Here is a 65,273-nt window from a genome sequence, read left to right on the forward strand (position 1 = left end):
GCTTCTGAGGGAAGCTGCCTGGGGCGCACCGTGGATTTGGGCTGTAAAGGGACCTTTGGGGGTTCTGTGAGGGAAGTTTCACACCCTGAACATGGGTTATAAAGAGAATTTGGGGGGTTCTGTGAAGGAATTTGCCTGTTGCACGTAGGGAATTGGGTCTGCTCATGGTATTTTTGGGGTTCTGTGAGAGAAGTCGCCCGTCTCACACCCTGAATATGGGTTGTACAGCGAATTTCGGGGTTCTGGGAGGGAAGCTGCCTGTTCCACACCATGAATTTGGGCCACGAAGGGCATTTTTGGGGCTCTCTGAGAGCTCTGCATGCTGCTGCCGGATCAAATCTGAGGGATATTCCTCCTTCCCCTTGCCCAGCCCTTAATTGCTGCCGTTTATTTCCCCCAAAACGCCTGTTTAGCGCCTCCTCTCAGACACAGCCCAGCCCGGAGGGGATGTTAATCACCGAGATTAATGCTTATTGCTGCGGGAACACTTTGGGAAGGAGACTGAGCTCCGCCTGGGTATTTTAGGATCAATGGTCAAGGCGTTTAAGGAGCGAGCTGCTTTAGCAGGAATCTGTTCCCTCCCTACCCAAACGCGCTCCACTCACTCAACGGAGATACCTCGGCGTTTTTTGGAGCACAAAACCCTTCCCCAATGCACGGCTCCGACATGGAGGGCGCTTCCCAAGCTCTTTTTTTCAGAAATGAGATTCACGAGCTACCTGGATCCTCTTTTGCAGTTCGGGAAATAATTACTTTACGCAATATAATTTGCTTAAAACCATGACAGTTTTAACTATAGTTTAAGGCTAAATGACTGCTCAGCAAGACAGCTGGGAAAATTCACCCTGTAATAAGAGTGCAGCAGTGTAAACAAGCCCAGCCCATTTAGGGCTTTGAGTTAATATAGACGTCAAATACTTCCAATATCTCTAAATTTCCCCAACCCATCAGGCATTTCCCTTCCTTGTTTGTAATTGAGCTCATCCTTTTCTCACCTGAACGTCGGTCCTAAATCCATAGAATTGATTGTGTTTGGGCATAAATTAGATTAAGCTCGGAGGAAACATGGTCTGGTTTGTTGGAGCGCCGCAGGCAGCGGCGGCACAGGGAATGAGGAGCTGCGGCACGGCTGCAGGGAACTCCAGGCTCCTTCCCCTTTGGAATGTGGCTTTTTCCAAGGAAAACGCAGCCAAAAAGGACAGTTTTTAGCTTTCCAGATGAAACGTGCCGTGGGGGTTTTTCCTCTGCTTTGTAGGAGCTGTGTTTTGCTGAATTTTATGGTTTTAGCTGAGTTTATTTCTCGTGCCCAGGAAGGTGGAGAACTCAGACCAAGTTTGAGTCCCACCAGACTAGGTTTGGGGGACAACCTGAGCTTTCCCTCTTGTTATAAATAACGAGTCCAATTTCATTAAAGAATGCCAATTTATTGATAAAATTTTGCTAAATAGAATTGTATGGAATAAAGCCAGAATCAATCGGACAATGGACCCTGGGATGGATGCTGGGTGACCCTCAGAACCCACAGCGAGCCCTGTCCTCCCTGGTCACCAATCCTGCCCACACACACTCCAGTTTGATACAGCTTTTCCTGCTCGAGGCAAAAAGTTGCCTCACCCCGTTGTCCACATTGTCCACTCTGTGGGCGTTTCAAATTCTTTTTCTTTTCTTTCAAATTCTATTTCTTTTCTTTCCCTCGGCCGGTCTGAAGAATGGTTTTCCGGGCAGTGTTGGGGCTCCTTGATTAGATTTAGGGGAATTTGGCATTCACAACCCACCGGGACGATGGAGATAAGAGCCCAACGAGGTGTTATCACCGAGTTGTGGACAATCCCATCTCCGGAGAGGACCCATCTCCTGCTGGAGACTTCTTTTTATTTTGCACATGAATGGGTCTCCTATTCCTGACTTGTAGTTGCACCACATTTTTTTATTCAAGGAGTCGGAGGCATTTGATGCAGTATATATTTTATACAGGATATCTATCTAAAAAGAACGAATGAATTCCCCAATACTTATAACACTCTCAAATGCTGATAATTTGAACCAAATCAGGCTCAGGACTCGCTAAAACCCCTGCTATTCACCCCACACGCTTTTCTTCAGTCCTTGTGAGAATCTGAGGCAGCCAAAAACCAGCCTAGCGAGCAGGTGAAAATTGCATTTATGGAAAAGCCGAGTCATATCCCTGAAAATGACCCCTCTCCGCAGCCTCCCGGCAGGCTGAGCCGAGCCAAAGCAGCCCAAATTTCCCTCCCGAGCAGCGGGGAGGGATCTCTGGGGCCTGATGTCCTCTCTCCAGCTCAGTTAATAACCACCATCCAATTGCAATTATGGCGAGAAAGCCGAAAATCCGTCCGCAGCCCGCTCGAGTTGCGATGATTTATTGTCGGCTAATTATCTTGCCGCAGTCTTGAGGCTGGAATAATGGCCCTGATTTGCATAATCAAGGCGGCGGAGCCTTTCGGAGCGGGGCTGGCTCTCGGCTCCCGGTGTGTGCGGTGGGAGCCCTCGCATTTCATGGCTCACGTTGAATCCCATCTTCCATCTCTTCGCCTATAGCGAAAGTTTCCCATCTTTTACTAATTAAGCGTAATTTAAGTTAATAAAGAGAGTTCTTTCTGCGCTGCTGGGGGCGGAGGCAGCGCTGACCCACCCGTGTGGCTGAACAGGGGCCGGGAGAGGCAGGATCTCATAAAAATGTGGGAATTCGGAATGGTTTTGGCTGGGGAGGAGTTTAAAAATCATCTCGTTCCGACTCCCCGTGGGCAGGGAAACCTTCCACCGGCCCAGGTTGCTCCAAGCAGCGCTGGTAACTGCACACAACAGGGTGGTTTCCCCCTTTAAATCAAATAATTCCAAAAAATTCCTCCCTTAAAACAGAGCTCTGGCGCCAGAGGGGAGCTCTGGATGTGCCTTTGCGAAGAAGGAACAGGATCCCGAAAACCTGAGAGTTTTTTCACAATTCCTCTGGAAATGAGGTTCCTCTGAGTGCAGGGTTCCAGCTCGGCATTCATTAAAAACCACACGTGGGGGAACGAAAAAAAGAGAAAAAAAGGCTCGGAATTGTGTTTCCAACTGAAATTTTTGACTTGCCATTTCTGAGCCCTGCAACTCTGTGCCTTAAGAACGACACCAAGCACTTTTCATCTGTCCGTTTCGTAGCAATAATTAGCAGCACCGTGTAATTAGCTGAGTGTTCTGTGCCTGTCATCCCAGGAACGGGGCTGTTCCCGTGGAAGGGTGAACGTCCTTGGGCTCTCTCTGTGCCTGAGCTCTGAGTTTTCCATCCTTGGCTCGCGTGTTTGTTGGTAAAACCATCACACACGAGGCAGAAATCAATAAAAATCCTGGAGTGCCTCATCAGGGGTCTTTCATCTTTATGATTTCGTGCGGAGTGGAGAGCAGCGAGGCTGGGGCTGAAAAATTCCAACTCCTCGATATTTCAGATATCTCTCCGCAGTGCGGATTTTGGATTTCAGTTCCATTTCAGATGCCCTGGGAGTGTTTCACGACCCCTGTATTCAGCACTGACCCCAACCCAGGCGAGGGCAGGGCCCTGATGGCCCAAAATTGCCCGAGAGCAGCAGAAATCACCTCGTTCCCTGCACTTCTGTGCCCTCGCCGTTGAGTTTTGAGTGTCTAATGAGGGCTGTGCTCCGAGAGGAAATGACCCTGAGTGATTCTGGGCAATAAATGGGGGAGAGGACAGAAAAAAGGCAAACAAGGTTAACATGGAGTTAATGTCAATCCCCCGCTTTCCGACCCAAACTGGAGTGGGCACGGGGAGAACTGAATTTCCAAGGGTTCAGCTCGCTCCAGTCTCCAAAGGACCCAGAATTTTGTTCCCTTAAATGAGTGGGGAGAAAATTCAAACTGCTTTTTTTTTTTTTTTTTTTTTTTTTTTTTTTTTTTTTTTTTTTTTAGTGTAATTTTTAATTCCGCTTCTAATTAAGGAGAAAAAAAAACCTGTCATGGAAATGACATCTTTTGCATTGTCACACGCAGGAAGGTGAGCTTGGCACCTCGTTTTTTTATTGTTGGCTCCTCTCCTTGGAATCGGGATGGTTTTTACCCGCGGGGCATTTTGTCGTGCTGAGGGGGGAAAAATCCGTGCTCAGGATCTGGAGATGCTCTGAGGGTGGGAAATTCAAAGCAAATTCCACAATTTTTGCCTTTTTTTCCTCCCTCCCCCACCTGTGACGTTGTTTTACACCACAACGTCACAAACTCTGAACTTTAGAAGGCTGAAAATTCCTCCTTTATCTTCGGGATGTGTCCCCTTTATGTACTGTTTTCTACAGACTAATTTGATTGGTGAAACGAAGACAAATCTTTTTAATTGCATTGCTTAGACCAGAGGGACACCGAGGAGAAACCCGTATTAGGAAAAGGAACGAAAAGAAAGTGCAGTTTACAAAAACATGGAGTTTTTATGGAATTTTTTAGGGGGGAAAAGAATTTTGAAAAAATAAAACATTTCCGGCACGAACCAGGGCTACACTTGTTTCATCCCTGAGGAGAGGAAAATCTGCTTGTCATGGATCTGTGCCTGAAGGGCCTTTTCCAGCGGAAATCTCCTCCCAAAATGCAGAATGCACATCAGGAACAATGGGCTGGGGTTGGACTCGCGGCGTTTTGGCCCCGCTGGGACACGCCCGAAGGGGTTACAGGGCCGGGCTGCTCATCCCCGGCTCCTCGGGGGCTCTGTGCAAAGTTCAGGAGGAGCCGGGCCCGTGTTTGCCCGGCGCTGCGCTCCCGGAGGAGCCCTGGGCAATAAACCAGGAAAGGTCAGCGCTGAATTCCTGATGAGCGGCTCCTGCCCAGGGAAAAGCGGCGGATTCCGGGGCTCCCGCAGCCCCCAGACCCCCCTGCTCCCCGAGCTTTGCCCAAAACCCCGGGGAAACGCTGAAACCCGGCTTCTTTAGGGGGAAAAAACCATCTTCTGCAGAGCATTCCAACTCATTAATTCCTCCATTACCAGCCAAGGGCTGTTTCAGGAGCTGGTAAATCGGGTTTAAAAGGCAAATTGACACTTGGAGATTATCTCCGCTCTCGTTTTCTCCTTTTATTTGGAATTCATTTCAGGCTCAGCCGCGGAGCCTGCAGGATGTATCAGTGCTGCAATCAGAATCCTTATTAAAAAAGAGCGGGATGGAGCTGCTAATTCCACGGAGCTCGCTTGTAATTCAGATTCAATCAGCAAATAAATATGATAACAGGCTGCTGTTTATTGAGCCAACAGACAGAGCTGTGTCTTTAGGAGCTGCTGGCAAAGCTGGGGGATTCGGCAGGGCTCTCGTGGCTGCTGGGCCGGGATTTGGGGAGCAGATCCTCCTGCAGGGTGTATCCAGGAGTTTTCCGTGTCCGACCCCTCTCGTGATGCCTGACCTTGCCCTCCACTAACAACCCCCTGTCCCTGCCTCCTGCTGTCCCCGTGCTGTCACCCCGAGCCCGTCCTGCCTGTCAGACAGCCCTATCGATCCCACTATTGATCCCCATTCCAATACCATTTCCAAAGAGCCTTTCCCAGCCCGGCTGCGCCGTGCGAAGGCAGGTGACAGGGACAGAGGAGCTCGGCAAACCAGGATGTGTTCCCAGCAAATCCAGCAGGATCTGCCTGGCCCCAGCTCCGGAATGGCCCAGCACCGTGTCCTGTCCCCAGGAGAGCCTGGAGCATCCTCTGCTCCTGCTCCAAACAGCAGCCGGGCGGGGAGAGAGGAGCTGGAATTGCCTCAGCGCTGCCGTAATTCTCCTCCTCCAGGAGATGAATTCCCACTTTCTCCATTTCCCCATTTGGTGCCCCATTCCCACTTTTCATACATTAAAATCCGCCCACGGGAAACCCCCATGAGGTGTTTCTGAACTGGTGTTCCCCTCTCAGACCCGCGGGGTTTATTAACCCCTGCTCTCCCCAGAGGGCCGGCGGTGACAGAACTGCCGCTCATTAAGGCGGTGGTTAATTGTGATTGCCGCCCTGCAGAGGGGCAGATGGAGCCGGGATGGTTTAAAGCCATTTCCGACGGGCTCGAGGCCTCTCCTGAAGATATTTACCAAATAAATGCCCGGCAAAAGCAAGGGCTTGGCCATGGAAAACGCTGTTCAGCGAGCGGCCCTTGAGTTATCAGTGGGATGTGCACTGAGCTGTGGGATTGTTAAAGCAGAAAAAGCTTTTCCTCCACCTCTCCATCGAGGCCTTGAGGTCTTGGAGCTTCATCTCTTCAAAATCATCCAGTTTTTAATCCCATTTCCGAGCAAGGCTTCACATTCATCCCACAGTTCCCATTTCCCACTCGCTCCGCTCCTCCTGGACATTTGTTTGTGCGCAGTCAAATAAGAGTTGCCGGTTGTTTCTTTCTCTCCAGTTGGATTTCCAACACCAGGGCAGGAAAATACAGAGATTTAGGGCAGGATGGGAAGGGAACTAATCACTTAAGACCTAATTAGCAAGGGATTCTCACAGGGACGTCCTCCCCGGGTAATTGCTGCTCATTTTCAGCGCTGGATGCAGAAAGACAAAATGGTTTTAGGGAGATCATTCAATTCCCTGCAAAATCCTGCGAGGAGCACCCAGTGTTTGAGTGGGGAGGGTGGAAAGGAGGATTTACAAAGAGTTCTTTAAAAGCCTTTAATTAAACAGATTTCCCCGTTCTCTTTGGGGCTGCTGAGGGATTTTTCTCCCGCTCTGTGTTCTCGCCGTGCGGGTGCCGATGCTGCAGAGTCTCTGCTGCTTCAAACCCGTTTTGGGTTGGTTTGGAACGTGCCAGAATTGTCACCAGCTCTGCTCCTGTCCTGTTGCCCGCCCTCACAAGGCCAAACAGGCAATCTTGGAACCGTGGTGATTTTAAGCCTGTGTTTTCCAGAGCTGAGGGGTGGAAAGATGTGCTGGTTTAGCATGAAGGTGAAAAAAGTCCTTTTCCTAAGGAAGTTCTAGCATGGGTTGTGATTGACAGCTGTCAATCAGTTTCCAGAAACAATCTCATTTTCCAGAAACACAGAAAGTGAGAAATCCGAGTTTGGGGCTCAGACTCGGAGCTTTCTCCCCAGTTGAGGCTGGTTGAGGGGATTTATTGGTGAACTTCTAAAACTTCAGCGAGAGAGGGACGTGGTGAGGGTCTGCTGCTGGGGGGGTTACAGCAGCCAAAACAACCCCCGTTATTATTATTATTATTATTATTAATGAGATAATGAGCCACCAGCAACATCCAAACCATTCCTGTTTACTGACCTCTCTAACTCGCTCTAAAACATTAAATTTGTGCCTTTTTTTGTTTTTCCCCTGTGCAGAAGAGCCCCGGCAGCGCTGGAGCTGCAGCAGGCATGTGTGCTCCTGCAGCTCATGACTCCAACACTGTGAGTGACTTGTTCTGTTAGCATGATAAACACATGCTGGAGAGGAACAGCACTAATTATGACCCTGTCACCTTCATCAGCTCCCCACTAATTGTTTTGGCTTTTTTTAATCTCAGCGCTTGGAGATGAAACATGATGTTTGGTTCTGCAAAGGAGTTGAAAAGAAAAGAGAAGAAAGAATTGCATTTTAAAATAGAAGCATCAGGTAGATCTTTCTGTTGGATTTGAAATTCAAATGACAGGAATTATAACTTTTTTGTGTGTTATTAAAATAAGGCACGGGAGGTTTTTAGAGGACTTTTCTGGCACTGCCCAGCTCGAGTCTCAGTCCACTGCTTCACCCTGTGCTGATGCTCCCAGCCCAGCATCGGGGTTCTCTGTGTCACAGCACAATAAAACTTCCCTAAATCTCTCCAGGTGTTGCCAGACAGCTCAGAAACCTCCCCAGTGATCAATCTCTTCTCCAGTTTTTGAGGATAAAAGGTGAGATCTCGTTATTATGGGCTCTGTGCATCTTGGGAGAGTGAGGATTAGGATTCAAGCCAAAATAAAACCAAAACCCAAACACGTCTTTTGTTCCTCTGGCTCTCCAAAATAGCGAGTTAACGGAGCACAATCTGGATTTTCTGCTGGGCGTTGCCTGAGAGTCGTGTAGAGGTGTGAAGGACTGGGTCAGACCTGCACACAAAAGAGTGACTATTTCACAAAATGAGAATCAGGACTGAGGTTCGGTTAGGGGAAATAAATCTCCCCAGGTTCATCCCCTCACAAGGAGCAGGTTCTGTGGCTGCACCAAGACCAGGCTGAAACCCTCCAGTGGGAGCCACTACTGACCTCCACGGCTCAGAAACCTCCTGACAACTGAGATTTGTATGAAATCAGGGATGTGTGAAAGCCCTTGCAGGATGTGATTCCACCTGGGGAGAGCTCCTGAGACGGAGAAGGTTTCCAGGCACCTGAGGATGTTCCATTTCCAGCTTTCCCAGAGCAGCGAGTGAGGCACAGCTCAGCAGGGGCAGCTCAGCTCTCCTCACACAACCCGGGTTTATTTTGTGTTTGACACCAGCCTCTAAAGGAATACTGCAGAAATCCCTGGATCTCACCCCGTGCTCCATCCTGCCCTCTGCTCCTCACCTTTGGGAGCTGCTGAGCGTTGTTTTAGTGTCCAGATGTGCAGCCCAACGTGTGAAGAGCAGCAGAGCAAAAATTATCAGTGAAAGGTGAGTCTCTGCCCAACCCTCGGGAGATTTGGCGTGGAAAACAACTTTAATTGGGGTGTCCAGGCCTCGGTACAAACACACACATGGAAAAACAGCCCAGGAAATGAAGCCAAATCTATAAACATGAATGAAAGACGAGAGAGTGATCAGCCCAGGGTGCCATTTCCCAGGGCTGCCCTGAGTCATTTCCACAAGCAGTTGTTCCAGCAGCCTGGGAAAGGAAATTGGCTGTGCAGGAGAGCTCGGGGTTATTCAGTTGTGTTTCTGAATCAAGAGCAAATGCCCAGGGGCTGGGCTGTGTGAGCTCCTCTGGAACCATCTCCCTTTCAGGGGAGGATAAAGAGAGGGAATGGGGAGAGCAGGATGAGCTGAGCCCTTCCCCACCATCCCACAGCCTGGCGGCCGGGGGCACGAGGGGGGTGAATCAGAGAATGGTTTGGGATGGAAGCACCTTAAATCCATCCAATCCCAGCCCTGGCCATGGGCAGGAACCTCCAGGCCGGCCGGGATCTCTGCAGTGCCACACCGAGACTGGCTGCCTTCAGCTCCCCAGGGGAACCTCGGGCTGCTGCCCAGGAATCAGGAGCTGCTCTGGATGTGGAGGGAGCACCAGCTCCCCCTGAGCCGGGCGGGTTGGGAGGCACAGTCATGAATAAACATGATTTGCTCTGCGACTGACGCACGGCAATCAAAGGCAAACTCGTTTAGAGTTTGAAATCCGGACTTTAATTGGCAGCCCACGTTTACCTGGCTGTGTAGGCAGGAGGGAGAACTCTTCACCCAGCTGCATGGGGATGCTGCCTCTTGGGAGGGGAGGAATTGCTGGGAGCTCTTCTGGGAACCTTCTTTTCACTTCCAGCTCAAGAGCACAAGGACTGAGCTTCCTCTTGCTGGGCACACAGAGGTCATGAGATAAGGAAAACATCCTTTATATCTGCGAAGCAATGAAAGAGCAGCCATCCCCAGGGCAGAGCTCAGCTCTCGGGCTCCTGGAGGGATCTTTATCTTGGTCACTTTATTTCTCAGCTTGAAAACATTCAGATTATCCAGGGTAATCCAGGAGTGGGGAGGGAGAACTGTCGTTCAAGGGTTTCTGGCTAATGCAGCCCAAACTGGTACAAACAGCAAAAGCGAAGTTCCAGCAGGGCATTTCCAGGGCCCAGGAGTTGTTTTCACACAGCCCGGCTGGATGCAGCTGCAGCAGACGAGGAAAAGGGCTTTTGCTCTGCATCATTTTTAATAAAATCCATCCCCGCTGCTGACAAAGATCGAAGAAATCGAATCCTTACGGGGAGACCCTGAGCCCCGCGGGCTCGGATTAACTCCACTCCCTCACTGCCGTGGCACTGGCAGCACCATTCCCTCCCCATGGAAATCCGCCCTGCTGAAGCCCTCTGCCGCTCCGAGAGCTCATTAACCTCATTAACCCGGCTGACACAGCCCAGTCTCTGCTTCCTCTCACTTCTTTTTCACTGCCTTTGGCGGCCCAGCAGCGAATCAAACCGACTGTCCCCTGATTGATCCACCGAGAAAAACCCCATTATTGTATAAAAACCCCCATTATTTGTATAACCCCCTGCCCAAATCCAGCACAGAGCCCTGGGCTGGGAAACCATCCAGGGCCCAGGAGATATTCCAGGAGATACTCCAGGAGATACTCCAGGAGATATTCCAGGAGATATCCCATGATTTCAGGTGAGGGGGGCTCAGCACCATTTTCACACCCAGTGAAAGTGATGTTTGGGGATTTTGGCCAAACTTTCTGCCCCTCTCTGGGCATCACATCTTGGTGTTCTCTCAGGCACCACTGACCTTCCTTCTCCCTCACCTGGGCTTTCTTTGATTATTTTGAGGTCACAGGTGAATGTCAGAGGTGTTGGTCCTGATAAAATATAATGTTACAGTGAGTAAATAATCAACCAAAAAAACCCTGTTTTGTTCAGTCACAACCTGGATTTTTTTCTCTTTGACTCCTTGTTGATGTTCAGGCAAAACATCTGGGCTGCCTCCTCTCCCAGCTTGTGTCCCTCTCCCTGCTGGCAAATCGCTGGGGACCAGTTCAGCATCAGTTCAGAGCCTCGGGGAGGGGAGAGGAGAAGATTAATTGGAGCCTTAATTCCTTCTCCGTTCATTGGATGAGCTGAGTGGGAGAGGTGCTCCTGGAGGCCTCTGGGGGCCGTGAATCAGAGCCCCCCGGGCTGGCTTTGTGTCGGGTTCGGGGTGGTTTGGGAGCAGTCCTGCAGGCAGAGCCCATCCATCAGAGCCCCTCTGCCCTCCTCCCCCGGGCAGGGCCAGCACGGCGAAAAGCAGCTCTGAGAGGGGGCAGGAAGGGCTCGGCAGGAGGCCGGGGGACAGGGACAGGTCTGAGGGATGTTCTCCAAGGGGCAGCAGCCAGCTGGAGCCAGACGAGCCGAACCCCACGGCCAGACTGTCCCTGGTGCAGTAAATCAGCCAGAGGGGAGATGAAATGTGCCTGCAGCAAAAGCTGGAAAATCCCGGAGCTGGGAGGGACCAGCAAACGGAGAGAGAGCTTTTCCTCCTCACCAGCCTGGCCTGGAGCTCCTCTCCCTGCCCTGGCACCACAGTTATTGCCTTGGCACCATGTTATTGCCTTGGTGGGGCAATTATTGCCTTGGCACCATGTTATTGCCTTGGTGGGGCAATTATTGCCTTGGCACCATGTTATTGCCTTGGTGGGGCAATTATTGCCTTGGCACCATGTTATTGCCTTGGTGGGGCAATTATTGCCTTGGCACCATGTTATTGTCTTGGTAGGGCAGTTATTGCCTTGACACCACAGTTATTGCCTTGGCACCCCAATTCCATCCAGCTCTGGCCCTCCCAGGCTGCTGCAGATCCAAAATCCTCTTGGCACCCCGGCACAAAGGGCTTGGACCCCATCAGAGCCACGAGCATCCCTCCTGTGTGCAGCAGTGCCTTCTGAACCCCGGGGCTTTGCTCGGTGTCACCTGCAGCCAGAGACCCTCAAACGCCCCCAGTGACCTCGTTGTTCCCTCGGGGATTTGGTGTTGGTGTCTTTGTGCTTTCCGTGGTTTCCATCTCGATCCCAGAGCCTGCTGCACCCCAGGGAACATCTCACTGGGGTTTGCCTGCAGACAGATGGAGGGGCAATGAGGAGGAGCGCTGAGGAGCCACCACAGCTTCCCTCGCCTTATTAATCTGCAATTAGTCAGCAGCTTTTAACGAACCTCCCGCCTGGGCTGTGCTCGTGCCCGGGGCTGCAGCTCCCGCAGGAGCCTTCCTTTGGACGGGCCATTTCCCGAATCTTCTGCAGCTCTGCCCACTCCAGCGGTGCCAAAGGTTTCTTTTCAGCATTTCTTTTCCTCGGAGAGCCCAGAGCAGGGGGCTGAGCCCAGACTGACTGCAGCCAGAGGAGACGACAATAAATCCTCCCCGTGCTGGTGAAGTGGCAGGATGTGGCACACACACGTCACACGTTCCTCTGATTTCCCTTTAATGTGCTCAAGTCTCATCCATTTCCAGATGTGTTCCTGCGCCATCATCCCATGAAATTGCGTTTTTAATTGGTTAAGTCTTTGTGATTTTTTTCCCCTCCTCAGGTTCTCCTGCGAACACACAGATGTACAACAGGGTTTTTTGGTTTTCTGTGATAATGGCCCAGAAAATTCTGCTCATTAGAGAAAATGTTATTACCCCAGCTGAAAGGATCCCGGGAAGGGTCAGGCTGGAAGAGAGCGCCTGGTGCCACCTCCCCGCTCACCCCAGAGCCCAGGACTGTGTCCAGATGGCTCTGGAATAACTCCAGTGAGGGAGAAGTGATGAGAGCCCTGCCCATCACCGTGTGTGCTCAGGAATGTCCCTTTGGGAGGGTCGAGCCCAGGCAAAGGCACGTCTGCTGCGGCAGCACCGCCGGGAATTGCACACTGACACAAGGGAACGGCACAATCGGGACTCTGGGTTTTCATTTGCTTTGTGGTGGGCAGCCTGAGGGGCTGGGCTGGGATTCCCGGGAGCCAGCGGTGCTTCCAGCAGGAGGGTTTGTGATGGAATGGGACATTTGGGCGTGGGGTGGGACATCCTGCAAGGAGAGAGGAGTTGGTGCCTTGGTCACAGCAGTTCCACCCTCACCCTCCTCCCTGTCACTGCTCCCAGCCCAGAGCTGGGTCCTTCCCCATTCCCAGCTCTCATCTGGGTTTTTCCCAGTAGAAGGCTTTTCCAGGAGTTTCTGTGTGTCTCTCACCTCACAGTCAGTGGGGATTCTCCCCAGGACTGTCTCTATCCCCATTCCCAGCTCTGATCTGGGTTTTTTCCCAGTGGAAAGCTCTTCCAGGAGTTGCTCTGTGTCTCTAACCTCACAGGGAGTGGGGATTCTCCCCAGGACTGTCTCTGTCCCCATTCCCAGCCTCACCCACCAGGACAGGTTTGCTGCCTCTGCCTTGTTTCCGTGTCCAGGCTGGGAGAAAACAACCCCGATGATGCCCACCCGGGGAGAGGAGCCCAGAGGAGCTCCAGAAACACCAACCTAATGGTCTGGAAACTGCAGCCAGACTCTGCCGAGCGCCAGATTAAATCATTTCGCATAAACAAGGGCTCTGCCACGAGGGCTGCAAACCCCACGCAGAGAGGACTTGAGAAGATGATGGTTTTGTTGGTTTTTTTTTATCCTTCTTTTCTCAGTTTAGCTCCTCCCCGGCACTTTGGTGACATGGAGACAAGCAAGTGTTTTATCTCTTGGAAAGCACTCACATCCTCCCTCACCTCCCTGCTCTGTCCACGCAGCTCCAGCCCCATTACACAGACGATTTATGTCTGTGCTTCTGCCAGCGACTTCGGGAGGGTTATTTGTCCTTAAGTACTTGTAATTCTTCCTCTGCAGGAGCATAATCAGTCATTATCAGCGGCAGTTTCAGGCTCTAATCATAAAGCTGTTATTTTTGCTTAATCCTTACCTTGCTAAGTATTAATTTGATGTTTAATCCCCCTGGTACCTGGCAATATTGGCCTGTTATTATTGTTGCTGTTGCTGTTGTTTATGTGACAGTGAAAAAAAAAAAAATCAGCGCTGTGGGAGTCATATCCTTAATTATTTAGCATTTATTTGCTAAATCTCAGTTGCTCTCTTGCCACCCCCGAGTCCCGCAGGGCGGTGTCACCTCAAAGTGAGGTAGAAGGTGACACTTTGAAGGAGGAGGGGACAGGTACACCTTTCATCCCTCCACCGTTCTTTAAACAACCAACCAAAAGAGCTGCGAAGCTGTTCAGGGTTCAAACACGAGGTGACACTTTCTGCAAGGTGCAGAGCAGTGACACCTGCACAGGAGTGACACCGGCACAGGAGTGACACCGGCACAGGAGTGACACCAGCAGAGGAGGGACACCTGCAGAGCAGTGACACCTGCAGAGCAGTGACACCTGCAGAGCAGTGACACCTGCACAGGAGTGACACCTGCAGAGGAGTGACACCTGCAGAGCAGTGACACCTGCACAGGAGTGACACCTGCAGAGGAGGGACACCGGCAGAGCAGTGACACCTGCACAGGAGTGACACCTGCAGAGGAGTGACACCTGCACAGGAGTGACACCTGCACAGGAGTGACACCTGCAGCAGTGACACCGGCAGAGCAGTGACACCTGCACAGGAGTGACACCTGCAGAGCAGTGACACCTGCAGCAGTGACACCTGCAGAGGAGGGACAGAGGCACGGCAGGAGCTGTTCTCACAGCGGTTCCCAGCAGCTCCATCATTAACCCGCCGGGATCAATAGACACATTTCAGGGCCGCAGCTCCAGGGCTGCGGAGGAGCTGATGGCTGGGAAACGCCGAGGTTTGCTCTAAATCCGAGGCTAAAAGGCTCCTTTCGGTGCGGTGATGCTCTGGAGATGCGGCCAGCTCTGTCCAGCTGGGCAAAGGGCAGAGCTGAGCCTGGGGAGGACCAAAACTCCATCCCCAGGGCCCTTTGGGGAGCTGCTGCCCCTCAGCATCCCCCTGCTGCTGAATTCCAGCCCTGGTCCTGCTCCTCACGGCTGGAACAACGGGAATTAACACAGGAGACACTCTCGGGGGCCTTTAGGTTTATCTGAGCAGTGAAACTTCGTGTTCATTTTCCCTGTAAATCCGCACTTTGTACCCGAGGCTGAGGGAGAACAGCCCGGGGCTGGGCTCTGCTCTCACCCCTGGGCACCAGCTCCTCCTTTCTCGGCCGGGAGAAGGTGACAATTGTGATGCCACCCGTGCCCAGGCTGTGCCACCGGGGCTGGGCACAGAAATCCGAGCAGCACCGAGGCCCCGTGGATAAATTCCTGCAGCTTTTTCTCGGTGCACGGGAGGGAGGAAAAACCCCTCGCTCCCAGCACTGCCTAAATATTCGATGTATAACTCTGGAAGCTTAATCACATTCTTTTGACAAAGCCTTATGGTTTATATATATTTGGGTTTTTGTTACTCTTTTGTATTCACCCTTTTCGCTGTCAATTTAAGCTTGATATTATTAAAATTGCTCTGGCTCGCTCTGCTTAAAATTCTGCAGTTGCAGGATTTTTTTAATTTTTTTGGGAGAAGGAGAAGTGCTAAGTCAAACGCTTTCTCTTGTTTCTTGTTTGTCTTTAATGACTCATTAGCTCCTCACCTCTGAAATGAGGAAGCTGCTCTGAGGAGGGGCTGGCAGGAGCTCTGCGGGCTGGGATTGTTCTCTCGATGGGAGCTGGGCGCTGCTGGGGACACAAATCCTCCAAAAGTGGCTCCTGAGGAGATGCCAAAGGGCCCAGGGGGTGAAAAAGCTCATCCCGTGCGGGAAAGGGAAGAATTCGGCTTTAGCTGCAGGGGGAAATCAGCACTAAAGGGGGAAATCAGCATCAAAGGGGGGGAAATCAGCACTAAAGGGGGGAAATCAGCACTAAAGGGGGGAAATCAGCATTAAAGGGGGGGAAATCAGCATTAAAGGGGGAAATCAGCACTAAAGGGGGGAATCATCATTAAAGGGGAAATCAGCACTAAAGGGGGAAATCAGCACTAAAGGGGGAAATCAGCATTAGAGGGGGAAATAATCAGCACTAAAGCCCCCAAGCCTTGCCCAGGGGCAGCAAATTTGATTTTAAAGGGAAAACTGGAGAGTGGTAAAGCCCTGGGGGTGGGAGGGCAGGACAGGGGACAGGGGACAGGGGACAGGGGAATGGGGCCTCCTGATCCCCTCTGGTGGTGAAACCCCTGTGAGCTGCGGCTTTGGGCCTCTTGGAAATGCCTATTTTATTTTATTTTATTTTATTTTGGTTTATTTTATATTTTCTTTATTTTAATTTAGTTTATATTTATTTTGTTTTATATATTTTAGTCTTTACTTTGTTAAATTTTATCATATTGCATTCTCTTTTCTATTTTATATTTATTGCGTTTATTTTACTTATTTTACTTATTTTATTGATTTTTTAAAAAATAAATTTTTTTCTTTATTTTATTTTTAATTTATTTTTTCAAAATTTTATTGATTTTACTTATTCTATTTTATAGATTTAAAAAAAAATTCTTTTATTTCTTCTTTTTTATTTATTTTTTTTTTAATTGTATTTCTTTTCCCAGAGGGGATAGCAAGAACAACATCCCTGGAAGAGCAGCTGCTGCCCTCTCCCCGCGGCTCCGGGGATGGAAAAGCTGCAGGGAACATATCAAACCTCCCCAACCTTTTATCCCCGTGGATTGACAAATCCTCCCGCGGTCACACACGGACCCGCTGCCAAAGGGGTTCCCAAAATCCCTCCTCCCCAAATCCCCAAATCCCGGGGAAGGAGCAGCTCCAGGGCCACAGAGACAGAACCGTGATGTTCCTTTCCTCGCCTCAAACACGGCGCTGAGTCACCACCCGGCACAGGAGAAAAGCAAAAAATATTTCCTCGGTGTTAAGAAAAACGATTTTTTATTTATTTTTTTTTTTTCCCCCACGTGTGAAGCGTCTCCTGGTGATGACACAAATGGTGCATTGGCCGGGGAACCAATTACATTAAATTACTGGAATTAAAATTAAAACCACGACATTAATTGGTGTTTCTGCCCGGTTGAGGCGAACGAATTGAGATTAAAATTTGGGAAGAGTTATAAAATGAGATGGAATAGGAGAATTTTAAAGGCGAAGCAAGAATTAGTAATGAGTTAAGGATAACTGTAGTAGAATATCTAAGGGTGAAATAGTTTATTGTTTAAGTAGATTGGAGATGTATGTTGTACGGAATTTGGATAATGATTTTAAGCCTGTGTTTTCCAGAGCCGAGGGGTGGAAAGATGTGCTGGTTTAGCATGAAGGTGAAAAGTCTTTTTCCTAAGGAAGTTCTAGCATGGGTTGTGATTGACAGCTGTCAATCAGTTTCCGAAACACAGAAACTGAGAAATCGATTTTGGGGCTCGGACTCGGAGGTTTCTCCCCAGTGAGGGGATTTATTGGTGACTTCTTCTTAAAACTTCAGCGAGAGAGGGACGTGGTGAGGGTCTGCTGCTCGGGGGGTTACAGCAGCCAAAACAACCCCCGTTATTAGCGTTATTAATGAGATAATTATCTCCTTATTATTAAGGAGATAATGAGATAAATGATCAGCAGCGCAAACGCGGCTGGAGCGAGCGGGGCTGAGTCACCGCCTGGAACCTCCGCGGAGCTCAAAGAGCTGGAAAAACCGAATTATGACTCGGAGGACTTCAGCCAGTTCAATCACAGGAGTGTTAGCGAGGTGTCTTTGGGGCTGCCTGGTAGAGAAAAGGAAAAAAAAAATAAAAATTTAAAAATAAAGAAAAAAAAAAAAAAAAAAAAAAAAAAGAAATAAATATATTAGGATTGCCAGGTCCCCCTAAAATCTGTGGCTATTTTTGAATCCCAGATGGCAACTCTGTTAGTCCAAACACCTTCTTAGCACCCACAAAATCTCTGCTGGGCCCAGGGGGTGACACGACCCCGCGGGTCCCCAGGGCTCAGCATCGTTGTTCTCCCATTCAGCCTCTTCCTAAATTAAATCCCTTTGGGTTTTTTTTCCCCTTTTCCCCCTTTTTTTCGCAAAGCTGAGCATCCCCGAGCTGCAGGAAGCTGCGTGCCCCAAACTGCTGCAGAAATGGAACAGAAAGAGAAACCTGGAAGTAATATTTTTTTCTTTCTTTTTTTTTTTAGCTTTAGGTGATCCTTCAGGGAGATATCGAGGCCGCTGCTTTAAAATGCTGAGTAACTCCCCCGAGTGAATTTATGGGAGGAAATAAAGAAGAAATGTGGAGGAAATAAATGAGAAAGCTGCAGGAGAAGCTCTTTGGGACCTTTCCTCCCCTGAACGCTGCTGACAAACGCTGGCACAAGGGGAGTATTTCCCTGTCAAGATGCATTAAAGGGGGTTGGCTTTGCAGCCTGGAGAAAGGCAGAGAATTCCAGGTGGGAAGGGAATTCCTGGCGCTCAGGGAGGTGTCAGGGGGTGAGGAGGATGAGGCAGAGTGATGATGGGGAGGTTTGGGCCTGGCCAGGAGCTCCCCAAAGTGATTTTCCCTTGAACAGAATCTTTCTTTCTCTAACAGCTCCCCATAACTTTGTAATTGCAGGCAGCGTATTTATTTACATAAGCGGTGGCTGTAATTACCCCGAAGGAAAATGGTAATTATTTAATTAGGATCCATAACGAGGCTGTGCCGGGGAGGCGGCAGGCAGGTGGGTTTGGTGAGCAGCGCTGGCCAGGGCTTTGTGCTGCAGAGGGGAACAAAGTCAGCGCTCAGGAAACTGGGACTGAGAGCAGGAAAAACGCTGCTGCTGGCCGGGAAACACTCATTTCTGTCCCATTTAGTGACCTCTCACTGGAATATCTCGGAGCAAAGGCTGGTGGGAATATCCACCTGCTCCTGGGCTCTTCTCCTCGCTGAGCTGAGCAAAGACAGGTTTCCAGGGATAGCAGAGTTCACTTTATCGGGTGTTTAGCGGCCTCTAAACACAGCCCAGAGACCCCTCGATCTTCCCGGGGGGATCATTTCTGGCAGGACCGAGATTGTAACTCGTCTGATGCCTCGAGGAGCCGCAGGCCCGGCCGGGGATGTGTCCCCAAAGGCGACTCTTCTCCAGAAACAACCAGACAGGGAAATTCCTGCTGCCCCTGGCGTGGATTTCAGTGTCCCCTCCAGGAGCAGGGAGTGAAATAAAACCCCACCAGACCCAGCACATTTTTTATGGCTGGGGGGAGATCCTGGGAGGAAGAGGCCTGGAGGAGAGCAGGGCAGGGGTTAGAGGGAGAGAATCTGCTGGAGGTGCAGCTCAGGAGCATCCAGGACCTTTGCGGAGTGAGAAAATCCATCCCAGCACCTGTTTTATGGCTGGGGGGAGGATCCGGGGAGAAGCAACTCGCAAGGGCACAGCTCCGGCTGGCAAGTGACAAACGAACTGGAATTGGGGAAAAAGAGCACAGAATGAATGTCTCTTGAACAGTTATTCTTCTCTGACTCGTTCCCGAGAATAAATCCCTTGGGATATCTTTGTGCTGGAACATGGTACAGAGAATGAAAACATTTCATCCCTGCCATCCTTAAATTCCCCATTTACCGGCCTGATGGATGAGGAGCGGGGCCCAGCGCTGTCCTGGCTGTCCCTGCTCGGCAGAAACACCCACAGAGGGACAGCGCGTCCTGTCTCTACCTGCGCCAGGTGACAATGCTCGGGTGAGCACCGAGGTGTCCCCAGCCACAGTCACAGCACCAGCGGGGTCAGGACGTTTCTCCAGCCCTCTGAGGCAGGAGAGGAGCAGTTTTGCCCATCCCTGGCTCTGGGCACCAGCCCTGCAGGGAATGGCCTCGGTGCGGCAGGAGGAGGAGAGGAGGAGGAGGAGGAGGAGGAGGAGGAGGAGGAGGAGGAGGAGGCTTTGCTGCCTTCGCCTTCCCCAGCCCGAGCCCGTGTGGCTTCGGAGGCGCTCTGCCTGCGCTGCCCTCTCTGCGGGGGGAGGACGGGACATCATGGGCTCGGGACATCATCGGGATGCCTTTGGGAAGGGGACCCCAGCGGGACCCGGGGCAGAGGCAGCGGGCGGGGGATGCTCCCGGCCCTTTTCCCCCGCTCCCGGTGGATCCTTTCGGGGTCCGCCCCGGTTCCCGCTGCCCCAAGGAGCAGCCCGTGCCCTCGGTGCTGTGCTGCCTGAGTTCACACCTCTCCTTAACTGTTTCATCTCCGCTCGGAGCAGGCTGAGCTCCTGGTTCTGGGAGGGCAGAGGACTGAAACCGCTCCAGCGGCCTGGAGGGTGCCTCTCCTCCTCCGTGCCCACAGGAGCTGCCAAAGGATGCTCAGCGGCGTTCGGGGCTGTTTCCTTTCCCACCGGTGCCCAGCACCATCTACAGTCTGCTCCAGCACCATCTACAGTCCTCTGCGTGCTCCAGAGCCGCCGGGTGCGGCACAGGCCCGGGAAGGGGTCAGAGGCTGACGAGGTGTGAGCTCGGGGATATTCGCAGCCTTTCTGCCCTAAACTCCAAATGAGACGGGGCTTGGAGAGAAAAATGCAAACCGACCCCAACCTCCCCCTGTTCTCCCAGCAGCTGCCCAGCGCAGGGTGCGTTTGTGCCACAGCACACCTGGTGTCACTCGGAGGAGAGCAAACCCTCAGCCTGCAGGACATGAAACATTCATGGCACTTTCTTCGGTTAAACAGCATTAACAATTCATCGGTGCTCGGAGCACCGAGCTGTGTCTGTCAGGGGTGGGGAAGTAGGGAATAAAAGCCTTATTCCATGGGACAGCTTCTCCACTCTGCTCGGCTGCCTGGGGTTCGGAACAGGGGCAGAGGAGGATGAGGGGATGCAGCAGCCTGAGGGATTCCTGTTCCACCAGAGCTCTGCACTGAAAACCATCTCCTGTCCCAACACGGCCCAGCCACGGGCCAGAAACTCCCTTTAAAGCAGCAAGAAATCACCTGGAGGATCCGGAGGCAGCTGAGAGCTGCAGCCTGACCTCTGCTCCTCCCCTTGTTCTCAGGCAGGAAAAACCCCACCTGGGGAGGTGGGGCTGTTCCCTGGGGGAGCTGCGGGTGTGGTCCCCAGCCCTCCCCTGTCCTTCCTGTCCCTCACCTGTCCCTATCTGTCCTTCCCCTGTCCTCATCTGCCCTCCCCTGTCCCTCCCCTGTCCTTCCTGGCACAGCTGGCAGGCCCTTGGCTGGAGGTGTGGGGGTGCAAAAGCAGCTCCAGGCTCCTCCTGGTTTTCCCCACTTTAGGAAGTTTTGCCCCGGAGGACTGGCAGACGTGGTCAGGGCTGGCTGGAGCCGCAGCCCCCGGCAGCTCCTGGGGCTCCTCGTGTGGCCGGGAGGGGAGGGGAAAGGGGGCAGCAGGTGGGGAACGGCTCCGGGGGCGAGGCAGCCACAGCTGCTGCTGGGCTGGGGACGCCCAGGGAGGGACAGGAGTGTCCCCTGGGACAGCAGGGGATGGAGGGGGCTGAGCCATGGCCCCAGCCCTGCAGCAGGAGGAGAGAAGGGGGGTTTGGGGAAGGCAGCGCCTTCAGCGCATGCACAGGAACCTGAGCTGGCTCCTGGCCACCCGAGCTCTCTCCTCCTGCCGTGCTGAGCCGGGACCACAGCCCAGCCCCTGCCCAAAGAGCTGTCCCCGAGCTGCTCTGGGCTCTGCTCCTGTCCCCAGAGCGTCCCCGGGCTCTGCTCCTGTCCCAGAGCTGTCCCCAGAGCTGTCCCGGGCTCTGCTCCTGCCCCAGACCTGTCCCCAGAGCTGTCCCCGGGCTCTGCTCCTGTCCCCAGACCTGTCCCAGAGCTGTCCCCGGGCTCCGCTCCTGTCCCCAGAGCTGTCCCAGGGCTCTGCTCCTGGCCCAGAGCTGTCCCCAGTGTCCCCAGAGGGGAGCAGCACACGAGGATGCCGAGCCCAGCCCGGGATGGCCGAGCCCGGAGGGGACCGGGGACACTGCCCTGCCCAGGCACACCAGGTGAGCTGCTGGTGGCCTCTGGGGACAGGGTGGGCTGGGTCTGAGCTGGGGCACGATCCACGGCTCCGCTGTGGGAAAGGAGCAGCCGAGCCCTGGAAATCAGCGCAGCACCTGCCGGGGGCTTCACCAGGGGCTTGGGAGGGCCGTGGGGGACACACCAAGCTTCTGACCTCTGTGCTCCTTTACAGGTCTGCTGAGCGCCCTGGGCTCTCTGCCCCTTCAGGAGGCTGCTCGTGCTGCTGGGGCTGGCCGGGCTGCTGGGGGACAGCGGGGGGGACGTGGCTGCTGGGTGAGTGTCCCCCCAGGACAGCCCTGCTGCCCCTGCCAGCGGGATTGGGGGCTGGAGCTGGGGCTGAGGGGCTGGGAGCTCCCTGCTCAGCCCTGCCCTGGGCTGGGGCACCTTTGGGTGCTGCCCACATCACCCGTTCCCTGTGTCCCGCAGTGAGGCGGCAGCCCAAGGAGCCCCAGGGCTCTCCAGAGGAGCAGGATTGGGGCTCCATCGCAGGTGTGAGGATGGCGAGGAGGAGGAGGAGCCCGTGGCCGGGGCGATCCCAGCACAGGTTGGCGCCTTTGGTCCTTGTCGCAGCCGTGGGGAGACGGGAGAGGCACAAAAGAGGCTCTGCAAGAATCAACATCTGCTGCGTTTTGCCCTTTTGCTTTTCTCCCAAGCGCTGCTGAGCCGCTCAGCGCTGAGCCTCACTGCAGAGGCGACTCTGCCATCTCTCTGTGACCCTGATGGGTTCATTGAGAGTTTCTAATTCCCCCAATGGTTATTTTGGGGTTGGGGTGGGTTTTCTCCTGCTTTGGCTGTGAACCGCCCCGCACAGAGCGGGGGAGTCACAGGGTGTTCCCCGGGATGGCTTTAGTGTCCTTCAGGATCAGCACAGCCAATTCGCTGCTGGAGGCGCGGCTGGAAGCACATCCCGGCTGGCTGGTGTGCCACGGGCACTGGGAGCCGTCCCTGGGCACCCAGCTCTGCCACAGCTGGGCTACCTCAGGTGGGCACGGCACGGGTGGATTCGCCCTTTCCACGGGGGATGGAGGGGCTTGCTCCTTTGGGGGCCGGGGGTTTGTCCGCTCCTGGGGACACTGGGCTCGGCACCTGCAGGAGCAGCTCCGGACGTCCTTCTGGACAAAAAGTCCATCCCAGCTGCCAGAGCTGTGGGTCTGTGACCCTCCCGTGGCAGGTGACATTGCTGACCCCTCCCGGGACGTTTCCTGTTGCTCCTGCAGCATGACCCAGCAGAAGGGGGTGAACCTGAGGGACATCCCGGTGAGCGCAGGGCAGCGGTTCCTGCAGGTGACAGCCCGGCAGGAGGGCAGCCCGCAGGACAGGTGGCGGCTCAGGTGAGGGGGCCCTGGGGCCAGCGGCGTTTGCTGGAGCCTGTTCTCAGCACTAACCACAGAGCGGTGCGGGGGCTGTGCCCCAAACTCCCTTCGGGAGCTTTGGGCTGGGGTTTGTCGTGACCAGCCCTGCTCCACAAGGAGCAGCTGCCCGTCGGGCCGGGTTGTGGCTCTGCGGTGCTCAGGTGAGTGTTCCCCCTGTCCCCAGGGCTCTGCCCGGGTGCAGCCGCCCCGCCGTGCAGCAGGGAGGGCTGCAGCTGGAGCCTCTCCCCCCGTCCCTCGCAGAGTGGGCTGCAGGCTGCGGCTCCGGGTGGTGGGGGGCACAGACGTGGCCCCCGGGGCGTTGGCCCTGGCAGGTCAGTGTGTGCCAGGGCTCCCAGCAACCGCTGTGGGGGCTCCGTGCTGGCCCCCGAGTGGATCCTCACGGCAGCTCACTGCGTACACAGGTACCCGGGCTGGCTGTGCCTCTCCTGGGCCCTCTGGCCCATCCCCGGGCCCTCTGTGCCCATCCCCGGGCTGGCTGTGCCCATCCCCTGTTCCCTGTGCCCATCCCCTGTTCCCTGTGCCCATCCCTGTTCCCTGTGCCCATCCCCGGGCTCCCTGTGCCCATCCCCTGTTCTGTGCCCATCCCTGTTCCCTGTGCCCATCCCCGGGCTCTCCCTGTGCCCATCCCCTGTTCCCTGTGCCCATCCCCTGCTCCTGTGCCCATCCCCGGGCTCTCCCTGTGCCCATCCCCGGGCTCTCCCTGTGCCCATCCCCTGTTCCCTGTGCCCATCCCCTGTTCCCTGTGCCCATCCCCTGATCCCTGTGCCCATCCCCTGCTCCCTGTGCCATCCCCTGCTCCCTGTGCCATCCCCGGGCTCTCCCTGTCCATCCCTGCTCCCTGTGCCCATTCCCGGCTCTCTCTGCCCTCCCCCATTCCCTGTCCCGCTGTCAGCATCCCTGGGTGCCCGCAGCCGTTCCCAGGGCACTCCCGGCACGCTCGGTTGCAGGCATCCGGCCCCAGCCTGGCTGGTTTTTGCGGGAATTGTCACCACGGCTCCGCCCAGCCCCAGGCCGGGGTGCCGGTCCGGGGAATCATCCCACACCGCTCTACAGCCCCAGCAGCCTCGACTACGACATCGCCCTGCTGAGGCTCCGAGTGCCGCTCAATTTCTGGGTGAGGAAGGGCTGGGCTGTCCCGGGGCTGTCCCGGGGTGTGCTGTGTCCTTGGGTGTGGTGTCCCGCTGTGTCCTGCTGCTGTCCTGTCTCTGTTGAATTTTCTGTCCCACCGCACAGTGACAAGCTGCCCAAACCCAGCCTCTCCCGAGCCTGCCGCTCCCGAGCAGCTCTGGCAGAACCAGAATCCCGGGATGGTTTGGGTGGGAGGGGGCCCTAAAGCCCCTCCAGTTCCATCCCCACCAGGCAGGGCCATGTCCCGCTGTCCCGGGCTGCCCCCAGCCCTGGCCCTGTCCCCTCTGCCAGCCTGGCCCGGGGCAGGTTCAGCCCAGCGCTGCAGCGTCCCAGTCCTGGGGCAGGAGCTCTCCCGTCCCCGCCTGTCCCTCTGAGGTGTCGCTGTCCCCGCAGGTGCCATCCGCGCCGTGTGCCTGCCGCCCTCCGGGCGGGACCTGCTGCAGGGCACCCCGTGCTGGGTGTCGGGCTGGGGTTAACCGCCGGAGCAAGGTGAGCTCCCCCCGAGCCCACCCTGGCCGCCGCCGGAGCCCCGCCCCGTGTGCCCCTTCCATCCCAAAGGCTCTGCTCCTGGGGGTCCACGGGCCCGGGGACCGCCAGCCCTTAGCGCAGCCCCTGTCCCTGCTGTCCCCTGCTGTCCCTCCTGCCCTCCGTGTGTCCCTGTCCCCAGCACAGGTGGCCGCGACGCTGAAGGAGGCGCTGGTGCCCTGATCGGCACCCGGAGGTGCAACAGCTCCTGTGTGTACAGGGAGAGCTCACGGCCAGGGCTCTGTGCCGGACACCTGCAGGGACACGTGGACGGCCAGGTAGGGCTGAGGGCAGGGGGGACACCCTGGGGACACCCTGGGGACACCCTGGGGACCCTGGGGACACTCTGGGACACTCTTGGTGAGGCACAGGCTGCCTGAGGTTTGGGCGCTCCCTGAAGGGCTCAAGGCCAGGTTGGACAGGGATTGGAGTGGTGGCACCTGGCAGGGATGAGCTTTGGGACCCACAGCAGGCTGTGACAGGCTGTGACACTGTGTCCTGCCCTACAGAGGGGACAGTGGCACTGGATGAGTTGGGGACCCACAGCAGGCTGTGACACCGTGTCCTGTCCTAGAGAGGGACAGTGACACTGGGTGAGCCTCGGGGACCCACAGCAGGCTGTGACAGGCTGTGACAGGCTGTGACCGTGTCCTGCCCCACACGGGGACAGTGGCACTGGGTGAGCTTGGGGACCCACAGCAGGCTGTGACACCGTGTCCTGTCCTAGAAGGACAGTGGCACTGGGTGAGCCTCGGGGACCCCAGCAGGCTGTGACACCGTGTCCTGTCTAGAAGGACAGTGGCACTGGGTGAGCCTCGGGGACCCACAGCAGGCTGTGACACCATGTCCTGCCCACACGGGGACAGTGGCACTGGGTGAGCCTCGGGGACCCACAGCAGGCTGTGACAGGCTGTGACAGGCTGTGACAGGCTGTGACACCGTGTCCGCCCGCAGGGGGACAGTGGGGGCCCTCTGGTGTGCTGGGATGGAGCCACGTGGCGCCTGGTGGGGGTCGTGAGCTGGGGCCAGGGCTGTGAGAGCCCAACCACCCGGGGTCTACAGCAACGTGGCCCAGCTGCTGCCCTGGATCCACAGGTCACCAGGTAAACCCAGCAGTATGTTCCTTAGACAAATCCCAGGATCCCCTCAGGACAACTCTTTTATTACTGTTTTTTCTGCTTTTTTTTTTTTTTTTTTTTTTTTCTGTTCCCTTTTTTACTGATTTTATTAGGTCCACTAGAAATCAGGCAAGGACAGACTGCACACACATCTGCCCTGCCACGGGGTGAAGAACAGCCCAGGACCTGCTCCTCCTGTCTCACTGCAACCCAAAGAGACTCCCAAACGTGCTCAGTATAAATAGTTATTAAAGAAAATAGCAAATTACAATTCTGTGAACAATCAACAGGGGAGAAGTGTATTTCAAAATAGATGTTTTTGGATTACTGTTTGAGGGGGCAGGGGATGCCACGAGCTGCCAGAGTTCTGGAACACTCAGAGGGGGAATAAAACAAAAAGGAAATAAAAGCAAGGACTGGGGTGGCAAGAAAGCCTCAGGCCCTGCACAAATGCCTGGAAATGGGAACAGGAATGGGACAAAAGTGCCAATGACAAGGAGACAACAGATTAAAACCTTAAATTCTGTGAGTGGAACTCTTCTGAGCACTACAGGGCAGGAAGGACTTTGCTCCACCTGGGCTCTGGGCTAAATTCAGTGAAAGCTCTCAGGGAGGTTTCAGTTAAAAGCAATGTACAGTAATCCAAGTGTCAAACACAGCATTTTGTGACTCAGTGCTGAGAGTGCACCTTTCATTCCCTTTTGATATTGGTTTACATTTCTCTCATCGTTCTTAAAGGACAGAAAATATCACACCAGAAAGACACCAGAGCAATGCAGCTCACCCCCAAAGGAAACATGAAGGAAGGAGTTGAATTGGCTTCTACACTTGAGAAAGAGACACTGAAAAGTCTGAATCAGTCTGAAGGTATTTCCATGAGAAATAAGAGAGTTTTCCTAGAGAAACCCTGTGACCTGACCAAAGGTTCATCCAGCACAGGATCCTCTCCCCACATCCCTCTCAGAAGTGTCTCCCTGGAGGTGTGCTCCTCAGGGGAAGCTGAGGTGGGGAAGTTTGGCACTCCTGGAGGGATATCAAAGGCTCAAAGGTCCCACGTGTGGTTTGAGGGACAGGGGAGGTCAGAGAGGAGCTGCAGGTGCCCTGATGTGGAGCTGCAGGGCAGAAATGCCCCTGCAGGGCCCTGAGCCCAGCCTGAGGTGAGGTTCCACCAACACCCAGCCAGGAAATGCTCCTTCCCCCAGCCAAGCTGCAGGCAGCACTTACCCCACCCCACAGTCTCTCAGACCAGTACGAATAAGAAAGGTGAAATTTAAAAAACAAAAATTTTGGAAGTTTTGTCAGTTTGCTCTTGCTGGTGTCAACTGCGGTCACTTGATCTTGGCCAGAGCTGCTGCTCTCTCTCTGTGTTCTGGAACAAGGCTCGGATCAGACTCTTCACCTCAGCTGCTGAAAATTCCTCTGCCAGAGGCCCCTTCCCATCTGCCCACCTGCAGGGGAGACAGGGACAGCCTCATGTCACCAGCCTGCCCAGAAATGGCACCTCAAACAAGGGCCTGCAAAGGAGAACACCTACTGATCCACGATCTCCTGGAGGTTGGCCTGCAGGATGATCATCAGCTCCTTGAAGGTCATCCACTTGTGCACATAGACTGGAACTTCCTCTTGGTACTTCTTATTTTTGTCCTCTTCCAGCAGAGGGGTGAAAACTTGGGGTCCCTCCTCCACCATGACCCTGCAGAGTGAGTACAGCCTGTCTGCATCCTCTGCAGAGATATCCTGGAGTGGGGAAAACATCACCAGAGCAAAGTGAGGTTTATTTCTGCAGTGCCAAGTGAAATGAAAGATTGGGACTGTGAACGTTTCCCATGGACACATGATTATAATTTCTGTGTTCAAGGAGCTGCTCCCCTGAAACGTGATTTTGGGGAGTTCTGGAGGTGACAAATGGTGTCCCCAGCACCCCCCATGGCTGTTACCTCCAGGGCAGCAATCCTGGTGACAATCTCTGCCAGGGCTGTGTTCAGGAGGGCGCCCATGGCCTTGCAGTACACGTTCACAGGCAGCACATCCTGCCACACCATGCCCAGCCTCCTCAGCTGGTGCAGCACCTGCAAGGAACAGCTGAGTGTGACACCAGACAGAGCCCTGGGAAAGGCACCAGGGCATCAGGGGAGCTCAAATGGGGAGAAACAATGCAGCAATCCTGCTAAAGACACGGCCCAGGAGAAAAATCCCAAACCTTCCTGTCAGAAAACAGGGGTTTTTAGCAGTTTCATAGCTGTCAGGGCTGAGATGACACACTGCACCCTGCCCAGGATACCTGCAGCCACTGGGATGCTCCTCCTCTGCCTTCCTTACCTGCTTGATGGCTTTATTTGCTGCACAGTAATTCTCCTCGTCATCCATGTTGGAAAAATTCCTGGCACTCGAGAGCCTCTCCAGGATTTCTCCCTTCTGCACTCTCATCTGGGCCAGAAAACACTCCATCCCTTTAGGAGCAAAACAACAGAGAGAAGCAATTAAGCAATTACCAAATTTGCTTGCCTATTTATGACGGCAAGTGCTGAATAATGAACTTGCTACAATGTTTTATTTCTAATCAAATTTCCAGTCTCCAAACAGTCTCCCAGAGCCAGTTTAACCACCGAGCTCTTGTGCAGCTTGCACTGCTGCAACACTGCTGGGAAAAGGCAGAGTAGCAGAATGAATTCTGGATGGTTCCTGTCAGCTCACACAGACTTATGTCTGGATTTATTTCTGTAGAATAACTAATGAAAATATCAGATATTATTGACATTTTTGATAACCAATGAAAATATGAAAGGACCGAGCAGCAGATCCCAAAACACAGCCTACATCTTGCTGGGTGCGAACTGCTCTTGGGCTAAGAAAATACGGGTTTCAAAGAGCCAAAACTTCCTCAGAAGTTCACAAAACATTTCTGCCACTCGTCCAGAAAACACCAAAGCAGCGCTCACCGAGAGTGAGACCACACCTCCACAAAACCACCCAGCAGCAGCTGCCAGGGTGAACTCCCCCGTGATCCAGAGGCACATTTTGGAAGGGAAGGAGGAAGGAGGGAGGTTACCCAGCCTCCTGAAGCCAGGCACCAGGTCCACGAAGGTGGCAGCGCCGTTCCTCAGCACGCCGGTGCGCGGTAGTGGAACTGGTGGCCCAGGGTGAGCAGGTGGTGGGCAATGTACATGCAGTTGTTGTGGTGGATGGCAGCCAGCTGGGGCAGCTTCTGCAGGTTCTCCCTGGCCCAGCAAGAAGGGAAAAGGGAAGAAATGGGGTTATTTAGAGCTGGTTCTGTTAAAAAAATCGGTGGTGTCTATCCTAGAGAAACGCACGGTCTATCAGCAGAGTAAAAACTCTGTACTCTGTACTGTCCTCAGAGTAAAAACATTTAACCTCTCACATCCCCACAGGAACTGGCAGAAAAAAGCCTGAAATGGCACTGAAATGGCACATCTAAACCCTGTGTTACCCCACACATGTACTTCCAAACCACGCACTTTCAAACAGGATGATTTTGGTAGAGCAAAGTCACAGTGAGGAAAGGAGAGAAGTTCTCTGACAGGATTGTGAACTTTGCATCTTCACTGCTGCCTTTTTCTCACAGGAAAAACATCATGAAAAATCCGTGCATCAGATCTGAGATCAAAGTGTGTGGCTGGAAAAAATCCAGCTGTGAGAACTTCACCCACACCCTCATGTAAGATTGGCAACACAGGAACTCTCGAGCTCCTGCTTTGCACAGGTATGGCTCAGTGAGAGACTGAACAGTTGATTTTTGCTGATGGAGGAAGTAGTGAACAACTGGGACTGTTCCAACAGCAGGATTGCCCTCAGAACAGGAAATATGGACACACTCACCTGTGGTACGTGGGCACCACCTCATAGAAGAGCTGGAAGATGTTCCTGACACAGTCGAAGAGCTGCACACAGCTACAAGGGAAAAAGGCTCACGTCAGCCTGGCATTAATGTCCTGTTCACAGCTGACCCCACCAAACAAGGTTTTGTGAGCAGTGAGCAGTGGCACAAAGAGGGGATTGTCAGGATCAATGACAGCACTGTCAACACTCTGGAAAGCTCACAAAGGCTCTGGTGACCTTGAGGTTCAGTGTGGAAGCCCAGAACAAAGGGGACACTGTCCCTGCCCCTCCAGGTGTGCAGGAACACTCAGCCCTTCTCTGCCCTTGAGGGCACCTGTACCTGGGCAACTCTCTCCTTCAGGGCTCTGCTTGTTGAAGTCAAGTCGATGTGGATCCTGTTTGTTTTCCCCAAGAGCCCTGCCAGCTGCAGGGCTGGAGTTCTTTGCTTTAGAACTCTGCTCACAGTGAGGCCAGCACTCGGTTTTGGGAAAAAGAGATGGCTTTGATTTTTCTAAAAAAACCTGAAGGAACAGCCTGCAGCAGTGTCAGTCCCCTGCCCAAACCCAGGGATACATCCCCAGCCAAAACAAGAGCAACGACCGAGCCAATTTTCAGTATTTCTACACTTTAAACTTCTTTAAACCTATTGCCAGATGCTCGGCGTTGCCAGAGGCCACACACGGTTATTAATAAACCAATACAAGTGAAGAATGCCCAGTAATCCCTACCAGAGATCCGTGCTGGCTGTGGCCTCCAGCAGGGTGTGGTAAGCCAGCTCCACCAGCTGCTGCACCGAGGAGCTGATGCGGCAGGTGGGCAGGCACAGGGTGAAGGGGCTCAGCCTGCTCTCATCCCCAGATTCACTGTCCCATTGTGCACGGAGTTGGAGGGTATGAGCATTTTCAGGTGGTCTCCTGAGCCAGGGTCAGGGAGCTCCGGGAGGGTTATGCTGGACTCGGGTGTGATCTAAAGGAAAACGAGAGAGAGAAACAATTTAGAGCTCAGAAAGGGGAATCTGCAAGATTAAAAAGCACTGAACGGCAGAGGTTTAAGGTAAACACAACGCTGCAGCAGTGTTAAAAATTATTTAGAGATTGTTTTCCAGGTGGAAAAGCTGTGTCAGTCACCTTCACAGTGTGTATTTCTGAGGTCATCAGGTTCCTGGCTGCCATGATCACATCCTGGCACTTCTTGTTGGCAAAGTGGGAATCGACGTTGCAGGCGTATTTCAGCAAGGCAGTGGTGTCCTCCTTCAGAAAGTGCATCTTCTTCAGGGCCTTCTCAAATTCCTCTGTGGACTCGATCACCTGAGGAGAGCAGATGTGGTCTGTGTTAGCACAGCCTCCTAAAACCAGGGAACAAAGTAAAACTGGGTATAAAAGGCGAAAGCAAAGGATGAACGAGGTTTTGGAGGGCATTAACCACTGGAATGACACCACACTGGAGTCCCTGGGCTCTGTGTTCAAACCTGAGGGGTTTTGGGACCCACTCTTTGTACTGCTCCAGTTTGCTGCTGTTGGTTGGGATGGAGTTCACCAGGCAGTTGTGGATGAGGCAGTCGGAGAGCTCCTCCCAGATGAGCCCCCAGCAGCTCTGCCAGGGTGACTCTGCCCTCCTTGCTGCCCTCCCCAGGCTGCTCCACAGGCACCTCTGCATCCAGAGAACAAATGGATTTTAATCCGGCTGCTGCTGGGCCCAGAACCCCCACCGTTCAAAAGTTACTTTCCTTGCACACAACGCTAATTAACAATCAGATATTCTAGAAAACCCTCATTAAATGAACAAGGTCCTGATCATAACTAATTCAAAAGAAAGGAACTACCTACTTAGCAGGTGTTTGTGCAGAACTTCAAAAACCAGCCTGATCTTGTCAAACACCTCCATAGGAGAGGACTCATCCAAGGCAAACTCCTGGGACCTGAACCTGAGGATGAACACATCTGGCTGCTCCTCTGGGACTGGCTGCAGGGATGATGGCTGTGAGATCAGTGGCTTCAGGATGTACTGCAGCAACAGCTGGCCTGAGCAAAGGGAAAGACAGAGGTTTTCCAACAGCAGACTGCTCCAGTGAGCTCCAGCCCTGACTGTTCTGGGTTTAGAGACTGCAGGAAGTGGAAGGAATAACCCCTCAATCAGCTCTATCAGGGAATTACTAATGAGGTAAAACTCTTCAAGCACCTGGGAAACCACACAGTCATGGATCAAAAGCACACTGAACTGTCAGGACAGGAGAAAAAATCCAGAGAGATAATGGGATAAATATTTTCCTATTAATAAGAGCTGTACTCAGTGGGAAACAAAAGCCAGGAGAGGAAGAAGTTTCCCAGTGTCCTGCTGGAGTGAAGTGGATCTCACTATCCATGTTAAAAAAGCCTGAACTATCCCCCTGAGCTCCTGGGGCTGTTTCTGGGGTCTGTCTTACCAAAATCTTTGAGCTTGGAGTGCAGCTCTCCCAGGACAGCCAAGGCCTGCAGCACAGCAGCCACGGGGGGACAGCGTCCTCGTCCTGGGGTGGCACCGTGTGCAAGTGCAGCTCCGACAGCACCACGGCCTCCAGGCTGCTGCTGCCTGCCACAAACCACACCCAGGGCTGTCACAGGGTCACAGCAAAGGCAAAGATCCACCCCTCCCCAGAGCAAGAGCTCCTTCAACCCCCCTCAGCCCACCAGTTTCACTGCATGTCCCATCCTGCAGGTGAAAACAGGCACTTCAGAAAAGGGTGAAAAAAAAACCTGTGAGCACCTTTGGAAGGGGGAAGCTTCCACACAATGAGCTTCTGCCACTCCTCCCCGAGATGGTAGATGATGTTCTGTGTCTGCACTGTGAGCTCTGTGCCCAGGGCCTTCAGGATCTTCAGCTCAAAGCCCCTGCGGGACTCCAGGCTCCTGAGGCTGCTCCGTGCCTGGTGGGGACAGCAGACACAGCCGGGGTAAGGGCTGCCTCTGCCAGTGAAAACCACCCTCTGGGACTCACCCAGGGCAGCAATCAGCACTGCCAAGGGCTCACAGGTACCTTCTCCAGCTGCTGAGCTGCTGTCACGTACTGCTTTTTCAGCAGAGCAGAGTTGCACTCTTTGATGGCTGTATCAAACTGCAAAGGACAAACACACACAGAGGGGTGTCAGTGCAGCTCTGCTCTCACTGCCCACACTCACCCCAGTCTGTAAGGTACACACACAGCCCAAACAGAGCCCGGGATAATGCCTCACAGCGAGGAGCAGCGTTGTTCTGCTCCCCCTCCTCACCTCCTGCAGCTTTTTCAGGACGCTCAGGACCAGAGTGTCCCTCTCCAGCTGCTGCTTCAGCTCCGTGAACTCAGCAACAGCAACGTTCAGATCTCGCTGGACCTGAGACAACAACAGCTTCAGTCATTGACACTGTTTGTCAGCACGCGCATTTTCCCTCTTCAGTTTCATTTATCATTTATTTTTGTTCATAGAATAATTGGTAAGGAAAAAACTCCATCCTTTTTATTCCTGCGTCACACCCCGTGCCACAGCCAAGGCTGAACACACTGTGACACACTTTTGCACCACAGAGTGACAAACCCTTACTGACAGCTGTTAATTACACCCTGGTGTGTCACCTCAAGGCATTCTTTAGGGCTGATATCACCCAGGGATCTTAGTCACAGAATCTCCCGAGCTGGAAGTGACCCCAGGATCTGCCACAAACCACAAAACCCCACCGTGAAAGTCCTGTCGGGACACTCCTTGAACTCTGGCAGGTTTGGGGCTGTGACCAAACACCCCGGGATGGGGTGGGGGCTCCGGATTTGGGATGAAATGGAGCAGAAGGTCCCCCGCAGTCACCTCGTTCTCGATGCCCGCCTTGAGCAGGTCGATGTTCTTGGCCAGCCCCTCCACCTGCGCCACCAGGTCCTCTGCGCTCTGCATGCTGGGCAGGAACTCGCTGTACTTCTTGTTGATCATGGTGCACACCTCTCCCTGAGGACAACGAGTACCGGGACAGCGTCACCCCGAGGCAGAGGGACACGACCGCCGGGATGGGGTAAGGGAATGCCGAGGTACCCCGGGATGAGCACGGCCGGACATCCCAGGGCCCGGACCAGGACTGCACACCCGGGACTGACCCGGGGCTGGCACCCTGAGCCAAAGGCTGGACATCCACTCCAAAGCAGGCTGACCACCCGAGCTGACCCAGGGCTGCACCCGGGCTGCCCCAGCGCTGCACACCCGCTCCAAACCCGGGCTGCACCCGGCCTGGACCCTCGCTCCCGACCCGCTCCGCCGGCCCCGCGTCTCTCCCCGCGCTCCCTCGGCCCCGTCCCTCCGCCGCTCCCGTCCCTTGCCTTGAGCTCCTCGACGCGGCGGGACAGGCGGCCCACGCGGGCTCCCAGATGCTCCTTGTCCAGCCGGCCCGAGTGCGCCAGCACGGCCGCCACCAGCGAGCCCGCCGGAGCCGCCATGGCTGCGCGCCCTACGGCGGCCGCCAAGGGACACGGGACCGCGGCGCGGAGCTCCGCACGGGGACACGGGTTCGAGACCGCGCGGGGACAGCGGAGAGAGCGGGGACACCGGGGATCGGGGATCGTGGTTATGGGGACACGGAGATATCGGGGACCGACGTTATGGGGACACGGAGTCACCAGGGGGATCGGGATCGTGGTTATGGGGACACGGAGAGATCGGGGACCGCGGTTAAGGGGACACTGAGATCCCGGGGATGCCGGGGGGCTCTGCGGCTGCTGCAGGGTCCCCTGGGTGCTGGGGGCTCCCTGGATGCTGCGAGACCTGTGGGTGCTGGGGGAACACACCAGTGCATACTGGGGTTCTGTGACTGCGTGGAACAACAGCGGACACCGGCGATCTGTGACCGTAGGGGGACAGTGACAGGGGAGGGACATGCAAATGCTGGCGGCTCCCCAGCTGCTGAAGGGGGCTCGGGATGCCGGGGGGCTCCTTGGATGCCGGGTGGTTCCCTGGATGCTGAAGGTGCTCAATGGATGCCGGAGGTGCTCAATAGATGCCGGGGGGCTCCCGGATGCCGGAGTGGTCCCTGGATGCCGGGGGTGCTCCCTGGATGCCGGAGGTGCTCCCTGGATGCCGGGGTGCTCCTGGATGCCGGAGGTGCTCCCTGGATGCCGGGGGTGCTCCCTGGATGCCGGGAGGCTCCCTGGATGCTGGCGGACCTGTGGATGCTGCCGAGTTCCGTGGCCGGACAAGGACTGGGCTGTCCTGGTCTCTGGCTCTCCGTGGCTGCTGGAAGCCCTCGGCTGCCGGAGGAGGCGAGCCTCAGCCCCTCGGTGCCCTCCCACGGCTGTCAGGCAGTTCCGGGCTGAGGAAGGAGGCTCCCCGATCCCTCCCGGCTCCGGGGGAGTGAGCACCGGCCCCCGGCATCCGGAACTGACACAGCCCCGGGCGGCTGGTGCCTTGTGCTGAGCGGCTCCCGCACGTCCTGCGAACCGGGACAGAGGCGGCACGGCCGGGCCATGAGCGGGGGAAAGGTGCTCGGTGCCTGGGCGCTGCTGGCCAGCCTGGCCCTGGCCAGCTGGGGGGTCCGAGGTGAGTCCGCAGAGGTGGTCAGCGGCCGGACACTGCCCGTGGTGCCTGGACACGCCGGGAGGGTGCTGGGGAGGAGCCTCGAGGCTTGGTGAGGTTTTCCACCAGGGAAGGTTTGGAGCGTCGAGGGGAAAAAGGAATCAGTGCAACAGGGATGGGGGAGCTGGCTTTGCCCAGAGGGGGTTTTTTTTTGGGGGACAGCCTGATGTGATGCTTCACCCCACGAAGGAGCTCGGAGCTCTGCGCTGGTGTGGATAACACGGAGCTGAAGCTCTCCTCTCCTTCCCCAGGGCAGATCTACGTGAAGGAATTCAGTGGGAAGGTGTTCCTGGAGTGCGTGGTCGGCCAAGGCAAAAACGTCACATGGTGGAAAGACGGGGACGCTGTTGGGCGCGAGGCACTGCTGGAGCTGAGCGGGGTTTATGACGACCCCAGGGGGCTCTACGTGTGTGAAACAGGCGGCCAAAGGAAGAGCCTCCAGGTGCACTATCGCAGTAAGTGCTGCACACCTCCTTTGCCACAGCCACGGCTCCTTGGAGCTTTCACCCAGCCTTGAGGGAATTTCCCTCCCCATCTGGGAGTGTTGTGCTGGTTTGCTGCAGGTTCCTCTGCGTGTGGTGTCACTGTGACAGCTCTGCAGCTTTATTTAGGGCCGTGGCCTGCTTCTCTGGGCCTGCACTGAGTGTGGGGGACACATGGCAGCTTGTCCCCCTGCCCGGCTCACGCAGCAAACCCAGCTGCTGCTCTGTGCTGGCCTGGCAGAGCTGCCCGAGCCCTGGATGTGCCCTCAGTGTCCGTGTCCTTTTGGGCTTTCCAGTGTGCCAGAACTGCATCGAGGTGGACGCTCCCACCATCTCCGGCATCGTCGTCGCCGACGTGGTGGCCACACTGTTCCTGGCCGTGGCCGTGTACTGCATCACTGGCCACGACAGGGGACACACGTCACGAGGTGAGGCACAGGAGAGGCCCCAGGGCTGTGCCTGGCACCTCTAGGGGCTGCTTGTGCAGCTCTTGGGTTTGTTTGGGAATGTTCCCGCAGTGCCCATGGCTCCCCTGATCCCTGACCCCGACTTTTCTTCCTTCAGCTTCTGACAGGCAGAACCTGATCGCCAATGAGCTCTACCAGGTGAGGGTGGGGACACCCCTGTGTGTGTGGGGACATCTCCAGCACCCCGTGTGTGTGTGTGGGGACACCTGTGTGTGTGGGGGGACATTCCAGCACCCCGTGTGTGTGTGTGTGGGGACACCTGTGTGTGTGGGGGGACATTCCAGCACCCCGTGTGTGTGTGGGGGGGGACACCTGTGTGTGTGTGGGGACATCTCCAGCACCCCTGTGTGTAAAGAACCTTGCCAAAAGCCGATCCAGCTCGCCCTCCCAGGCCTGGGCAGGTACAGTCCTGGCTCATGTCCCCTGTTTTCCCCCTCCCAGCCCTCGGAGAGCGGGAGGATGATCAGTACAGCCGGCTGGGTCACACCCGTGCCCGAAAGTGAAGTGAGAAGACTCTGAGGCTGCCTTCATCAGCGTGCTGGTTTCACTTGGAGCTCCCTCCAGGGTGGGCTGCTTGTAGCCCTGGGCTCAGTCCACCACCTCTTGCACTTCCATATTCCTGCCATTAAAGATGAGCCTGTCCCACAGCCTCCCTGTTGTCTCCAGGTCCTGGGGAAGGCACACATGGGCTGGGATCTGGTGTCTCCTTAGGTCCACACGGGATGGGGTTTGGTCACTGGGAAGGTGCACATGGAACGGGATTTGGTCACTGGGAAGGTGCACAGGGGATGGGTTTGGTCACTGGGAAGGTGCACAAGGGATGGGATTTGGTCACTGGGAAGGTGCACAAGGGATGGGGTTTGGTCACTGGGAAGGTGCACAAGGGATGGGATTTGGTCACTGGGAAGGTGCACAGGGGTTGGGATTTGGTCACTGGGAAGGTGCACACAGGACAGGATTTGGTCACTGGGAAGGTGCACACAGGACAGGATTTGGTCACTGGGAAGGTGCACACAGGACAGGATTTGGTCACTGGGAAGGTGCACACAGGACAGGATTTGGTCACTGGGAAGGTGCACACAGGACAGGGTTTGGTCACTGGGAAGGTGCACACAGGACAGGATTTGGTCACTGGGAAGGTGCACAAGGGACAGGATTTGGTCACTGGGAAGGTGCACAGGGGATGGGATTTGGTCACTGGGAAGGTGCACAGGGGATGGGATTTGGTCACTGGGAAGGTGCATAAGGGACAGGATTTGGTCACTGGGAAGGTGCACAGGGGATGGGATTTGGTCACTGGGAAGGTGCACAGGGGATGGGGTTTGGTCACTGCTCTCTACGCCCCAGCCCCAAGCAGAAACAGCTCATGTGCTCTGAGTCCCCAAAACGGGACACAGACACCAGACAGGGCCAGGCAGCACCTCCCCACCCTTGGGAGGACAAAGAAATATTCCTCTGGTGCAGGCAAGCCCAGAGACAGAGCTCTGCCAATGGGTGGGTGCTGATCCTGCTGGGACAAGAAGTGTGTGGGATGACACTGCCTGGGAAAAACACTGGGGGCAAACTCGTACATTGATGTACCCCAAAAACAGTGGTAGAATTGCTGGGGTGTGGCAAAATTTAGGGTTTGTTTTTGTTTTTTTTTTTTGAAGCAAAATTTAGGGGGTTTCTGGAGCAAAACGTAGGTCTTGTACACCCAGAGAAGTCCAAGCTTTTCCCACCCCACTGGCAGGCAGAGCAGGCGCCCCTGGCTCACAGAAGGTGAGAACACGGCCCTGAGCGTTTCTGGAGCTGCTGGGGTTGGTGCTGTGTGTATCTCACCATCTCCCTGCTCGGGGTGTGGGGCTGTTGTGGTGAAGGAGCCCAGCTGTGCCTGCAAACCGCATCCTGCGGGGCGCAGGGCTGCTGGGGCTGCCTCCTGCACCTCAACCACCCCCAGCCCCTGCTCCGCTGCTGCTTCCTCTGCTCAGGGGCTGCCTCAGCCGGGCTTCGACCTGAAACCGCCATCAAAACAGCCCACGGGCCCTTCTCAGCCTCTTTGTTGAGCAGTTCCATTGCTGCTGGGCCGTTTTGGGGGGTTTTTGCTGCCTGCCTCTGCTGCTTTGGCTGCAAATGGAGATCAGGCTGTGAAAGGATGAGTTCAGAGGCAAATTCCCCCGAAGAGGGTCCACTCTCAGCCACCAGAAACCACTTTCTTCTGGAACCAGCCAGAAGCACTGGAGGCACTCAGGGCAGAGATTAAAATGGAGAGAAAACCAACAGGAGCAGAGAGAAGTGTGATGGGGAAAGGAGAGCAGGAGCCACCAGTGAGGCTGCAGTCCTTATTGAGAAGGAAATCTCTTGCCAATGTGCTCATCCCTGTTCCTTGATGGCAAACCCAAGCACAGCCCGGGTGGGACGGCGTGTCCCCGTCCTGTGGGCCGTATCCCAAAGTGCCAGAGCCTCAGCAGAGCCGCGGGGAGCTGGGGACGAGGTGGGCAGAAGCGTTGGGCCGCCGTGGTGCTGGTCACAGCCTGTCATCCCCGGGGATTTCAGAGGGCCCTGGGCGCAGGCCCGCATACAGCTCCCGCTGGCCTTTCCGGATGGGCTGTGGGAAGAGCAGAGCCCTCAGCAATCCTGCCCCGAGCCCACACGGCGCAGGGGAAAGCACAGCGGGGCAGGGGCAGCACGGCGAGCGGCGGTTCTGCTCCCACGGAAATCCCCGTGGCAGCACCAGGAACAGGGGCTCCCCCATCACCTTTTCCCTCCGCTGCCAGGGAAACTGGGAGCTGGACTGGATGGGTAAAGGAGCTGGCTCTCAGCCCCAGCCCTGGCTGTCCCTCCCCAGGCAGCAGGGATGGGACGTTCAGGGGCTGTCCTCACCTCGTAGTCCGGGTTTGGGACAGGGGGAGGACGCTGCATCTTCTGACCTGAAACAGAGGCACAGAGAGGGGGAACCCTTGGGGATTCCTGCCGTGAGGCACCTCCAGGCTGACCCCAGGGCCAGGATCAGCTCCCGTGGATTTATTCTGAGCTCTCCAAGAGGCAATTGCTGCCTGGGAAATGGGTTCCTGTGTGCAGGAATCTTTGGCCCAGCGGCCACTCCCGTCCCTGCACAAAGGCAGCCCGTGGGAAGCAGGAGCACTGACTGGAAGCTCGAGGGGAGCAGAGGCTGTCCCGTCACACACTGGGGATGAGGATTTCCCTGGGGGCTCAGAGGATGTCTGCAGTGACTCTCACCTCGTGGCCGGCTGTCCCCAGAGGAGCTGGCCCGTCCCTTCCTGCCTTTGCTGAAGTAATAGACCAGGATCAGCAGTCCCAGGGTGAGGAGGTCTGCAGCGATCCCTGCCACGGTCAGGGCGTCCAGCTCCTCGCAGGTGGCACACACTGTGGGATGAGGGCAGGGGGATGCTCAGAGCCAGAGCTGGGAGGGGGACACGGGAGATTCCTTCTGCCAGAAATGGGCTCTGGGGCACTTTCACTGCCCACACGGGGCGGGAATGGCCTTGGCAGCAGCAAACCCCAGTGTCAGCTCCCCAAAGCTGCCCCTGGCACGTGCAGGGCGAGGGCTCTGCGCTCACCTCGGGCATTCAGGTACAGCTCACGTTGCCTGCTCCCCAAGGAACAGCTCAGGTTGGCAGGAGAGCTGTCGTGGTCCCTGAAAATTAACTTCTTCTCCTCGGTGACCTCTCCTTTCCTAGAAAAGGTCCAGTCGATGCCATCGTCCTCTAAGGGACACGTGATTGTCACCGTGGTGCCGGAAATCTCCACCAGGAATTCCCCTTGGGAGGAACACACCAATGAGAAAGGAAACCAAGGGCAAAATTCAGATGTTTCTACCTGGTTTTTAGTCAGCTACAGCCTTTATATCCTGCTAAATACTAAAGATACTTAAAGATTAGTATTAAAGATTAGCATGAAAGATTAGTATTAAAGATTAGTATTAAAGACACTAATATTTTGTTGGTAAAATTCACTTACCCCCTTCAGTTTCTTCATCTGCAAAACAGAAAAAAAAAGGAGTGTTAAAAAATCGTCTCATCGTTGTCTCACTGCTTAGAAATTCTGTTGGAAATGCCCAACACTGGTAATAATTAGGGACCAATTTCTCCAATCTGTAAGATCGCTGTCAATTAATGAACAGTGAATTTTTTTTCCTATCCTGCAATATTACAAAATTCAAATCTTTTCTATTTGGACCTCTTAGTCTTTATTTGGGATTTTTAGCATGAGAAAATAATTAAGGGTGGCGGGTAAAATACACTTACCCTGCTGAGCTGTGGTGCCAACTGCAAAAAAAAAACACAAAAGAAAAGAAATGTTAAAGTATTGAGGTTCAGATATCACACACCTTTCCTACCCCCAGGGCTACCTTTCTGAACTCAGCCGCTTGAAAGAGATGTTATAACCCCACGTTCACGCTGAGGGCATCAGAAATGTTCTGGTGGTGGGACAGGATGTTGTTCTGAACTTTGGGAGCCATTTTTGGACACAGCCTAAACGCAGAATGGAAACTTGAACCTTTCCAACCCAGCTCAGAAAACAAAAAGAGTTGTTATTGACAAGGTGCAGGACCCCCGAAATTCTGCTTTATTATCATGGAGCAAACAGTGCTGGAAAACCCTGGTAAGAACCTCGGTCCTCTGCCAGAGAACTCTCTGCCAGAGTTATTTCATGACGTATTTAATGTAAACTGTTTATTCTGAGTGAGTTTTCTGCCTTGTGGGAAACAACTCGCTCCATGGAGGGCTCTGGAGGTGGAATGTTAAAGAAGGAGTTTTTAGGAGCTGTGAATCAGATTTGTGATCTCCCTTTAAGACATCTGGGTCTTTTTGCAAGAAGTCATGTAAATAAGTGCATAAATTGAATTCCACAGACAGCGCGCTTGGCTGGAGAGGAGAGAGAAGGTGACCTGATGCTTTTTTTGACTTTGCATAGACAAATTTAAATCTGAAAAAAAAAAAAAAAAAAAAAAAGAAAGGAGCAGGCCATTGACAAACCAAGATTGGTATTCGCAGCACTTTGGCAGAGCAGTTGTACTCTTAACAACTCCGAATGGAGTAAAAACGCTTAATGGTTTTACCTTGGACGTCTCTCCTCTTCACCGGCTCCTTTAGAGCCTTTCGGGGGCTCTGCTCCTCACCCTGAACCATGGGGACATTCCGGCTGGGAGCTCCCCCACAGCCCCGTACCCCACCACGCCTGAAGTTATTCACACCACCATCACCAAAACGCTTTCAGTGCGTGGATAAAAAACCAAAATGAGAGCGTGGAACTCAGAGCTCACTCACACTGCACAGAGCCGCCTGGAGTTTGGGGACTCACCTGGAGTTTGGGGATTCACACTGAAGTTTGGGGACTCACCCGGAGTTTGGGGACTCACCCGGAGTTTGGGGATTCACCTGAAGTTTGGGGATTCACCTGAAGTTTGGGGACTCCCCTGGAGTTTGGGGACTCACCCGGAGTTTGGGGACTCACCCGGAGTTTGGAGACTCACCCGGAGTGTGGGGGACTCACCTGCACACAGCAGGAACCCCAGGAGGGGCAGGGACCGCTCCAGCCCTCATCCTCATCTCCTCCTCCTGCTGCTCCTGTCCACCACATCAGACAGGCATGGCTGTGGCAGGAAAGAACACGGTGGCTTTCTTTAGAAAGAGGCCCAGGATTGGTGTTTTTTTCCCAGAATCGCCACCGACCCGAGCAGGGCTGGGGGACTCACTGTTTCCAGAGCAGCCCAGGCAGAGCCAGACACGTGAACTAAAGCCAGGTCAGGACGTGTGGAGGCTCAAAGTGTGTTCATGGCACGTCACCGGCGGCGAGGGGTGGCTGCTGTGCTCTGCAGCAGCGCTGCAGGGCTCGGGCAGCTCCTGGAGCTGCCCTGGGAGCAGCAGGAGAGGGAAGGAGCTGGAATCAGCTTCTCAAAGTGGAGGCTTTGAGAAGTTCCGACCGCGGAAAATAGCTTCATGTGGCATCACAACGCGGTTTGGGTGGGAAGGGACCAGAAATCCCCCCAGTGCAACCCCTGCCATGGCAGGGACACTCCCACTGTCCCTGGCTGCCCCAAGCCCTGTCCAGCCTGGCCTTGGGCACTGCCAGGGATCCAGGGGCACCACAGCTGCTCTGGGCACCCTGTGCCAGGGCCTGACCACCCTGCCAGGGAACAATTCCTGCCCCAAATCCCATCTAACCCTGTCCTCTGGCGCCTGAACCAATTCCCCCTTTGTTCTATCCTCCAGCTGCAGACGAAGAGCCGCTGCCCACCTTCCCCGCCGGTCCCTTCCAGTCTCTGGCCGATCGGAGCCAAGGCACCAGAAGCATCCCCCGAGCTCATCCCCCGGCGGTGCGCGGGCACAGCGCTGAGCCCATCGCCCCCTGCCCGTGCCCTGCCCCAGCCCCTCGCCACGGGCCCTGCCGGAGTTATCCCGGCGTTTGGGGGACCTTCTCTGCCCTGGCCCCGCTAGAGGGGGCTCCTGCCGCGGCCAGCGCCACAGCCGGGCACGGTCCCTCCAGCCGGGCACTGTCCCTCCAGCCGGGCACTGTCCCCGCAGCAGGGCACTGTCCCCACAGCCGGGCACTGTCCCTCCAGCCGGGCACTGTCCCCGCAGCCGGGCACTGTCCCCACAGCCGGGCACTGTCCCTCCAGCCGGGCACTGTCCCCGCAGCCGGGCACTGTCCCTCCAGCCGGGCACTGTCCCTGCAGCCAGGCACTGTCCATCCAGCCGGGCACTGTCCCTCCAGCCGGGCACTGTCCCCCACAGCCGGGCACTGTCCCTCAGCGGGGCACTGTCCCTGCAGCAGGGCACTGTCCCCTCAGCCGGGCACTGTCCCCGCAGGCCGGGCACTGTCCCACAGCCGGGCACTGTCCCACAGCCGGGCACTGTCCCCGCAGCCGGGCACTGTCCCTCAGCCGGCACTGTCCCCACAGCCGGGCACTGTCCCACAGCCGGGCACTGTCCCACAGCCGGGCACTGTCCCCGCAGCCGGGCACTGTCCCACAGCCGGGCACTGTCCCTCAGCGGGGCACTGTCCCTGCAGCAGGGCACTGTCCCACAGCCGGGCACTGTCCCCACAGCCGGGCACTGTCCCTCAGCGGGGGCACTGTCCCTGCAGCCAGGCACTGTCCCCACAGCCGGGCACTGTCCCTCAGCGGGGCACTGTCCCTGCAGCAGGGCACTGTCCCACACAGCCGGGCACTGTCCCCGCAACCCGGGCACTGTCCATCCAGCCGGGCACTGTCCCCGCAGCTGGGCACTGTCCCCACAGCGGGCACTGTCCATCCAGCCGGCACTGTCCCCACAGCCGGGCACTGTCCCCACAGCCGGGCACTGTCCCTCAGCGGGGCACTGTCCCCACAGCCGGGCACTGTCCCGCGCAGCCGGCACTGTCCCTCCAGCCGGGCACTGTCCCTCAGCGGGGCACTGGTCCCCGCAGCCGGGCACTGTCCCCGCAGCCGGGCACTGTCCCTCCAGCCGGCACTGTCCCCACAGCTGGGCACTGTCCCTCCAGCCGCGGGCACTGTCCCCGCAGCTGGGCATTGTCCCTCCAGCCGTGCACTGTCCCTCCAGCCGAGGCACTGTCCATCCAGCCGGCACTGTCCATCCAGCCGGCACTGTCCCCACAGCCGGGCACTGTCCCCGCAGCCGGGCACTGTCCATCCAGCCGGGCACTGTCCATCCAGCCGGGCACTGTCCCTCAGCCGGGCACTGTCCATCCAGCCGGGCACTGTCCCTCAGCCGGGCACTGTCCCCACAGCCGGGCACTGTCCCTCAGCCTGGGCACTGTCCCCACAGCCGGGCACTGTCCCTCCAGCCGGCAATGTCCCCACAGCCGGGCACTGTCCCCACAGCAGGGCACTGTCCCTGCAGCGGGCACTGTCCCTCCAGCCGGGCACTGTCCCCACAGCCGGGCACTGTCCCCGCAGCCGGGCACTGTCCCCGCAGCCGGGCACTGTCCCCACAGCCGGGCACTGTCCATCCAGCCGGGCACTGTCCCTCAGCGGGGCACTGTCCCTCCAGCCGGGCACTGTCATCCAGCCGGGCACTGTCCCTCCAGCGGGCACTGTCCCCACAGCCGGGCACTGTCCCCGCAGCGGGGGCTTGGGGCGCACACTGACCCCCGAGGCTCTGCCAGGGACACCCCAGGCTCTGCTGCCCGCAGGGACACGGAGGGGACGGAGCCGTGTCCCGTTTCCCTTACGGGGGCGCTCCCTTTGGCCGTCAGGGCTCTCTTTTTCTTTATTTTGTGTTTCCAAGTGGCGCGTCAGAGAGTTGAGGTTCCCGGTGAGTGTGCCAGGGACGCGCTCTTCTCCTCAAAGCTGAAAAAGCACCATGTTTCCAAAGAAGATGAAGGTTGGCAGAAGTCTGCGGGATAAAGTGGGAATAGGGGCTGTTCCCAGCCCGCCGCAGAAACAGGAGGAGGGAGTGGCAGCAAACTGGCTGCTAAACTTTAATCACAACCTGAACAAAGCCCCAGAGGACAAATATTCACGGCGGTGAGGAACAAAAGGAGGTGATATGTTGGAACAGTAGCTGCCTGGAAATCTGGGGAGATGGAGTAATGGAGGGCTGGCTAAGGACCAAATCATTCCGGGAAATGAGATCCCGGTGGCCCGGGGCTGTCAGCAGGGATGTGTGAGCACCCACAGGGTTCCCTGCTCTGTTCTGGGCACAATCCAGGGAGCTGACAGCCTCAGCGCTGTTTTTTCCCTCGCCAAACCTCTGAAGGGAACCCCCCGAAACACGCAGAGCCTCGGTGCGCCTCCCCTCGCACCTCTGCAAAGGAAATCAGCAGCAGGCACAGGGAAACCCGGGATCACCTCTGGTGCACCGGACACCGACACTGCCAGGGGTTTACGGCCCTCGAAGGCAAAACAATCCTCATCTGCCAGCACAGGCTCGGGTCGGTTCACACTCTCACAGCTCCCACGTGCCTCCTGCAGAATATTTTGTGTCGCACGGAATTTCTCACCCGTGGAGCACCGCGGCACAGTTTCCCCGGCTGTGCCTGGAGCACGGCCGGGCTCGACCCGTTTCCCACTTGATTTTTCCAAGGATTTCCCAGCACCAGGCTCCCAATCCTTGGCTGCAGCCAAGGAACCTTCAAACCATTTTAAGGGCACGTTATCTGTGTTTGGTGGGAGGTTTCCATCCTCTGCATGAGGGCCCGCGCTGCGGCCGTGGGCTGTCGGGTTTGGGCCGATCTTTGAGGATTGTTTGCAGCTCTTTTTGCCGAACAAATTGGCCCTCATTCCTTCGAGTCACCTATGAACACCTCCAGGCAATGTTCCTTTACCTCCCCCGAGAGGGGAGTGGTTCGGCTGGCGGCTGGGAGGAGGGATGATTGCAACACAAAGAGCAGGGCAATATGGGAGGGGAGAAGAAATTAATCTCACCTCGGAATCTCGGCGATTCCGGGCAGAAGCGAGCGGCGCTGGGCGCACCTCGGCGGGGAGCGCAGGGGCAGCGCTCACACTCCCCTCGCAGGCCGAGCTGGGGCAAGGATCTGCCCCGTGGTGCCGGGAAGACTTTGAGAAACTCATCTTTTAGCCGGTCAGGGGGACCCGAAGCGGATTTGTGTGTGCAGGCCCCGGACTGGTGTCCCCCATGCGCGCCGCACCTGGCTGGGCGCTGCGCTCGTCCTTGGGGCGCAGCTCCGAGGTAAGGAAACCTGGCCCCGGCCGGCCTCATCTCCTTCTTCTGACCCCTGAAATCATCCCTAAGGCAGAGGCTTTTCCCCCGTCCTTGCTGCGATTCTTTCCTGGCGCGGGGCTCGCTGGAAGTGGCACCAAGTGGTGGAGTTTCTTCCCCAACAGGTTTGGGCGTATTCGAGAGGAAAAACACCGATCCCGTCCCCTGATCTCCTCCTCAGCTCGGGTTACAGCGTCTTTTGCTCTCCTGCCAGGAATCTGAACTCTACTCTCAGCCTTTTCTTTTTTTTTTTTTCTTTTGCCACCTTTGTTCCTAAACAGTCGGGGATTGTCCAGGAGCTTCAGATCCTTCACACAACAAAGGTTCCAGACCCGCACGAAACTCACTTGGATTTTCGGTGCTTTATATCCAAACACCTGGATTTTAAGAATACCCCAGCCCTCCTTCCCCAAATGCATCAGCACACGGTGTAATCTGCCTTGGCAAAAAAAAAAAAAAAAAGTATTTCGCTCTTATTTCTCGCTTAGTTTCTTTTCGAGGAGTTATAAATGAACAGACTTGGCACCGGATCCGTGTGAGAGCAACAAGTTCTCTGCCAGTGACGTTTTTCACGTGTAAATACCGTCAATGTTTTGGCATTCCTTCGAGATAATGAATTAGTTGGAAGGAAGCATTTAGTCCATAAATTACTTCCAAATACATCTCCATTGTGAAGTTATATCTTACAACCCTAGATAAGCTTTTGGTTTTTTTTTTTTTTCCTTTTTTATGGTTTGAATCATACTGAGATAAGTTAACTTCCTAACGTGACAGGATATTGATATTTTCTATTTCCTTCACCAGCAAAACACTTAATTTTTCTTATTTTTCACTTTTCCTCCTCTCTTTTCCTTGCTCTGCCTCCTGCTAGTTGTCGCTTTTCCAGGAGGGCACCGAGTGAGCGACGCTCACTTATTTTTAAAGCAGCAGCCGTGGAGGATGTGGGGATGTTTCTGGGGAAAACAAATCCACATTCACCTTGAGGATTTCCTCTAGAATTCTTCGGCCTGACTGACTTTACCTGGAGCTGCCCAGCCTGGTTATAAATCCTCTAAAACTGGCTCTGGATGTGTCAGTAAGAGCAGTTCCACCGCGGTGTGCATGAGGCGGAGCAGAAAGCGCACAAAGGGAGGTTCTAGAGTGGGAAATAGCAATTTTGGGATGAGTTTCAGTCCACTTGGAGAAGGTTTTTCTGGATTAATCTGCAGGACCACCTCCCCTCGCAATGTTTGTGGGACACTCAGGCCATCCCTGGCCAGCACAGATGAGGCTCCCAGGGAAGTGAAGCTGATAAGGAGCGGTGATTAGCTCACTGCAGTGATTTTTCTCCCTCTGTTTCCCCCGCAGCGCTGTGGCTGGCGGCAGCGGTGGAGGTTCACACGGCCAAGGAGGTGGTCGCCGTGAACGGCACCAACCAGCGGCTGAAATGCACCTTTTCCAGCAGCAGCCCCGTGAGCCAGCAGCTGTCGGTGAGCTGGAACTTCCAGCCCGAGGACCTGAGCTCTCATGAGCCGGTGAGTGAGACTTTGATGCTCCTTTTCAGGGCTTTTCACCCCTGCCCCAACACCCAGCTCTGGGTGAGCAGCGAGTGGGAACAGACACACCTGAAACCCACAGGGACGTTTGGGCCTTCGTCACTTGTAGTGACTAATCCGAAAAAACCCTCTCGTGTTTAGTTTGGGGTGATCAAGGTTAAAATATTTGTGGTTTTACAAAGCTGGACCTGCTGACACCACAGCCGAGCCTGCCTTAGGTGACATCCCACACCTGAGAACACTTCAGGAACCTTCCAGCTCCCTTCCAAGCCAGGCCACTGGATGTTTCTGTGCTTTTTGCAGGTGTTTTACTACCTGAAGGAGCCCTACAAGCCCCCCTCGGGGAGGTTTAAAGAGCGAGTCACCTGGGACGGGAACATTGAGCGTAACGACGTTTCCATCATCATCTGGAACCTGCAGCCCAGTGACAATGGCACCTTCACCTGCCAGGTGACAAACTGGCCAGATGTCTACGGCACCATCGGGGAGGTGCGGCTCCAGTTGTGCAGAAAGGTGAGAGGCCAAGAAACACCCCCAGCGCTCGGGAGGGTTTAACAAAGGGGCTGGAAAATTAGCAGGGAAAAGTAGAAAGCTGCTAAACTTCAATCACAACCCGAACAAAGCCCCGGAGTGGCAAATACTCACCACAAAACAAAAGGTGGTGATATGTTGGAAGAGGAACTGCCTGGAAATCTGGGGAGATGAAGGGCTACCACGGGACCAAATCATTCCCGGGAAAATGGAGATCCCGATGTCCCGGGGCTGTCAGCAGGGCTGTGTTAGCACCCACAGGGTCCCCTGCTCTGCTCTGGGCTCTGCTCTGGGCTCGGTTCTGTTTCTGGAGGGATGGAGAGGAGCCTGAGGGAAGGTTTCATTCACAGATCCCACCCTCGTTCCTCCTGCGTGTCCCTCTGCTTCATTCCTCTGTCCCTCCCCACGCAGTGAACTTCTCAGAAATCCATTTCCTGGCCGTGGCCATCGGATCTGCCTCTGTGCTGATGGTCATCGTGGTGACAGCCGTGATCATCTGTCGGCAGCGCCGCAGGAGAGCGCGAGACAAGAGGCTGGAGGTGGCAGACACCGAGAGGTGAGGGGGGGACAGACTCAGGGAGGGCCTCACAAGCTCTGGGCCTCTCTGAATTATTGGCCCAGACCCTTCATGGAGCATCCTCAATGCAAACCTCAGAACAATCAGTGATAATTGGCTGCGTGCAGGCAGAGCGGAGCCCCGGGATGGACAAGCTCTGGAGTCCTCCTCTGGCCCTTGTCCTTCTCAGCGGCTCCTCGCTCAGAGAAGGACACTGCTGCTGTGGGGGTGGCGGGCAGATGACCACGCTGTCCCCTGAGCTGTGGTCACCACACGTGTGGCACCCTCACATCTCACCCTGGGTGTGACTCAGGACATCCTGCTGCTCAGCCTGACACTGATTTGGGCCTTTTTTTTTTTCTCTCTTTTTTTTCTCCTCTCACTTTTCTAACAGTAAAGAAAAGGAGAGCCTGAAGATGGGGGAAGAGAAGGAACCCATTCCACTGGAAGATTAAAGGTCTTTGCTGGTGTGCACAATGCAGGTACACATCCTTCTTAATGTCTCAGTGCTCCTGTGGACTCTCCAAGACATTCCCTCGGGTATTCCGCTGCTATTCACAGTCGGAACTGAGGCCACGGTCACACTTTGATGTTGAGGATCCTTCAGAGAGGCTGAACAATCCCTGAACAATCACAGCCTCTTAAATGTGCATGAGATTTCTCCTCCCGCTGTTGAGGAGCATTCCTAGGAAAGCCATTGTTGCTGCTTTCCATGGCATTCCTGCTTTGTAGATGAAGAGGAATGAATTACTTCCCTTTTGTCAGTTTTGAATCTGCTTTTGGATAACTTTAACCTTTATTGTTTTAAAATTGCAACAGGAAGACTGGCGCTGTTTCCATATTCACTGTCTTTGCTTAAACGTGTCAGCAAAAATTCCACCCGCAGTTTCTGAGGTCAGCACCTGCCTCTATTATTTTGGGTTTTGACAACGACCCTGAGTAATGGATGTTTGTTTTTCTTACAAACTTTCTTCTCAGGTGCTTCCAAAGCAGCTGGTGAAAGCCTGTAATTTGGGCTGTTAGAACAAAGCTGGATTACAGACGCCCCACGCTGCCGGAACCTCTGCTCAACCTGAAAGTCTCGCATGGGAAGAGGGTGACTTTACACGAGCTGTGAATTCCCTTCGGGGAAGCAAAGCACAGGAGGACCTTGCCCCGTGAACAAAGAACTTTCCTTCATCTTCTCCCCTGTTCAACCTGAGCACGGCGTCTCTGGGAGATGAAAGTGCCGAGAGTGACTGAACAGAGGGCTGGGAGGTGTCTGAGCAGACGCACTCTTGCACCTTAGAAACCACAACGTGCCTTTGTGCTGCCCTGGTTTTATTCCCTGAGAATCCTCCCTGGCATGCTGAGAAGGAAGGCTGAGCTGTGAGGTCTCAGCTGAGACCCAAAGTCCTGGGAATCCCTTTTCCTGCGTTAGATGGACAGTGTTAGAGCTGGGCAAGCTGTGCTGGTTGTTGTTAGGGGTATCATTCACCAGCCAGGGTGGTTTGCACGTCCGTGTCTGGCAGCTTTGGGACAGTTTGGGGGTTGAGGAGAGTTTCCTGCCTGGGTTCAGCAGCTGTTCCCATTCCCACTCTTTCCATCCCAGTGCCCCCAAAGCTGGAACCCACGGAGCTCTAACAGTGTCCCAGAGCCCCAAACCAATCCTGTTACAGTGTTTACCCAGCCCCAAATCAAAGCCTTGCTCTGTTTGTTTGTACAATGTCTTTAATGGCTTTATAACCCGCGATGTGCCAGCCTCGCTGCCTGGCTGTCACCTGCCTGTTTTCATTGTCACTCACCTTGTTGGAAATAAAGGCCCTTGCTGAGAGCTGCGCTGGTGTGACACGGGGAAGTGACCTGGGGGCCCTGACACCTCAAATGAGCACATTTGCACTGTTTGTCCTCAGAGTCTGGTCCGTTACCCGGTGTGCAACAAACCAATCATTAAACACATCAGGGAGAGGTTAATTATTGATTATTGACTTCAGAGGAGCCCAAGTGGGTGCTCGGTGGTGTCCCACAAATCCAGCACATCCCGCTGGACTTTCCCACCGCTATTTATGCGGAATTCAGTCAGTAACTTTCCAAGTACAGCCCCTCTCTTACAATGGGTTAATAATTCCCACACAAGTTATGTCACCCCGGCCAACTTCTCCCCCTGCACAGGGACAGGCTCTTCACCTGGCCAGGGTCGTTTGCACCTTCAGGTGTGAGTTTTGGTGTTACAACCAAGATAGTTCAGCTCTGGGATATAAAAACCTTGGGTGTTGTGCCCTGTTAGCAGTGTACACACAGACGCACTTCAACATCGAGATTCATTACATCCCTGAACCAGTTCCCGGGTCTCCTTGGATAAGGGATGCAGCTGCTCCCTGCTCCTCTGATTAGCTCTACTTTTCTTTTTTTTTTTTTTTTTTTTTTTTTTTTTTTTTTTTTTTCTCACTGCGAGGAACTTGTTAAAATCCCGACACATTCCTCGCTTTGGGACAGCCCCCAAAAAACCAACAAAAAGCGCGGCCAGCGGGCTGGCAGCGACAGGAGCTGCTCGGGGCTTTGGGGGCAATCGCGGTGGCCGCGGCGCACCTTCTCTTGTCCCGTACCCAGGTGTGTAACCCAGGTGTACCCGGGTGTGCCCAGGTGTACCCAGGTGTACCCGGGTGTACCCACCCAGGCGCCGCGGCCATTTCGGGGCTGCCCCGCCCTCACCTGCGCCAGGTGAGCGCCATGTTCCGGGCCTGAGGCCGGCCGGGATGGGGCGGCCAGGGGCGGAGGGCTCCGGGGGCCGCCTCCTCCTCCTGCCGCGGGGGGCTCTGCTGCTGCTCGGTAACGGGGGCTCCGGGGGGCTCCGGGGGGATAAAGGGACGGCAGCGGCGGTGGCCGCCGTGTCCCGCGTGGGAAGCGGCCCGGGAGCGCTCGGGAAGGGTGGATGGTCCCGGGCAGCGAGAGGCTCGGGAAGGGTGGATGGTCCCGGGCAGCGGGAGGCTCGGGAAGGGTGGATGGTCCCGGGCAGCGGGAGGCTCGGGAAGGGCGGATGGTCCCGGGCAGTGGGAGGCTCGGGAAGGGTGGATGGTCCCGGGCAGCGGGAGGCTCGGGAAGGGCGGATGGTCCCGGGGCAGCGGGAGGCTCCGGAAGGGCGGATGGTCCCGGGTAGTGGGAGGCTCGGGAAGGGTGGATGGTCCCGGGCAGCGGGAGGCTCGGGAAGGGCGGATGGTCCCGGGGCAGCGGGAGGCTCGGGAAGGGCGGATGGTCCCGGGTAGTGGGAGGCTCGGGAAGGGCGGATGGTCCCGGGTAGTGGGAGGCTCGGGAAGGGTGGATGGTCCCGGGGCAGCGGGAGGCTCGGGAAGGGCGGATGGTCCCGGGTAGTGGGAGGCTCGGGAAGGGTGGATGGTCCCGGGGCAGCGGGAGGCTCGGGAAGGGTGGATGGTCCCGGGGCAGCGGGAGGCTCGGGAAGGGCGGATGGTCCCGGGGCAGTGGGAGGCTCGGGAAGGGCGGATGGTCCCGGGGCAGTGGGAGGCTCGGGAAGGGCGGATGGTCCCGGGCAGTGGGAGGCTCGGGAAGGGCGGATGGTCCCGGGGCAGTGGGAGGCTCGGGAAGGGCGGATGGTCCCGGGGCAGTGGGAGGCTCGGGAAGGGCGGATGGTCCCGGGGCAGTGGGAGGCTCGGGAAGGGTGGATGGTCCCGGGGCAGCAGGAGGATCGGGAAGGGTGGTCCCGCCGTGCTCGGTGCTCTGGGGGAGGAGGAAAGCTCGGGAAGAGCCGGCGGGAGGCTCGGACAGATTCTCCCGGAGGCTCGGGAGCGCCGCAGCATCGCGGGGCAGAGGCGGCTGCGCCCGCTGGAAACGCGAACGGAGAGAGCTCCGTGCTCTGGGGAGAGCCGTGAGCCCGTCAGGGTGAAACTGCGGCCACAAACGCAGAGCGGAGCCGCTTGGAAAAACTTCAAGCTGCTGTTTTGCAGCTCCTCAGAGACGCAGCTGGTTCCATTCCTCAGCTCTTTGTCTCCACATCTAAGTATCTGTGGTACTGCCCACCTTCCTCGTTTGGAGCCGCTTCCCTTCCCACGGAAAATAGGTCCGGGAAGTTTTCTGCTTTCCTGCAAATTTCACTGTTAGGGAGGGAAATAATAACTGTGCTTTAGTCTTTGAATTCAGGCTGGCCTGCTCAGTATTTTTGGGATAATTTTGCCCCTCGCAGTTAACAAGAAATAAATCCCTGCCTTTTGTGCCCGTCCCACCAGGTGTCTGCAATGCTCTCGCCCTGGAAATTAAAGCCAGTCCTAAAGTCCGAGCTTTCGTGGGTGAGCAAGCGCTGCTGAAATGCTCCTTCAAATCCAGCTCGCCCATCACGGAGAGCCTGCTGGTGGACTGGACATACCGGCCCCACTCTGGGGGAGGGATGGAGACAGTAGGTGGAGCATGGCCAGGCCTCTGGGCGTGGTGAAAATCTGGATTTTGTCTTTGCTTTCCCCGGCTGCCGCCTCACTTTGTGGTTTGGGAGTCTCGTGGTTGCCTCCTTTTCCCCTGTAAAATTCCTTTGGGTGTTCTCTGGGTGAAAAAACACTCTAGGTAAATACAAAATAGGATAATAATGTTAAAGGAGATTTAATTTGGGGGTTTGTCACAAGCGCTGCATGGTGCACTGCACAGAATGACTGTAAAGATTCAGTTGGTAGCTTTACTTCTCTTATATAGGAACATTTTCTTATATAGGAAATGTTCTTCCTGACTTCTTAATGTGTCATAATTCTTTATTTTTACAATGCACAATTCCTTTATTTTTGGCCAAAAAAACCCCAGCCCACTCTGCTTTCTCGGATGAGTTTTTTATTGCCAAAATTCTCGCCTTTCCCTCCTTGCAGGTTTTTCATTACCAGTCCATCCCACACCCCACCACAGCGGGGAGGTTCCGAGACAGGATATCCTGGGTTGGGAACGTTGCCAACGGCGACGCTTCCATCGCTATCCACAGCCCGGAGCTCAGTGACAACGGGACCTTCATCTGCAGCGTGAAGAACCCTCCAGATGTTTATCACAACATCCCCCAGACGGAGCTGGTGGTCACAGAGCGGGGTAAGGCTCCCTGCCCAGGACTTGACCTCACTCCCTGTGACAGAGTTGCTTTGTTGGATCCCGGAATCCCGAGCGTCACGTGAGAAATGTTCCCTGGACTTGCACGCTGGAGTTCCAGCAGAGGTTACCCCAGCCCTGCCCTCTGAGCTCAGTACTTGGAGAACTCCTGAACTGATTTGAGGCAGGAAGGGCCAGGGGGAGCTGTGGTGAGAACAGGAATCAAAAGCCTCTCTTTGTTCACAAGTTCAGCCTCCGCAAATTGCGGCAGAACAAGTTAAACACTGAGGAAATGCCGGCCTAAAAATAATCTCCACATCACAAGCGCTGATTGTCAGTAATAATTTCCTCATCTGCCCTGCGTGCCAGCCCTGCCCCAAATTCCAGCTCAGCCCTGCTGATAGAACTGTGCCGTGCTCTGCCTTCCTCTGCAGCTCCCTCCAGCTCAGCCTGCCCGGGGGGACAGCAAGGGACCACAGATTTGGGGACAGCGGGACAGGAGAGCCCCGTGGGTGTGGGGACAGGAGCCCCATAGATTTGGGGACTGCAGATTTGGGGACAGGAGCCCCACAGATCTGGGGACTGCAGGTTTGGGGACAGGAGCCCCACAGGTTTGGGGACTGCAGGTTTGGGGACAGGAGCCCCACAGGTTTGGGGACTGCAGGTTTGGGGACAGGAGCCCCACAGATCTGGGGACTGCAGGTTTGGGGACAGGAGCCCCACAGATCTGGGGACTGCAGGTTTGGGGACAGGAGCCCCACAGATCTGGGGACTGCAGGTTTGGGGACAGGAGCCCCACAGGTTTGGGGACTGCAGGTTTGGTGGCAGAAACCCCACAGGTTTGGGGACAGGAGCCCCACAGGTTTGGAGATTGCAGGTTTGGGGACAGGAGCCCCGCAGGTTTGGGGACAGGACCCTGTGGATGCAGGGACAGGCTGTGTCCAGCCCTGTGTCTCACGTGGAAGGGCCACCAAGCTGTCCCTGGCTGCGGGTTTGTCCCACAGGCTCAGCCGAGCCCTGTCTCACTGTGTTTCAGGCCTGGCCTTCCAGCTGACCTCAGCAACCCTGCTGTCCATCCTGGTGTTCCTGCCCTCCGTCCTCGTGGTAGTTCTGCTGCTGGTGAGGATGGGGAGGAAATTCCGGGCAGTGAAGGAGAAAGGGAAATGTGGCTACAAGAAATCCTCCATTGAGGTGTCTGATGAGTAAGTCCTGGCTCCAGGCTGGAGCCTGTATTTCCACTTTGGGGTGTGGGCACGGGCACTGGAGATGATTTCCTCACTGTGCTTCAGCATTTCAGTCAGTGGTTTGTGCCAGAGCAGCGAGCTTTGGGAAATCCCCGTGCTGGAGCACAAACCAAGGGCTGCACATCCCCTTTTCTCCCTCATTCGCGTGAGGAATGCCATGGAACTGAAGCAGTTTAGGGTCAGGCACATTTCACTTCTGTTATGAGGTTTATTTGTGCCTGAGTCAGCAGGATGTTTCACATCTGTGAGCTTTGTGTGCCGAGTTGTGGGGTGGAATCCCCATAAAAGGAAAATAAACCAAATAATGCTGCCTGTGGTGGCCTGAGCAGAGATGCCAGCTACTGAAGGAGCCTTGGATTTCTGCTTAATCCCTCACAGAATCATTTTTTAATACAGTCTTTTAATGTTTTGAGTGGCGGTGCAAGATCTGCCAGTCAAAAAGCAACTTTTGTTTTGATCTTTGTGGCATTAGGTGCCACCTTCAAAATGAGGCACCTGGCAGCTTTCAGTCCTTTTGGCTTTGCCCTGCAGACTTAAAGGCTTTTTCCCCACGACAAAAAACCCTCCAGCTCCATGTGGTACAACCAGAATTCACAGTCCAGAGGAGGTCCTGGAATGTCTGGGGGGAAAAGTCCAACCTGATCCCGTGCTTTTCCTGCAGGCCTGAGCGCACAGACAGAGCTGGCTGCGGGGGGAGGATCAAGGAGTGCTGCCTGAACTGTGTGGTAAGTGAAAGTCGGCGTTTTCACAGCGGTTTTGCCAACGCGGGTGCTCAAAGAAGGTGCCAAGAGCAGTGGGCAGAGTGTCCTGACACCTCTGGGTGTCCAAGGTGTGTCCCAAAGGCTCCCCGGGGCTCCCCAGCAGCTGGGAGGGAGAGCTGCTGGTTGTACTGGTGGGGAAGCTGTCATGAGATCCATCAAACCGATTTGTCGCTGGACTTGATGGGACTCAAAGGCATCATTTTAAGATGACAGGTCGGGGTTGAAGTGGCAGCTGCTGCGGGGCTGGTCTGGGGCTCAGTGTGGGCAGTTTGGGGCTGGCAGTGCAGTGCTGGGGAAGGCAGGCTGTCACCCCCCAGCCCTCTGGCTTTCTGCTGAGCTGGTGGACATCTTCCTCCTTTCACCTCCTTCCCATCCCAGCAGGACATTGCTAAACCCTCGCGGTCGCTTTGTTTGTTCCTGCTTTTATTTTTTTTTGTTTGTCGTGCTCTCTGAAGTGGTGGCTGCCTTCTCATGCTGCCGCTTCCCTTCCCACCCCGGCAGCAGCTCCTGGTTGTTAATCAGCTGCTCCAGCGCCTCAGTGGGTTTGCCACCTGCTGCCCTGGTTTTGTGAGAGTCCCGTGTGCTGGCAGCCACATTCCAGAGTCATCCAAGAGGGTTTTCATTCCTTCCCGGTGTCCTCCAGGCCAGATTTACCTCAGGGACACCTTTGCCTCTCAGGCACTCAGTCAGGACGTGAGTTTAGGAGGATTTAAACACGTGTTGCTTGATTCATTCCCCTAATGCCAGTGATTTAAAAGTGGCCTAAGTGCCCAAGCCTTCAGACAGGCGTGTGCTGATGGTTCCTACCAGACACAGGATGAAAAGCAGGCAATTACGTAAGTTGGACATAAAATATTTACAGTTCTGCATTAGGCACAGGCAGCACAGAGCTGCAGCGTTGGTAAAGAGGTTTTGGAGAGGGGCAGGAAGCAGGAAATGCCCTGTGCCAAAGGCACAGCTCCCTTGGGAGGTGGAAGCGCTGCTCCAGGAGATGTTCTGGGAATCAGGGAGGAAAAATGGGAAAGGATGGAGCCCCAGTTTGGTGAGGAAGTGCTGTCAGGACATGGGAGAACATAAAAGCTGAAAAATGTCCTGTCATCCTTTGGGATGAGTCAAGTTGGGATGATAAAATCCTGCTGCTTTCATGTCGAGTGCTTTGCTGTCTGATATTGGAACATTTATCTGATCAGGTCTGAACGCTGCCCTCTCACCTAAACCTGCTTTTCTGGGGTTTCTCTAATGTGCCTCTTCGTGCCTCACAGGTCACCAAACAATTAAAATCTGCAAAGGCAAGGGAAGAACTCCTCAGACTGGAAATGTCTGGGGTGTCAGTGAGATTTCCCCTGCTGAGGCGCTGGGCTGAGCTCAGAACTGCTGTGGGGACACCATCAAATGACGCTGTGGTTACAGCAACGATGGGGTTCTGCAAGTGGCTGTTTGTCAGGCTGGAAAACAATAATTTGTGCTGCTCAGGGCTGTCTCTGCAGGCTGCTGCTGCACTTTCTGCTTCATCTTTAGCTGCTGCTCCTCTTCAAACACGTTTCACATGTGGGTTGTAATGTGATGATGGTGTCTGGGAGAGGTCAGACATATTCATATTTGTGTTTGTATTTGTACCAGGGTTTTTGCAAGTCCTCTGGCTTGTTCAAACACAGCAGTTTTTGGGGAGCATCTATCTAGGCTCTTGCCAGAAGCCCAGCCAGGCTCAGCATTTGGCTGACCTCGTGGCTTGATTCATTTCTTCCCACATAATCTCAGTTTCTCTCCATGTTCCCCGTTCAGGACACGGATGAGGAAGATCCCTACTGATAGAACACTGAAGATGTGGGAAAAGACTAAAATTCCAGCCCTGAAAATCATGGTTAGATCCCTCCAGAGGCTGCTGGATAACCAGTGCAGACTAAAAGGTGTGCTCTGCTCTCAGGGATAATGCTGATGGGATAATTCACTTCTATTTAAGCACCAAACGATGATTTTCTAAAAACCTTTGTAATTTAATGTGGAGAAGAAAATCTGCCCTCAGATGTGCAGGGCCTACAGAAACCTCAGTGCCTACAGAGCCAGCGTGCCTTGGTTTTCCTGCAGATCACTTTGGTTTCTTGGTTTGCTGTTTTGGTGACATCTCTCTTCTCCTGAGCCCTGGAAATCTTTTGAATTTTTGAAGTGAAGGCTGCTCCAGCTCTCTGGACTGGTCACCTCCAGGCACTGACATGGTTTATTCTCCTTTTTCTTTTTTGGAACATACTGACTGACACCAGTTTATGAAGTGATATCTGGCATCCTCTGTCTTGGAGCGAAGAGAACCTACTGCTTATGAAGTATTTTTTTATTCAGCTGCATCACTGGTACCTCTCCTTCTACTCGTAGAAGTGAAGCACAATTCATAGAAAACGATTTTTTGTTTTTTTTTTTTTTTTTTTTTTTTCCTTTTTTGAAATCAGAAATGCAAATGGGGACTCTGTTTCTGGGGACACACAACCCCATCTACCTCAGCCATGGACTCAAGCACTGCCCAAAGGGATGTTCTGTTTGCAGTAGCTGTTTTCTTCCTCCCTTCTTCTGGGACCCCATTTAGGGAAATGATCAATTGTGCAGCATTACTTCCCCTCCATGGAGGGCATTTCCTCTTTCACCAGCCTCATCCAGCACTGATGGGCAGTGGAATTCCTTCCCTCAATCCCTGAAGAGCTGCTTTCTTTCTGTACCACTCAAAACTTCTCCTTTCACAGGCGTGCTCCAGGTTTACTGCTGCTTTTGCTGTGCAATTAATAAATTGCGTTATTCCATCCTGCGGGTCTCTTTATTTGGCTAAATACAGCTGAACTCATAAAACTGCCATCCTGAGGTGTAAAAATTGTCATCTGATGATGAGTAAATGTTTTAAGGGAGCAGATTTAACCCAAAAGGGGACAGGTAGCAGGTCCCCCCTCAGCAGCTGCAGCTTTTGGGTGTGGTGAAGCTCTCACTGAGAAGTAGGTCAGCTGTAGATCTGTGCCTCCGCAGAAATACATTTTTCTCCTGTCTACTATAAAGCAAGAAGGAGATGAAATTTAAAATGTTTATGATATTTAAAGTGTTTGTGCTCCCTGCTGACACACAACACTCCCCTGGGAAAGGCTGGGATCCTGCAGCCCGGGGGAAGTGGCTTTGCTGTTCCACTCTCAGCACTCACCCACCACATGCCTTCCCCTGGGGAAACAAAGGTTCTGTTTTTGCTGCAAAACGCTGGATTTCAGCTTTGGGCTCCTTGGCCATGGCTCTGCTGGATCCTGGGCAAATATTCCTGGTGTGAAGCTGAGCTGCCACCTGGGAGCTGGGAATGGTGCTGGGCTTTTTCATGGGAATTTCTTGGTGCATCATCAAACCCAGTGACCCTGGGATGGGGACCAGTGGGACACTGGGATGGAGAACAGCTCCTTGCTCTGGTGTTTCAAGGGAAGAAGGGTGAAAACGGATTCTCAAAGTGTCCAGGGGGGTGGCAGCAGAAGGAAACGGGTGGCTGGTGTGTGTTTGAGGAGGAAGCAGCTGCCCAGCTGTGCCAGGAGGCTGCAGGGGCCCTGGCAGCAGCAGGAGCAAGGCACAGCCACGTCACCCAGCGCTGCTGCTGCCTCACTGGGACAGCATCCAGCAGTGCCAGCCCTCTAAGCAGCTCTGCTCCCCAAAAAGCAAAGCAGGAGGGAGCACAGGGTGTGTGCCAGGAGTCTCTGTGTCCCAGGCTGGTCATGGGGAGGGGTCAGGCCAGGCCCCCACGCTGCCCCTGAGCCCCTGGTGCCTGTGAGCTGCCCCCTGAGGCTGCCCCATCACTCCTCTGGGGCAGAGATCCATCTGCAGCTGGTTTCCCCTCTGACGTGCAAGAGAAAGAGGAACAGCAAAGGAGGATGTGCATTAGAAAGTGACCACCAGACAACCTGACAGGGAACCAAAGGCTGCCAAGAAAGGTCTCGAGGTGATTTAGCAACTGAACCAGTTGCTGGAGAGCCTTTCACACGACACAAGCTGTCTTCCTCAGGCCAACACCGGGTGAGTATTTATTGCTGTAATATTTATTTTTAGAGATTTTTTTTTTCATTTGTTTTTCCTGAGAAGAGAGCCAGGGGAGCAGAAGTGCCAGTGGCTCTGATGCCGTGTGCCAAAAGCAGGGAAATGTGAGGGCCATGCAGTGTCTGCGCCCCGTTTGGGAAAGGCCATTTGGATGTGTCAGCACTGGCACACACAGACCAGCCTGGAGAGTGGGGGCTGGCTCCAGCTGGTGCCTCACAGCACCCTGTCACTGCTGTGTGTCACAGGGGGACACCCTGCAAAACCCCGCTCCCAGCCAGGACCAGAAACCCTGCTCAAAACCAGGGCAATAAACCCAGCAAGGACTTGCTGGCAAATAATTCCCAGAGCCCCAGGAGCTTTGGGAGGTTCTGGGTATAGAAACCTCAGCTTTCTGCAGTCAGACTGGACCGGGTTTTGAGCTGGCTGCACGGGGGTGGTCCTGGGAGGGTGCAGCTCTGCAGGTTTTGGCAGTGTCCCTGGGACGCTGCAGGATGCTGTGCCTGCTGGCCCTGGGTTTGTAGGTCGGGTGTGCAGCAAAGTGTGTCACGGCAGAGCTGCACAGAGCACTGCAAACCACACACAGGGCTCCTGTGCTTTCAGAGGCAGATGGGAGAGAGTTCCAGACGGTTTGCTGCCACTTCTCAGCACCATTTGTTTGTGAAAGGGGCAGGGTGATGAAGGTACAAAGCTGCAGTGATTTTCTCAGCCTAGAACTGATCTAAGGATCCCCAGCAGCTGATTCTGAGCCTGGAATCCCTGTCCGAGGCTGAGCTGGAGAGCCTCTCACATGCACAAAGGAGCGAAAAGAGAGAGGCCACCAAAATGCCAGAGATGATTCAGCTCCTGTCTTTCTATTTCATTTCTGCAGTATTGGAAAATAGGTGCTGGTAATGGCAGCCTCAATTCCAGCTTCGCGTGAGGGTTCTCCAGGCAGGAGAGCTGCTCTCAGTCACTATTTACCCTTAAATGAGTGGCCCCAACTGGGAATCATGGACCAGGGGCAGGGCACTGACTCCTGCCTTCCTCTGGACACTGGCTGGGGCATTCCTGTGGTGACAGCCAGTCCTTCCCTGGGCTGCAGGATAAATCTAGTGTGCAGAAAGGAGATGGCAGCTTTATTCTGAGAGATGTGGGGCAGGTCAGGCTGGATCCACACGCCAGCAGAACCTCTCACGGTGTGCAGCACCCAGGGGTGAGGATTTAGATCTGGACTAGGAGGGTTTGTGTTTTAGGTTTTAGGACCAAACCTCTCTGGTTCTCCGTATTAAAAACATCTGATTGCCTTGGGAGCAGAGTGTGCACCTGCAAACATCTTAGCTCGGATGTCAGAAGCTCGACCCCTAAACCACCGGAAAAATTGACTGAGGAGAAGACACGAAGGGGGTTAGGCTGAGCCCTGTACCCCACACTCGCTCCTCCTCTCAGGCGCAGTGTGGTCTTACAAACCAGCCCTGGTCTGGACCCTCTGCTCTGCTGACTTCCAGCCTCAGAGGCTGGACACCAGGAGTCTTCCTCTGACCTTGAGCTGGCTGCCAGTCCTTGGTGTCCTGCCCCAGGGGACACTGGAGCATGTGTCACCTCTGCTGTTCTTTTCAGACGGAGATGAAGGTGCTGCTGAGCCTGACCCTGGTGCTGCCATGGCTGGGTAAGCTCTGAGTTTTATTTCCCCTTTGCTCCAAGAGCCGTCAGTGTCTCCCTGTGGTGAGAACCCCCTGGAGCTGCTCCTCTCCTGGGTGCCAGTCCCTCCTCTGGCCCCCCGTGTGCTGCGTGTCCCCTCCCTGCAGCCTCCCGTGTGAACAGGCTGCCAGCTGCACATCCCTGGACGTGGCCTCTGCCGAGGCTCCAAGGCTTTGAAAGAAGCCTCTTCACCCACTCTAAATACAAGGGGAGGTTTCCGAGGTATTGATTTTGGCTCTGCTCGAGGCGGCAGCTCCCTTGGTCTTCTCCGCTGGCAAATATTTGTCATTTTGAGCTCCTCGGCCGGTCAAGACCAACAGAACTTGTTTGGGAAGCTGCAGCACTTTGCATTCATTATTTACAGGGTTTCAGACAAACACTTGGTGCTCGGCCAGGGCCCAGCCCTCGGTGCTTTCGGACGGGCTGAGCAGAGTGCCTTGGCCACGAGGACGAGCCTACCTGTCTGAGCAGCTCCCCTCTGAATCAGCTCCCCCAGCCCTCAGCAAAGAGCAGCCAGAGCTCAGCCTGCCCTGGCAGTGCCACTGCGGGCTCAGCCAGGTGGGGCTGAGCAGCTCCAGAGACGTTTTCTGCCCCACTCGTTTCAGAGAATCGGAGAAGAGCTTAAACCCCCTTCCTGCCACATGCTGGCACAGCGAGCTGGCAGCTGCCTCCTGTGGGCTGTTCAGCTCTGTGCTCTTTGGTGTTCCCCTGGTTTGCTTTTTTCTCTCACTGTCCAGCTTCTCTAGCAACCCCAAGCTGTGGTTATGTGGCCAGACAAGTACCAGCCCAGGTCTGGAGCCTATGAGCAAAGGGGAAGGAAGCCAAATGGGCAATGAGGGAGGAACTGAAATTCATGTGAAGCGCTTGAATTGCCCCTGGCCTGGCAGAGATGAGAGCAGCACAGGTTCTCCCAGCCAGTGACTCACAGGCACAGCCCCGCGGGAGCTGCAGGCTTTGGCTCCGAGGCGTGCAGGGCAGGGGCTGTGCTTCCCAAGTCCCCTTCGGCTGGATCACACGGCAGCGGCCCCGTGGTGTGGCGGCGGGAGGATGTGCTGCCCCACATCCCGGGCACGCCACGAGCAGGGGTCAGGCACGGGCTTGGCCTCTGCACTGCTCAGGGCCGTGAGCCCCTGGGGAGGAGACAGCGATGGGGACAGGCAGGCTGCGGCTGGCCGTGCTCCCCGGGCTCATCCTGCTGTCCCTGTCCCCGGCAGGGCGGTGCGGCAGGGCTGCCGGCGTGTTCATGCAGCCTCAGCTCCGAGCTAGGGCCGGCGACTCCGTGCTGCTGCAGTGCCTCTTCATAGACCCCGAGATCAAGGGATGGACCCTGCTCAAAGTGGACTGGCTGCACAGGGCACGAGCTGGCGCCCAGGTGGGTCGGGACACGGTGGCAGCGGCGGGGACACGGGGTGGCAGGGCGGGGAGGGTGGGGCAGCAGCCCTGGAGAGGTGTGGGGAAGGCCACCCGCTGTCGGCTGGCCATGGAGAGAAGTTTCCACGAGAGGAAGAAGGGTCCCCGTGCTGGGGCAGGGGCCGGGGGAGCGCCGCTCTGGGCGCTGGGCTTATCCCTGAGCCTGCCGGCCTCTGTGCGGGGACAACAACCTACGGGACCGGCAGAAAAGTGCGAATTGAGAGCTCCCGAGGAGGGACAGGCACCTGACACCGCTCACCTGACGCCGCCTGTGCCCCGGCAGGAGGAGATGGTGTTTTTTTACTACAGCAACCACGGCGTCCCCGCGGGCCGCTTCAAGCAGCGGGTGCAGTGGCAGGGGGACACCTCCCGCTGGGACGGCTCCATCTGGCTGCACGACCTACGCCTCAACGACAGCGGCACCTACGAGTGCCAGCTGCGGCTGCTGCAGAACAGCAGCGTCTTCAAGAGCCAGACGGAGCTGCTGGTCAGCGCCCCGGCACCCAGAGGTGAGACGCACCCAGGGTGAGCCCCCCGCACCCGCCGAGCGGCTCTGCGGCTCTCCCCATCGCCTGCCTCGCTGTCTCCCCGGCAGAAAGAGGAGGACCGGGTGGCGAGGATGTGGCGCCCTCCCCGCCGGACTCGGGGTTCTGGCCGGCCGTGGTGGGCTGTGGCTGCGTGGCCGTGGTGGTGGCGTTCCTGGCCGGGCTCTGCGTGAGGAAGAGGTACCAGCTCTGGGTTTAGGGGGTGAGGAAGGATCTCCCCGCAGCCCTCCCGCGCTGCTCTCGCCGGCCGAACTCTGCGCTCTGCTCTCAGGTGCGAGGGTTCGGCTCCCCAGGTGGGGTGCAGCCTCCTGCCGCCACCTAGTGCCACCCTGCCCCGGCCGGCTGCCAAAGCTCCCGGGCCGTGCTAGCAGCAGGGATAACCCGGGCCGGGCACGTGCAAAGGGATGTCCCGGGAGAGGGAGGAAGGGACGGGAGGGGAGGGTGATGCTTCTCGCCGGAGGTGACCCTGCTGCTGCCTCCCCTGAAGGTTTGCGACCACCACAGCCCTGGAGAGGATGGGGAACAGCAGCAACAAGAACAAAGCAGAGGTGAGAGCTGGGGGTGGGTGTGTGGGCTCCGGGCTGGGGAGGCCGAGGGAGGGGATCCCACCCTGCCCGGCACCAGGGGCCATTTCCTGGCCAGCTCCAACCACGGCTCTTGTTTCTTGCCCCGTGACGGGGGCCAGGCAGCCCCTGTGTGTTTGGGGCTGCTCAGTCCCGAACACCCTGATCTGCCCCTCGCAGGAAGCCATTTACTGCTCAGTCCCTGCAGCTGAGGTGCCCAAGGCCGAGCAGGAAGCCAAGAAGAAGAGGAGAGCTGAGGACACGTACATAACCATGGTGAGGAGCTGCAGAGGCGTGGTGGGTCACCAGGGTCACCACAGCCAGGGCCTCACTCTCTGTGCCAGACCAGCATCCCGTGCCCCCTGCCCTCCCCAAGCTCACCCTGGTACCCGTGGTGGGGGAGGCTCACACCTCGTCCTTTGCCCTCTGCAGCACCCATCTCACTGCCGGGACAACGGCGTCTACGTGGAGCTGGCCAAGAGGACAATCCCGTCAGAATGGATGGCAGAGGGGACACAGGGGGATGGACGGAGCCAGGAGCCCCGCAGCAGGCCACAGGAGGCACTGCCCCAGCCTCCAGAGCAGCAGAAATAGCTGTGCTGTGGGATGGCAGCCCCTTTGCCCGGGTGTGTCCCTGACACCTTTGTCCCTCGGAGGACTGAGAACTGGTGACATGTCACTGTGTGCCCTGTGCCAGGGCACTGCTGGGCCACAGGCCTCCCCAGCTGTCTGCAGGGGACCAGAGGACACCCGTCCCTCTGTCTCTTACCCCCTGGACTCTGGAGAGAGTGGGCACAGCCTCAGGCTCCAGCTTTGATCTAGCCCAAGGTAAGGATCTCCAGCGGGGGAGATGCAGCAGCAGCTGTGACAGTGTTTTTCTGTAGATAATAAAACTCAGGGAGTCTTCCCTGACGGTGTCTTCATTTCACCTCCTGCCTAAGCATGTGATGTCCAAGTGTGCCAAAACCTGCCTGGCCCAGGCCCTGGGAGCCCCGGAACCCATGTGCACCCTGGCACGGGGCACCCGCTGGCTCCGGGCGGGACCAAATCCAAACGGGACCAAAAAAAGGGGTCTCTTGTCGGCAGGGTGGGGACTGAGGGGAGCAGGACACAGCCCGCGGGCAGTGGGGTCCCCCACGTGTGTCCCCTGGCCACGGGTGATGGGCAGCGCTGGCCGGGGACAGCCCAGCCACCCCTCCGGGGCCCCCGGGGCAGCGCCTGGGCGGGCTCTGGCGCTGCTCCCGCTCTGTCTCTGGGTGCTGGGCGCTACCGGCGCTGCCAGGCGCTATCTATAGATGTTTGACACCTCCAGGTGCGGAGGGAGCCGGGACCCTCCACCTCCCACCGCTGGCGGCACACTGCAGCGCCGCGCTGCGCTCCTTGGTTCTCGTTGACACCCGGCTCTGTTTTCCCGCAGGCAGCCGCGGGACGGGCTTTAGGAGGAGCCGGCCCCCGGAGCTGGATTTGGGGGCTCGGGGGGCGGCACAGGGGCAGTGTGGGGTGGTGGCAGCCTTAGCAGCGGAGCAGAGAGGGTTCTGCCTGCCCAGGGAGGATGGGACAGTGCTGTGTGTGCAGTGAGTGTTTGCTGAGCAGAGTTGCTGGGACACTCCGTGCCTTGTCTCCCGGCTGTCCTGCCTCCCCTCCTGACTGTGGGCAGGCAGCAGAGCCCCTCGGCACCCCTCCTGCCTCCCCCGGGCTCTGCTGCACAGGAACCGAGGTGTGCCCTGCCTCTGGAG

The 65,273-nt window shown here is 55.7% G+C and overlaps 7 protein-coding genes and 1 long non-coding RNA gene across 9 annotated transcripts; 6 read left to right on the forward strand and 2 right to left on the reverse strand.

The window, feature by feature from the left end:
- The first annotated feature begins 22,691 nt into the window (after positions 1-22,691).
- TMPRSS5 (transmembrane serine protease 5) lies at positions 22,692-26,875 on the forward strand. Its single transcript, XM_066334627.1, is given in 14 exon segments — positions 22,692-22,804; positions 22,943-22,990; positions 23,087-23,135; positions 23,137-23,181; positions 23,183-23,262; positions 23,794-23,834; positions 23,837-23,887; positions 23,890-23,958; positions 24,365-24,463; positions 24,642-24,677; positions 24,680-24,777; positions 25,454-25,545; positions 25,547-25,602; positions 26,820-26,875. Coding segments are annotated over 14 exon segments (933 nt in total).
- ZW10 (zw10 kinetochore protein) lies at positions 26,647-33,922 on the reverse strand. The gene is given in 21 exon segments (XM_066334665.1): positions 26,647-26,977; positions 26,980-27,065; positions 27,152-27,354; positions 27,555-27,686; positions 27,937-28,067; positions 28,667-28,732; positions 28,735-28,835; positions 29,455-29,526; positions 30,183-30,306; positions 30,309-30,420; positions 30,582-30,761; positions 30,940-31,036; positions 31,038-31,104; positions 31,281-31,475; positions 31,877-31,948; positions 31,951-32,022; positions 32,197-32,356; positions 32,467-32,544; positions 32,699-32,800; positions 33,266-33,400; positions 33,766-33,922. Coding segments are annotated over 21 exon segments (2,334 nt in total). The 5' UTR covers positions 33,883-33,922; the 3' UTR covers positions 26,647-26,945.
- Positions 33,923-34,825: 903 nt separating this feature from the next.
- Positions 34,826-36,466, forward strand: LOC136370929 (T-cell surface glycoprotein CD3 gamma chain-like). The gene is made up of 5 exons (XM_066334628.1): positions 34,826-34,978; positions 35,266-35,469; positions 35,793-35,924; positions 36,061-36,153; positions 36,405-36,466. Exons 1-5 carry the CDS (start codon positions 34,906-34,908, stop codon positions 36,464-36,466), a joined length of 564 nt encoding a protein of 187 aa, XP_066190725.1. The 5' UTR covers positions 34,826-34,905.
- Positions 36,467-38,392: 1,926 nt separating this feature from the next.
- Positions 38,393-42,273, reverse strand: LOC136370930 (T-cell surface glycoprotein CD3 epsilon chain-like). The gene is made up of 8 exons (XM_066334629.1): positions 42,204-42,273; positions 41,460-41,504; positions 40,211-40,231; positions 39,924-39,941; positions 39,524-39,724; positions 39,183-39,329; positions 38,826-38,872; positions 38,393-38,550 (listed from the first exon to the last, which is right to left on the reverse strand). The coding sequence occupies exons 1-8, from the start codon at positions 42,271-42,273 to the stop codon at positions 38,470-38,472; spliced, it is 630 nt and encodes a 209-aa protein (XP_066190726.1). The 3' UTR covers positions 38,393-38,469.
- Positions 42,274-44,269: 1,996 nt separating this feature from the next.
- Positions 44,270-47,718, forward strand: LOC136370931 (myelin protein zero-like protein 2). The gene is made up of 4 exons (XM_066334630.1): positions 44,270-44,433; positions 45,525-45,598; positions 46,976-47,142; positions 47,467-47,718. Exons 1-4 carry the CDS (start codon positions 44,270-44,272, stop codon positions 47,716-47,718), a joined length of 657 nt encoding a protein of 218 aa, XP_066190727.1.
- A 391-nt stretch (positions 47,719-48,109) lies between these two features.
- Positions 48,110-49,842, forward strand: LOC136371089 (uncharacterized). The gene is made up of 3 exons (XR_010745270.1): positions 48,110-48,250; positions 48,645-48,732; positions 49,229-49,842. It is a non-coding gene; the product is annotated as an uncharacterized lncRNA (long non-coding RNA).
- Positions 49,843-50,985: 1,143 nt separating this feature from the next.
- LOC136370932 (myelin protein zero-like protein 3) lies at positions 50,986-58,085 on the forward strand. The gene is made up of 6 exons (XM_066334631.1): positions 50,986-51,058; positions 52,468-52,634; positions 53,089-53,299; positions 54,333-54,498; positions 55,202-55,265; positions 57,084-58,085. The coding sequence occupies exons 1-6, from the start codon at positions 50,986-50,988 to the stop codon at positions 57,108-57,110; spliced, it is 708 nt and encodes a 235-aa protein (XP_066190728.1). The 3' UTR covers positions 57,111-58,085.
- Positions 58,086-59,198: 1,113 nt separating this feature from the next.
- On the forward strand, positions 59,199-64,465 carry LOC136371009 (myelin protein P0-like). 2 transcript variants are annotated; one of them, XM_066334774.1, is made up of 8 exons: positions 59,199-59,321; positions 60,939-60,987; positions 62,234-62,391; positions 62,713-62,938; positions 63,025-63,154; positions 63,462-63,522; positions 63,718-63,813; positions 63,970-64,465. In XM_066334774.1, exons 2-8 carry the CDS (start codon positions 60,945-60,947, stop codon positions 64,129-64,131), a joined length of 876 nt encoding a protein of 291 aa, XP_066190871.1. In that variant the 5' UTR covers positions 59,199-59,321; positions 60,939-60,944; the 3' UTR covers positions 64,132-64,465. The 2 variants fall into 2 exon arrangements, with proteins under 2 accessions (XP_066190871.1, XP_066190870.1); XM_066334773.1 differs by lacking the exon at positions 59,199-59,321 and having other exon boundaries at positions 60,837-60,987.
- Positions 64,466-65,273: the final 808 nt, after the last annotated feature.

This window comes from Sylvia atricapilla, chromosome 23 (genome assembly GCF_009819655.1).
Source record: "Sylvia atricapilla isolate bSylAtr1 chromosome 23, bSylAtr1.pri, whole genome shotgun sequence".
In the NCBI taxonomy this organism is placed as follows: domain Eukaryota; kingdom Metazoa; phylum Chordata; class Aves; order Passeriformes; family Sylviidae; genus Sylvia; species Sylvia atricapilla.

What these genes read in the sequence shown, in the direction of transcription:
- LOC136370929 (XM_066334628.1), top strand. Translation starts at nt 34,906, where the DNA reads ATGAGCGGGGGAAAGGTGCTCGGTGCCTGGGCGCTGCTGGCCAGCCTG. An exon ending in GGCCAGCTGGGGGGTCCGAG is followed by an intron (nt 34,979 to 35,265) that starts GTGAGTCCGCAG and finishes CTCCTTCCCCAG; the next exon opens with GGCAGATCTACGTGAAGGAA. An exon ending in ACATCTCCAGCACCCCGTGT is followed by an intron (nt 36,154 to 36,404) that starts GTGTGTGTGGGG and finishes TCCCCCTCCCAG; the next exon opens with CCCTCGGAGAGCGGGAGGAT.
- LOC136370930 (XM_066334629.1), bottom strand. Translation starts at nt 42,273, where the DNA reads ATGAGCTCGGGGGATGCTTCTGGTGCCTTGGCTCCGATCGGCCAGAGA. An exon ending in GGAAGGGACCGGCGGGGAAG is followed by an intron (nt 41,505 to 42,203) that starts GTGGGCAGCGGC and finishes GATGAGGATGAG; the next exon opens with GGCTGGAGCGGTCCCTGCCC. An exon ending in TGGGGACAGCCGGCCACGAG is followed by an intron (nt 38,873 to 39,182) that starts GTGAGAGTCACT and finishes CCTCTGTTTCAG; the next exon opens with GTCAGAAGATGCAGCGTCCT.
- LOC136370931 (XM_066334630.1), top strand. Translation starts at nt 44,270, where the DNA reads ATGTTTCCAAAGAAGATGAAGGTTGGCAGAAGTCTGCGGGATAAAGTG. An exon ending in GAGGACAAATATTCACGGCG is followed by an intron (nt 44,434 to 45,524) that starts GTGAGGAACAAA and finishes TTGTGTGTGCAG; the next exon opens with GCCCCGGACTGGTGTCCCCC. An exon ending in ACCTGAGCTCTCATGAGCCG is followed by an intron (nt 47,143 to 47,466) that starts GTGAGTGAGACT and finishes TGCTTTTTGCAG; the next exon opens with GTGTTTTACTACCTGAAGGA.
- LOC136370932 (XM_066334631.1), top strand. Translation starts at nt 50,986, where the DNA reads ATGGGGCGGCCAGGGGCGGAGGGCTCCGGGGGCCGCCTCCTCCTCCTG. An exon ending in CTGGGGGAGGGATGGAGACA is followed by an intron (nt 52,635 to 53,088) that starts GTAGGTGGAGCA and finishes CCCTCCTTGCAG; the next exon opens with GTTTTTCATTACCAGTCCAT. An exon ending in GCTGGTGGTCACAGAGCGGG is followed by an intron (nt 53,300 to 54,332) that starts GTAAGGCTCCCT and finishes ACTGTGTTTCAG; the next exon opens with GCCTGGCCTTCCAGCTGACC.
- LOC136371009 (XM_066334773.1), top strand. Translation starts at nt 60,912, where the DNA reads ATGTGTCACCTCTGCTGTTCTTTTCAGACGGAGATGAAGGTGCTGCTG. An exon ending in CCTGGTGCTGCCATGGCTGG is followed by an intron (nt 60,988 to 62,233) that starts GTAAGCTCTGAG and finishes TGTCCCCGGCAG; the next exon opens with GGCGGTGCGGCAGGGCTGCC. An exon ending in GGGCTCTGCGTGAGGAAGAG is followed by an intron (nt 63,155 to 63,461) that starts GTACCAGCTCTG and finishes CCTCCCCTGAAG; the next exon opens with GTTTGCGACCACCACAGCCC.